We start from the raw sequence: 72,089 nt of genomic DNA, 5'->3' as shown, positions 1-72,089 counted from the left end.
GTAACGCATAGGTGACTATTCATTGTTATTAAAATGACTTAAATTCGATCATGTTGTGATATTTAGAAATATACATTTGTTTGGTGCGAGTGAAGTTTTATTTAATCTCTGAGCCATACTGATTCTTCTGGAAGCCAGTTTCCGCCAGGGAGTAAAAAAAAAAAACACACTATGGTATTCTCTCCAATGCAGTGCAGTTAAAAACATACCTCTGATGCTGCTCCTAAATGAATATCGTTTATGACCATCAGAAGCTTTATGCTCCTTTTCTTTTTTCCAGTGGATTGAACAGGGAGAGGCATTTCATGATGTACTTTTCACTGATGAAACAACAGTGGCTCTGGAACAGTTTTTAACCATGTCGTTTTATAAAAAGGGGAGATATGTACACGTTACTGAAGCTAAAAGTTTAGCCTTTGTCACTAATGTAACCACTAAATAAAGACATATAGAAATCCCTACGTTACAGACTGTATATGGCTGGTATTGGTAGTTTAAAGAAAAAATACACACCAGTATTCCACTTTCTCCCTAAACATTTTAAGCATCAGAGTCTTACATGTGGTTATTTCGGAAACGTTTGTACGTGCTCCTTCTGACCATGTTACTGTTTACTGTTACTGACCATATTAAGTTTAAGTGCCTGTGGGCACTTTTCCTGTCCGTGGGGGGTGGACCGTCTTTCATTAGAAGGTTAGTCTGTTCTACTCTGAGAATGTAGAGGGGGTGGAAAGTGCCCGCGGTCATTTAATTAGTATTAAAATTCGCACTGATTCCCTTGCGAAGATACGGACATAGGAATATTCGTGCGTGGTCAAAAAATGGCATAAAAACGACAAAGTGAAGGCTGTGAAAACATTCACAATGTACTTTATACACAAAGCAAATATACCCCCCCCCCCCCTCAATTCAATTCAAGCTGCTTTATTAGCATGACAGATGGGTACAATCAGTGTTGGGTATTTACTTTGCTTTGAGATGCCACTTTTAAAGGTGATATATAAAATCAAGGCTTTAACTTGCTTTAACTCCGCAAGTCTGAGTTCTTGTGTCTGTCCTATCCGAACCCGAAAGTATTACAATATGTATCTTTATAGCAGGTGGTGTACAGCTTTTTAGTATAGATTACACTTTTCTAAAATGTATTTAAAAAATAAAAACGATTACAATCTAATCTTTCCACGTTTGATCCCAAAATAAATCTAAACGGGGAGAAAGCTATGCTGAAAGTTTATTAAGATACATAGAAGACAAAGATATCAATTTATGTTGCATTTGTCTGATTGTGAATCAAAAAACACATATATTTAAACCCGCATTTGCGATTTAAATCAAAACGTTATTTAAATCAATATAAATGTTTATATTGTAACGCCTAGGTGACTATTCATTGTTATTAAAATGACTTAAATTCGATCATGTTGTGATATTTAGAAATATAAATTTGTTTGGTGCGAGTGAGGTTTTATTTAATCTCTGACTCAGTGATGGCCTGGCATGGTGAGGTGCGCTGGCAGCTATGTGGTGTTACGCAGTGGTGGCCTGACACGGTGAGGTGCCCTGGCAGCTGTATGATGCAGTGGTGGCCTGGCATGGTGAGGTGCGCTTGCAGCTATGTGATGCAGTGGTGGCCTGGCACGGTGAGGTGCGCTGGCAGCTGTGTGATGCAGTGGTGGTCGGGTATGTAGAGGTGCACTGGCAGCTGTGTGTTGTGACGCAGTGGTGGCCTGGCACGGTGAGGTGCGCTGGCAGCTGTGTGATGCAGTGGTGGCCTGGCATGGTGAGGTGCGCTGACAGCTGTGTGGTGTGGCGCAGTTGTGGCCTGGCACGGTGAAGTGCGCTGGCAGCTGTGTGATGCAGTGGTGGCCGGGCACGGTGAGGTGCGCTGGCAGGTGGGTGATGCAGTGGTGGTCGGGTATGTAGAGGTGCACTGGCAGCTGTGTGTTGTGACGCAGTGGTGGCCTGGCACGGTGAGGTGCGCTGGCAGCTGTGTGATGCAGTGGTGGCCTGGCATGGTGAGGTGCGCTGAGAGCTGTGTGGTGTGATGCAGTGGTGGCCGGGCACGGTGAGGTGCGCTGGCAGGTGGGTGATGCAGTGGTGGTCGGGTATGTAGAGGTGCACTGGCAGCTGTGTGTTGTGACGCAGTGGTGGCCTGGCACGGTGAGGTGCGCTGGCAGCTGTGTGATGCAGTGGTGGCCTGGCATGGTGAGGTGCGCTGACAGCTGTGTGGTGTGGCGCAGTTGTGGCCTGGCACGGTGAAGTGCGCTGGCAGCTGTGTGATGCAGTGGTGGCCGGGCACGGTGAGGTGCGCTGGCAGGTGGGTGATGCAGTGGTGGCCTGGCACCGTGAGGTGCGCTGGCAGCTGTGTGGTGTGGCGCAGTTGTGGCCTGGCACGGTGAGGTGCGCTTGCAGCTATGTGACGCAGTGGTGGCCTGGCACGGTGAGGTGCGCTGGCAGCTGTGTGATGCAGTGGTGGTCGGGTATGTAGAGGCGCACTGGCAGCTGTGTGTTGTGACGCAGTGGTGGCCTGGCACGGTGAAGTGCGCTGGCAGCTGTGTGGTGTGACGCAGTGGTGGCCTGGCACGGTGAAGTGCGCTGGCAGCTGTGTGGTGTGACGCAGTGGTGGCCTGGTACGGTGAGGTGCGCTGGCAGCTGTGTGGTGTGACGCAGTGGTGGCCTGGCACGGTGAAGTGCGCTGGCAGCTGTGTGGTGTGACGCAGTGGTGGCCTGGTACGGTGAGGTGAGCTGGCAGCTGTGTGGTGTGACGCAGTGGTGGCCTGGCACGGTGAGGTGCGCTGGCATATAATGAATATATTCATGTGCATCCAACACACAGTTCAACGCTAGCAACTACACAAAATCTAAAATATGAGCTCTACTTGCCACTTACAATACCAACAGTACCAGCTAACTTTAGTAGTGACATTTTCATGGATCTTTTTAACAATAAAATTTACAACATCAGACTTCAGACACAATTAAACAGGCCTCAAAAAAGTCTGGTACAAATATTTTCAGCATGGTGAAACATGGTGAACATTTCCACCACTGCGTCACACCACACAGCTGCCAGCGCACCTCACAGTGCCAGGCCACCACTGCATCACCCAGCTGCCAGCGCACCTCACCGTGCCAGGCCACCACTGCATCACACAGCTGCCAGCGCACCTCACCGTGCCAGGCCACCACTGCGTCACACCACACAGCTGCCAGCGCACTTCACCGTGCCAGGCCACCACTGCGTCACACCACACAGCTGCCAGCACACTTCACCGTGCCAGGCCACCACTGCGTCACACCACACAGCTGCCAGCGCACTTCACCGTGCCAGGCCACCACTGCGTCACACCACACAGCTGCCAGCACACTTCACCGTGCCAGGCCACCACTGCGTCACACCACACAGCTGCCAGCGCACCTCACGGTGCCAGGCCACCACTGCATCACCCACCTGCCAGCGCACCTCACCGTGCCAGGCCACCACTGCATCACACAGCTGCCAGCGCACCTCACCGTGCCAGGCCACCACTGCGTCACAACACACAGCTGCCAGTGCACCTCTACATACCCAACCACCACTGCATCACACAGCTGCCAGCGCACCTCACCGTGCCAGGCCACCACTGCGTCACATAGCTGCAAGCGCACCTCACCGTGCCAGGCCACCACTGCATCATACAGCTGCCAGGGCACCTCACCGTGTCAGGCCACCACTGCGTCACACATATTTTAGCGCCATATATTTCATGGATATTATGGAATATAATGGATGGATATCTTAGTTATCTTTCTAGTTCACAGGTTTGCATGCATAATTTAATTTTGAAAGCCACTGAGACATCAGGTACTACTGTTGTATTTATGAAAAAGAAACAAAACAAAAAACATACTAACAACTGTGCCATCCTACTCCTTAGTTAATACATTTTATTATTCATAAACAGTTAACATTGTTAGCAAAATATTTTGAATTATATTTAACCCTATTTTTTCTTTAGTTTTGTATTTAACTTATTATATGATAGTCAGACTTAATGTATATTTGAACAATGAAAATATATTTTTACAAGATTTTACATTAAGCACTTAAAATTAATATGGTTAATAATAGTAAACTGTAACATGCTGTAACAAGATCGGTTAAACTGCGAAGAAAATGCTTTCAGAGAAAATGTTTCAGGTGTGAAGAACATAGATCTCCAATGCAATTTCAACCAAACCTGTTCCCACACACCCTGCCCCCACTACCATTAGAATATACACAAAGCACTCAAATCTTTCGAGCTAATGATCAGGTGACCCGAGAGAGAGCGAGAGAAACACCAAGGGGTGCGGAACCAGGGAACTATTTACATGGAAAACGGGCGATCTCCCCAGACTGTCCGCCCGTTTCACTGTTACCTGGATACCTCTTTATTTAGAACTCACTAACACTGATTTTTAGTTTAGAAGGATTCAAGTAGGATTTTAGATGAAAGGCAGCGACCTTAATCAAGCCCAAATCATAATTGAACCCATTCAGAGCCTACATTACATTTTAGCGTTTCATTCTGAGCAGAAGACCCTCACACCTGAAGAAGGGGGAGGTGTTTTTCGCTGGAAATCTTGCCTGCTTCTACTTTACAACCGGAGTGCTGGCTGTGACGAATTAAACCGGTATTACAGGTTTCAATCACAGACCATGTGACATGGGAGTCAGGAAACTAACACAGCGCCACCAGATTTGATAATGCTATAAAAACGCTATAAAATAATGTGACTTGGCACAGAACAAGTTTACAGCACAGTACAATAATAAATGCTGACCATGACTTTAGAAGCATAAATTGCCTTACACTCAATTTAAACACAAGCTGTCTTTAGCCCTCTAAGCTGGTTCATACAGAAATGTAGAGATCCAGGCTCAGAACACACAGCTTCATTAGCGAATACATATGCAGGACAACTAGAGAAGACGTTTTACAGAGGATGGATTTTTAGAAACATCCCATCAGTGACATCACTGAAGTCAACTCCTAGGTACTGTAACTGTCGTGTGGATAGTTTCACAAGAATCAGACAAAGGTTTAAGCATCGCTTGTTCTAGATAAAACTGCAAAAAAAAAAACAACAACCCATAATGTACTTCTTTGCGGCTCTGTTTGCCCAAATCATATATTCACAACGTGAAATCTAGAAAATAATATTACGTAACCAAAATCCGCAATATGGAAACAGAACCTGTGTAATTGTTGATAGATGATGTACTCGTAACATTTTTTCAAGACGAACTACAACATTTAAAAAATGACTTGTATGTACTTGATATCTCTAATCAATCCACGGGTCCCAGCACAAAACGAAAGTAAAACGCATACCGTTTCGCGCTTCTTATTAGTTGCTCAAAAGTAATTTGACCGTATGAAATGCATAATATAAACCTAGAAACATATACGTGAGCAGTACTTAAGCACTGTAGTATCGGTGTTAAGACATACCTCTCAAATACTGTAAATCAAGTTAAAAATATCTCAAGACCGATTCTGGTCATAATGAAACCATGTTTCGTGTATGTTTTCTTTAAAGTACCGAGACCAGCCATATACTGTATGTTTATGTTCCAAAATTAATATCGTTTATGGCCTTCACACGCGTTGCAGTATGCTCCTATTCTTTTTATGCTCAGCTACTAAGATTTCCCTTCAGTGGTAAAATTAGATATGAATATTCAATACTTAAACGGGCACAGTTAAGACATTAAATATACATATACATACTGTATACAGTACAGTTTGCATACGGTAATATGTTTATGTTCCTAAATCAATCTCTTTTATGAGCATGTGAAAGGCATGGTGAATCACTGTACTTTGCATGATTGGAAACAAATGCGTGATTGCGAAATGCTGTGGTGTTACTTTTACAAAGACGGTCAATGAAAAAAAGAATGTTGACCAGGGCAATACTTTGAGTTTACACTTACAGCTTGTCCAAGGTCATTCATTATTAATACTATTAGTAATATCTTCGTTAAAGACTTTGATGGCCACAGCTCAAACATGAGAGGTTGAGCTTTATTAGCTCCACCTTGCGGAAATTCCGGATACTATTATTTTGCTTGTCGTATTATAGGAGAATTTACGGTAACTCGCGGTATTTACCGGTAGCTTGTGGTAGACTGCGTACAGCGTACTGCAAAATAATGCGGTATCGCCCGCGCATTTTGAATGGCTGCATCTGTAAGAAGCAGGAAGGAGATCCAATGAGTATTCATTATTTGTACGTACAGATGCACCCATTCAAAACGTGTGGGGTACAACGCGGTGGGCATGTCGCATCAAAAAGCAGTATCACGCAGTATCACGTGGTGTAATGCGTCATTTGACGTCATACCGGAAAGTATCCGGAATCACCTTGTAAAACCGCCAGGAGGAGCCAATAAAGCTTAACCTCTCATGTACAGCATTTTAGCTTTTAAATTTAAACTGTGTATTACAGCATGTTTATCATCAGTCATTAAAAAGTTGGTATATTTTATGAAAGCAAGATTGCTCAGTTGGGCAAAAGTACACAACCTACCTTTATCATAAATATTTTAATTATGCAGAAATATTTTATGCATCAAAGCCTTTACCGAAGATATTACTCATATTATTAATAATGAATGACCTTGGACAAGCTGTAAACTCAAAGTATTACGCTGGTCCACATTCTTTCTAACCGTCATTTTAAATTAAAAGACTTTTATTTTTTTCTTTGACAAACACTACAGCATTTCGTTGATCTAACTAATGAGGACAGGACATTAGCTAGCCAATATGATAAAGGAATAAATGACTTTTTTTGTTCTTTTCTTTAGCAAATTTGTACAAGCACTTGGAAACTGTCCAAGCCGTACTTTGTCAGGCATTTTCTTTTACTATAACGGACATAAAAACTCCCTTGTTTTTAACAGAGCGTTTCATAATTTCTAACAATGAAAATTATTTAAACTGCCACACTTATCATTCAACCAGAGCTCAAAATATCACAAGGATCTTCAAGAGCACAACAAAGACTTTATTAAAACATACTTGTATCAGATACATGAGAATCCAAGCTTTTTTATCTACGCTTTCTTATCTATGGTTAGAAGTAGTCTTTAAAATTTATCACACAGTAAAAAGTCAAATTTCTGGGGTGTCCGTATACCAGTGATTATGGTACCGCTTCAGAAGGGTGTCAGCCAGTCAGATTCCAGGACCGGAATTATCTGTTTTATAATCGAGAATATAGTATGTAATCAGGTATCTAAAGAAATTAATAATGATATTAATTTAAGGATCTAAATATCTAAATCTATGTATCTATATAGCTGGTAGTATTACTGTATTTCACTTTCTTTGTAAGCACATTTTGTTAACACCCGAATTGCAGGTGGATTCTGTTTTTTGTTATGGTCTGTAGCTCAAATCCTGCTTAACTAAAAATTAGACACAGGAAGAGTATTATGGGACAATGTTGTGAGGCTCTGCCAGAATTTCTCTGTAAACTGAAGAGTTATAGAGGAGACAGGTTGTGTATTTCTTCTTTTGACACTTGTAAAAAAAACATTCCAATGTTAATGCGACATGGAAGATAAAGTGGTGTATTGGTCGTTAGTGAAAAGATTTAATCATTTAATCTTTTTACTTTGCACATTTTAATCCGCTTAGTATTGAATATTTATATGGAATTTTACCACTAAAGGGATATTTTAGTAGCTAAGCATAAAACACAGAGGAGCATAACGAATGTCATAAAGGTCATAAACAATATTAATTTAGGAAAATAAACATATTATGTAAACTGTATGTTGCTGTTATTGGTACTTTAAATAAAAAATACACACCAATACTCCATTTCTCCCTAAACATTTTAAGCACCAAAGTCTTACATGTGGTTGACCTTCCGACCATATTGCTGTAATATCTGTATTGCTGTTTCAGTGTATGTCACATGACTTGCCTCGGTGGCGTCACGGCTTAAGCGACTGATTTACAGTATAAGCTTGAGGTCGGGTGTTCAAATCCAGCAATCACTATGAGTTTTCTTTTAAAAAAAAACACTTCTTTGAAAAACTAAAATAGCAAATATTATGGACACTACAGTATATTGATATTTTTTATATTTCAAAATAACACGTTCGTACTGTATGTACAGTACACAGCAGTACCGCAGGTTGAACTGTAGGGCGCAAATCCACCTGAGCCCAAAAGCCCAACATTATGTGCATTCACCTGGCGCAGCACGGTTTTCATCACTCTCTGCGGGAGTGCTGGCTGTGATGAATTAAACCGGTTTTACAGGTATTTTCAAAGTAGAAGGGGGCGAGTCTTCCAGCGAAAGACACCCCCCAAAACCCCTTTTGTTTGCTTACAGTAGTACTTAAGTACAGTACAGTAAGTACAGTAGATAGATAGATAAATAAATAGATACTTTATTGATCCCGTGAGGGAAATTGCAGTGCAACAGCAGCTTAACACAGACAACACAGCCACAATATAACGAATGATACTGTAACGCATACGGCCGACAGGTACCGTGTAAGAGCCGGCTTACCAGAGCGGTGACGTCACCGCCCTTCCCTGTAATAGCAGGACCACAGCCCCTGGGCTGGAGAGAGATCTCTCTTTAGCTCAACAAGCTGGGTCCCTTTTGAGTGACGCCAGAGTCCTGGGTTCAAGCCCCCGACGGTGCGGGGCCGACCTGATGCGGCAAGGGCGCCCGCCTGAACCCCGTTGCGTTACAATACTATACAATAGTATAGTTACAATACTATACAATACAATACAGGTACCGTGTAAGAGCCGGCTTACCAGAGCGGTGACGTCACCGCCCTTCCCTGTAATAGCAGGACCACAGCCCCTGGGCTGGAGAGAGATCTCTCTTTAGCTCAACAAGCTGGGTCCCTTTTGAGTGACGCCAGAGTCCTGGGTTCAAGCCCCCGACGGTGCGGGGCCGACCTGATGCGGCAAGGGCGCCCACCTGAACCCCGTTGCATTACAATACTATAATAATAATAATACAATACATACAATACAATCAGTACAGTCAGGGGTGCACTAAAAGAGTTACTCACACTCCAGGACACACAAAGAACAAACTAGAACAGAACAGTACGCAGAAAAATCGTATTGCACATATGAATATAAATATAGATATAAATATAAATGTATTGCACGGGTCCCTGGCATATATTGCACAAAAAATGGTTGTAAACGGGAAAAGAAAAAGAACAGATCTAGCAGTAGATGTGTAGATGTGTTCAGTCCAGAAACAGGTCACTGTCAATGTTGCCTCTGCCCAGACGCAAGGTGGATGCGTTGTACAGTCTTATGGCAGAAGGCAAGAATGACCTCCTGTAGCGCTCCCTGTCGCACCGTGGATGAATCATTCTATTGCTGAACATGCTCTTCATTTCTACAAGCCTGTCATAGAGGGGATGGGAGATGTTGTCCATGATGGCCTCTAGTTTGGACACCATTCTCCTCTCAGGTTGCAGCAGGTGGGTGGTTGCCTTGACTTGGGCGTGAGGGACGGGGTGCTGCGCCAGGGGTGGCGGGTGCCCTCCAGCGGCGAGGTCACTGCTTGGAGGCCTCCGGCTGGCCATGCACCGCTTGGAGAATTGCTCCACGGAGTGACCACGACGCCACAAACTGCCACCTGATCTCGCCGCTGGAGGGCAACCCTTCCCACGGCAGCAGGCGGGGTGAAGCGCTCCTTCTGGCTTTCTGGGTTTGCAATTTAAATGGAAATGGGGGTGATGGGAACTCTTAATCTAAATAAAAATAAAATAAATAAAACAGGTTTCGATAGTTAATAACCACTTTTTATGCGCGAAACACGGGTGATTTTTCTTCCTCCTACTCAGCTTAGAAATCTATGTAAGGTTTTTACTTCTTAATTAAACTTTTAAAATACGCGTTTTGAATAGAAGCAACATATGCTGTTGTCTTCCTGGTATGTAGAACAGATCAGCAGGTCTTTTTTCCCCAGTAAGAGGGTGTAAAATGGTGTCAACCAATCACCATTCTGAAGCCCTACTGTAATCTCTGGTATAGGGAGACCCCAGAATTCTGTCGCATAGTTTAAATCATTTTCATTTTAGGAAATTATGAAATGCTCAGTTAAAAGCAAGGGAGATTGTCTGTTATAGTGGACATAAAAACAAGAGTTTGCTGCGGCGTTATTGGAAACCCAAATTTAACAAAAAATCGCTGGCATTATATCCTAGAAGACACAGACCGGCGCCAGACCGGGAGAATGCCCGGAGCTTAAAAGAAAATGCCTGATGAGCTAGGGATTGGACAGTTTCCAAGTGCTTGTACAATCAATGGAAATGTTCAAATAAATGTGCAAAAGAAATAAACAAAAAAATCATTTATTTCCTTATCATATTGGCTAGCTAATGTCCTCTCTTTTCTAGTTAGTGGCTGTGTTTCTGCGTTGCGTAACAACAAGTGACTATATTCTCAGGCAGAGGAATGTAAACAGCTTAATTTTCATGTTAATAATTTTTTTAAATTAAAATTCATTCTATACAGCAATTGCATATTTGGGGACCGTTTCATAAAACTTTCATGCTTAAAATGTTTAGGGAGAAATGGAAGACTGGTGTGTATTTTTTCTTTAAACTACCAAGACCAGCCATATACAGTACAGTTTACATACAGTAATATGTTTATGTTCCTAAATTAATATCGTTTATGACCTTCAGATGCGTTATGCTCCTCTTCTTTTTATGCTCAGCTACTAAAATTTCCCTTTAGTGGTAAAATTTCATATAAATATTCAATACTAAGCGGATTAAAATGTGCACAGTAAAGAGATTAAATGATTAAATCTTTTCACTACTGACCAATGCACCACGAGTGCCACTGTCAGTCATTTTGGCCAGCCAATCACTTACCGCGGTATACTGCGGTGGCTTGTGGGTAGTTGCATGTGGTACGGGTTTGTACCGTGCATTTTGAATGGCTGCATCTGTAAGTCCTACTCCTATAGGTGCCAATGACATGGGGTAGCTGTGTCTGTATGTTTTTAAATAACTGTGCAGTTTTGAATTGAGTGTAGGTTATCATGTCCCTAGAGAATTTCAGGGAGCTATATTTTTCCCCTAAGGAGTTGCGGAGGTAGAGCAGTGTGGAGTCTGGTTTGGGCCCTGTGATCCTGGAGTGGGTGCTCAAACTGTGGCTGGGTGTTAGACTGGTTGTCTGAGCTGCACTCTTACACAGTGCACAACCCAGGTGGTGGAACCTCAGGTGTCTAATGTTCAGACACTCCTACCAGAGAGGGATCAGAGTTGTAAGATAGCATTCATTTTGAATTTTAAGATGTGCTATATACACAATCCCCCAAAATAACAGCCTTGTTTGGTTAGCACATGCCAAACTATGCACGGCCGTGCACACACACACAGAGAGGACACAGCATTGAAAACACAAACATATGTCACAGGATGTGGGTTGTTGAAGCAGTAACAGGCTGTGATTTGTCTGGTTGTGTTGATGGCCAGGATAGTATCATTGTGACAGTGGAGCAGGGAACAAATAGTAACAATGGTCACACCCAGGTTGTCCAGGAAGCAATTAGGTACTGACACATGGAGGTATGAGGGGTTGCTGAGCCAGTCTAAATCAGACTTTAGGCAGAGGGGACATTTGGGGAGTGGTGGCTTTGTGGCTAAGGATCTGTGCCTGTGGCTGGAAAGTTGCCAGTTCAAATCCCGTGGCTGGCAGAGGAATCCTACACTGTTGGGCCCCTGAGCAAGGCCCTTAACTCCAGCTGCTCCAGGGGCACTGTACAATGGCTGACGCTGTGCTCTGACCCCAGGCTTCTCTCCCTGTTTTTGTGTCTGTGTGTCTCATGGAGAGCAACCTGAGCAACCTGGGGTATGCAAAAAAGATTAATTCCTAATACAAGAAACTGTATATGGCTAAAAAAATGATCTCATTTAATACTTGGAGAAAGGAGTAAAGAAACTGGCCTGGTGAGTCGATACTGAACCAAGGGGAACATAGTGCAGCCTAAACGAGGACTCCTGATATAGCCCAAATAGAGACTGGGGAAATTGGACTGGGTGGAATCCCTCTTCTATGTGTTGCTGTTCTTCTCTGTACCACCAAGACTTTCTAACACCCTCTCCTCATCACCTAAAAGGACAGCTGACTCTCCAGAATTCATTATGACCCCTGGAAGCCACCTCTGTTGCTACAAATGTTTTCTTCGTGTCTTGAGGTGATAGTAAATGTTGATGTACTCAGAAAATAAAAAGGCCACTTACGTGATACTAATGCTTATCTCTGGTCTGTGTGTGCATTGGTGATTCTGGGAGATGAACAGAATCTGTCTTAAATTAGACAGTGCCTAGCACCCTGTTTATATTGCTAGGTGCCGTAGTTGTTATGGTGCAGGAAATAATTCTTGTTTGAGGGGTCACCTCACTATGACACATACACTGAGGTAGGGTGTCATAGTAAAGAAAACTCTCAGAACAACAGGAATATGGAACGTGCTCCATTTTATTTACAGCAGTATCATTCCAAATATCTACACAAAGTAGAGCAAACACTCAGAATGTAGTTTAAACTATAATTCAGTTTTATTCCATAAAGAAATTGTTACATACATCAGAGAAAGTTATTACAAACACAATAAACTTAAGTTCCATTTTTTTAAATGTTGGTGTGAAAATGAGTTCCTCGTTACAATAACTAACTGCAGAATGAGAATTAGCACCTTCTGATTTCTTTTTCTTCACCAGCCATATATCCATAAACACAGAGTTGAGCAATTCTATCTAGCATAGTAAAAAAAAAAGTAATCAAGGGTATGGTGTTGCCACTGTATTTTTTAATAGACCCTGCCGCTAGCACTGGTTTATGATCTGAATACAGCAGATTTGTAATAATGTAATTCATGCTCTGTACAAACTTCTCTATCTCTTTTACAAGTTTGACTACACCAGAATTCCTTTCTTTGACCTTCAATTCTAGTCTTGTAGAAAGATGGATGTAAAGCACGTTTTCTAACAATTCTTGAGAAATTCTTCATTCTTCAGCCAATGTCTCACACGGGTCAGTAAAACAGAATAAAAACTGGACAGGATTGTGGGTGGGAGTGTCACAATGTAAAATTTTCCACATATAAGCATAGCTTTTACTTGAGACCATTGTACTTGTAAAAAAATAGCAATGTTTCTTTTTTACATTATCATTGTCATTTCCAATAATTTACCATCTACATTTTAAGTACAGAACATGTATAACAATGGGGTGCAGGGGGTTCATTAGTAGTTTGTAACATGTGACATACTGTAGTTCCTTTTCAGTTTATTGTGCAATAGTAAATGCCCCCTGGGATCTTGAAATGAACAAAACTTTTGGCAAAATTCTCACTGAACTTAGAGACTGATACATTTCTGATTAAGTAAATGATACTTCTTCATGTCCTGATTCATACTTGACAGTCAAATATGTTTGCTCCATCTGGCTGGGATCATTAATCTCACACACAAAACACCATTTCACATTAAAAAATGGTTGAAGACACTACAAACAATTGTCTTTACGACATATTCTATAACAAGGGCTGCATTAGGGTGCCAGTTACTTAACCTTAGTTCTTCATTACCACTATTTACAGTATATTTCTACCTATATACATACACAGACATTAAATTCAATTTTAATGGTATCTTTAAGTTTGTGGAGGTAATCTCTTCATGAGGAACGCTTAAAATAAATATGCATTGTTTTGTTTTATTAAAAATTACTTATTTAGTATTTTTAGTGATTCTCCCTCTTCAGACATTGTAGATTCCTCATTACTGCAATCATTTTCATATTGGTCATGATATCCAGAGTCAATCCGGTCTGATGTGTTTTCAGTGGATTGCTAAAAAGAAAAGCAAAGTGATAAAAATCACACACTGCAGAAAACAAAGTTTAAAATACAGTAAAAACAACACAGAATATTTTATTAATGCACCTGTTCACTTTCTCAGTGGTGTGTTAAGGCGTTGCTCCATGAAAAAAAGCCATCTTTACCAGAGTCAAGGTCTGGTCATTGATGTGCTGCAGCACAGTTTATGTCAGATACACAGCAAATATATATGTAAACACCAGGGTCGTGGTCAGGCCTACTTCACACACCTACACTTTCATTTGGCAGGCCCTATATCACACCCCCAACAGTGTCCACCCCCACGCATGTATCTCAAGTACATTTTCCTTATTAATTGAATTAACATTGAATTTAAACAGTAAATTGCTGTTCTTTTGAAAAGAACATTGTAGGAATGATTCTTTTAATGATTGGTTAAAAAGTGTGATATTCTCAATGTTGTTATTAAAAATAGCATATATAAGAAATGTAAGAAACAATGTAAATGTATTTAAATAGTTTAAAAGTATTCAATAGACACTAAACATATTTTTTTAAAAGTTTTTCACAATCATTTAATGAACTACACAATATTTTTTTTAAATATATACATAATCTGAATTGGATAAAAGCAATTAGAAATACGGTTAATTTTTTTAAACAAAGGAAAGCCTACATCATGACTCATTTTAAATATATGTCCTTGTTAAACTCTAATGAGTAATTAACTGTTTGTAAAATCAATTAACAAAAACAAATAATGCTGAGTTGAGTCTTTGGGATAAGCATGCCTTATTTCCTTTACTCATCTGTCCCTCCACTACTACCCTTTATTCTAATTTATGTTATTGAAGTAAGATGTGAAGACGGGGTTAATTTTAAGTCCTTTCTGCATGAAGATTAGACTTCTAAACAACAAACTGGAGTTTATGGCAGGAAAGGGGGTTAACTGATAAGGATTCCAGATGCAAGCTAGGAACCCCCTGGGGTGTAATCTTAAACTGACCATTTGGCCAGGATCTCTTTAACTGACCAAATACCATGACCCCCCTCTTTACCATAAGAAATAATTACGTCAGAGCAGCAAGGAAGGACTATATAAACCTAAAGTTTGTACCGGCACTGAACAATACTTCGGTTTTGTTGTTTCTTGCGGGAAACAAGACTTCGGCTTTATTGTTCCTTGCGTGCAATAAACTCATCTGTTTAACTTCATCTCAGGATCCAGAACCTTATTCTTTCTCTTACAACATTATACGTGTATAACATGTCTGTATACTAACAAAAGTAAATATAAGTTTTATTTTAAGTAGTTGGATAGTGCATTGAAAAGCAATTAAATTTAAAGAAAGTATTTCTTGTTATTTAAAGCATAAAGTCTTGGAAGTAGGTTACAGAGTCTGCACATTTTAACATTTATCATATTTTAATAATATTTATAATATCATATTTTCAAAAATATTGATTCATATTAATGTTATTGTGAATTAACACACATTAACTAATTAAATAACTGTATAAATAAAATGTATTATTCTAAACATTTACTTATTGGGGTCAAACAATTTTATATGAAATTAAATATTATGAAATTGCATAAGATAAAACTTTAATACATAACTTTTTAACATGGTATTATTAACACTGTTAAAGGTAAAGAAATATCACTATTAGTCACATTAATTTTAAGTAAAACATATCAAATAGATATTCAAATTGGAAAGTGTGAAACAATGTATTAATCCATTTATTTTTAAAAGACAGAGACTGGCTTTTCTGTCAGTATTTTTCAACATTGGAACCTGTAAAGAAGTTGTACTTATGCACAACAGGAAATCCTGCAGCCTTACTCTTTTCTTAAGTATAAAAAATAATCCTGAGCCATGAGATTTGAAACCCCATATGTCTTTCCCCCATCCCCTTTTCACTGCCACGGCATGGAGGTAGGAAGTAGCAAAATATAAACATTAAACATATAAATATAAACACAAGGGTTGATGTGTGTGGGTCCAAGTTGTTGTGAAATATGGCACAAAAGGAGATTTTACTATCCTCTTAGGACACACTTTTTTCAAGTCTGTTACAGTGGGTCATCTAAAAATAATTTCAAACAACTTTGAAAACCTGAAAATGTAGTTTCATTTAACAAGGGTGAAAGTTTATTAACCCAGATAGTTTTCCAGGTTTCAACTAAACCCTTTCTAGTTCTTCCAACCAAAATTGACAAACTGTTTTACTTTAGACATGGGATATAGCGTTGCAGAAATGTATGAGGTCTGATATTTTACTTCTCAGAAGTCTTTTTCTGGCTACATTAAACTGCATCTAAAAAGTAAATTAGAAGCTTCAGGGTTTCCAGACTGGTGCACTGATTGTGAGAAAATGAAACAGTATATTGCTGAACATTATGAAAAAGAGAGTATCTGGTTGGACCCTGACAACATTTATAAGAATCCCGCCAAAACCCAGCACTTGAAAGTCGCATTTTACAGCTCTGTGGGGCTACTACAGGCAAAGACTCAATTTATCCCAGACCAGAGGTGTGAATGAGTTTTTCAAACACTTATTTGCGACTTACTATGAGGTCTCAAACTGTGAGTCATTTGAGGAACACCGTGCATGTCTCCTGGAAATACACTAAAGACCACTATACTGTGCAAAGTAACACCAACATTCTTATAGCTAGCTTTACTTCTACCTATGCCCTTTTAGAGTTATACACACTTTTATGTTAAATGCTTTGTAAAATCGCTGTCTTTACCATGACACAGACTCTGTCATTTGTTAGCTGGGAGGGAGAGTGGAATCCTAAACTGGGTAATTATTTGGGGCACTTGACTAATGTGATTGATAATATACTCCCCATGATGGATGTCCACTGCTGGCACCTGGATGTCTAGCAGATAGCCTATGTAAATCTAGACATGATCTTAAAGTTGTAGGGCATGGCCAATCATCCAAAAAGTGGACCAATCAATTAGGGACCTTCAGGATGTGGACACCCTCTCCACCTGGTGATGTCTTAACCAATGTTAAAAAGTAGTGCACATCACTTCTAACTCAGCTTCTTTCTGCTGAACCAAATTGGCTGGCTGACAACAGAACCACATGACTGCTAAAACTATTGTCTAAACTTTGGGACTTAAACTTGTAAATTGTATGTAAATATATTATATTTGGATCCTTAAATTAATATTATCAATTTCTTTATATATATATATTCCCTATTAAGTAGTTTTTATAAAGTACATACATTTAATATAGTCAGAAGGAGCATGTAAAAACTTTCCAAGTTAAAGACTTTTGATACATAAAATGTTTATGAAGAAAGTGTAACAATGTTGTGTATGTTTTATTTTAGCGACCGCTACTGGACATTGTTTATGACAGTATGACATTCAGAGATGTTATGCTCCTGTTATTTTTATGCTCAGCTACCAGAATTTCTCTTTAGTTGTAAAATTCCATATTAATATTCTATTATAAGCAGATTTAAATATGCACAGTAGAGAGATTAAATGAAGCAATCATTTTACTCACATCTAATGCACCACAAGTAGCACCTATCAATCATATTGAGTGAGTGCAGTTTTGAATGTGTTATGTTACAAAATTGAGCTTGAAGTGTGGTCATATTTCTCGCAAAAAAAAATGATTGCTTATGATTAATAGTAGAATATTTCTAAATAGTAGTCCTCTAACATGACATGACATATAGTGTGAAGATACTGTAAGACATAAAAATTGACATGGTTTACTCAGTTTTTGATAAAAATTTGCATCTGTCCCATGGAGGCATTATGCATTCTTCATTTGGCCCTCAATAGAAAATAATTGCACAGGTCTATGTTAGGATGTAACTGAAATCATCATAGAACTTGGAATACTCTTTTCTGTCCACTAAATCAGTCAGCCACTGCTAGTCAATGTCCTAAAACAACATTCTTAAATTTCACCTATCCCCTTACAGGAGCCTTAAAAGGAGTATTTCAACGTATGTTTTTTTTATCAAAATGCTGTGTATTGAAATATTTTTATTTATTTTTATTCAGAACTTTTTAATTGTGTGACTAGGGGCACTTTACAATGGCTGACCCTACACTCTGACCCCAAGCTTTTCTCCCTGTCTGTGTGTCTCATGGAGAGCAAGCTGGGGTATGCGAAAATTCCTAAAGCAAGAAATTGTATATGGCCAATAAAGTGATCTTATCTTACAGTACTTAAAGGGGAACTGCAATGCTGTTTTCATATTCCGGGGTTTAGAAAGCTTTAGCCTTGAAAAATGCATTTCAAACTGCAATAAAAGTAAAATTTACACACATTCTGTGATTCAGAACAAGGAAACAAAATGACATTGTAAACAAGCAGGCTTGTGAATAAATCTCTCATAATCCAATAGAAATATTACTTTTGATTTTGAGATGGTTTTGCTGACAAATACTACTTACTTTACTTTTTAAAGAAGGTTTTGAGTCTGGATTGGAAGACTTTGAGGGAAGGTGACTTTTTGATATCCTAGGGGATACAATTCCAGAGTTTTGGCGCATAGCAAGAAAAGGTCCTGTCACCCATACAATGTAGACAGGCTTGGGGGACAGTTAGGAGACCAGAATTAGAAGAGCGAAGGTTGCGAGGTGGGGAGTAGGGCGATAATAGTTCAGACAAGTACTGAGGTGCCAAGCCATCCAGAGCCTTATAGGTGAGCATGAGGATTTTAAAGTCCACACAAAACTTGACAGGAAGGCAGTGCAAGGACTCCCGGATAGGAGTAATGTGATCACTTGTACTAGACCTGTTAGACTGGAGTTTGTTCAATGTGGATTTAGATACCCCAGCAAGTGGAGCATTACAGTAGTCAATTCGGGAGAAGACAGATGTGTTGATCAGCTTTTCAACCACAGTTAGTGATAACATAGGGTGTAGTCTAGCGATATTTCTGAGGTGAAAGAAAAATGTTTTAACAATATGCTGTTATATGTATATCACCCCATGGCTTTTCAATTTAGACTGAGCTCAAGTACAGAACCATCTACAGATAGGGTTACAGGACTGGATTTACGAAGTTGATAGGAGGTGCCAATAAGCATGACTTCAGTCTTGTCACAGTTAAGATTAAGGAAATTTTGAGTCATCCAAGTTTTTATGTCAGAGATGCAATTAGATAGAATAAACAGCCACATCAGTGTCAAGTTTGGTATGGATGTATATTTGAGTATCATCATCAAATAAATGATAGTTGAGGCCATGTGATCTTAAAAGCTGACCAAATGGAAACATGTAAATGCTGAAAAGTAATGGACCCAGTATCGAGACCTGAGGAACACCTGACTTAACGAGACCAATTTCAGACCTAAATCCGCCAAGAGAGACAAAGTGACAGCGATCAGTGAGCTAAGACTTGAACCATTAGAGAGTAGTGTCAGAAACTCCAGACACAGTCTCAAGATGAGACAGTAAGATGGCATGGTTAACAGTGTTGAAAGCTGCACTGAGATCAAGAAGAATGAGGATAAAGAGAACCAGAATCAGAAGCTATTAGAAGATCATTAGTAACTTTGACCAGGGCAGTCTCTGTGCTGTGAAGTTGATGGAAACTAGATTTGTGTATTATGGAAGCATTCAGTTTCTGATTTAAATGTAACATGATAAGTGTCAGGTAATGTTCATCTTAAATCATTTTTAAATCTTAAGGATGTTTCCATGTTTATTATTCTCGTTTTTTTTTAGAAAAGTGATTATATGTTTATTTTGAATGCATATTGGGTGGAAAGACAGCCATTGCCCTAAAAGCATGCAGAAGGTTTGCCAAGTAAGATAATGCAAGACACTATTATGTTCTCAAACCAGACCCAATGATGGGATACTGTAGGTAGAGTGGTATAGAGGACAAGGCTGGTGACATTTGAAAAGAAACACTTTAAATACAACATTTTAAATATCAAGCATTGTAATGTGTATGATCCTAATTCACACACTCATTGCTAGTCCTTGTAGATGCATATGATTGAAAGTCATATCTGCTACTGTATGCAACACTTTGTATGACTCAAATAATCTGGCTGGTGCCCATCAATCAGTGATAAATGGGTAAATTTCAGAAGGCATTTGGGAGTTGTTATTAATATTTTTGCAGAGACTATTGAAAGGTAAGAACTATCAGTTGTTGTTACAGACGTTTAAGTAGGCCTAATTTTCAACATCCATATACAGTATGTACTATTCAACCATCCATTTTCCAACTGCTTCTTCCTAATCATTTGTTTGTTCATCATATTACATTAGTCATTACAGAGACTAATGAGCAGGCAAGGCTGCATCTCATCGCAATTAGTGGGAACTCTATTACAAGTTTGTCAAACAAGGCAACTTACAGTACTTTCACAAAGTTCAAGGCTTTGTGCTTAATTTGAAATTTGTATTTTTTTTCTATAATGTCAACAAAATTCTTTTGTCAATTTTGTTTAATTTAATAACCGGTCTGAGAAATTGGAACTGCAGTTACCCTTTTATAAAACACACAATACTTTTTCACCTTTCTAATTTGTGTTGCTTGCACTTTTAATTCATAAGGCTTTGTGGAGAATTTTTATTTAATTTTTATTTAAAAGTTGCATTTGTCTTTAAATTATTTTAGTAAGAAGAGTAGTATGTTATATGGAATCAAAATCACATTCAGGACTAGAGATTTCAAAGTAAGGCATTAATATTATATTGTGGTCAATGAACACACACAATGAATACACACTGTGCTCCATCATTCCCAGGAATGGAAATGATCAAGTCAACAGATTTCAAGATAAATTCATTGAATTTGAATAGAGGCAATGAGTCACCATATTGTAATTTTAAAGTCTAACTAAAATCAACACTGTCAACATTAAACTTCCCACTATGGTAACAGGACCTGTTCTCTGAATCCTGTAACTGAACCTTGACTGTAGGCTGCCAAGCAAAAAACAATCTTATTATTCACAATGGAACCCTGCCAAATAGCTTTCCATAACAACATAGTTGATCTTTGAAGTACCATTTTTTCTCAATGTTAACATCATGCTGGCACAGTAGGTACACAAGTCTGATTCTGCAAATGCCAAATTTATTTAGAATCTGACTGTATCTATCACTGGAATAAACAAATATGCAGCTGAAGCTCTGATAGAGATATGTCTACTAATAAAGGCCACTAGACATGCTCTTTCTAATGTGTTCACTCTGTTCTCCGTGCTGATCAGCCATCCCCAGTCCCCAGTGTAATGTGACATAATGAAACAGCAACCAGAACTGGCACCTAATTTGGCAGAATTTAACTAATGATGCCATTAGGTTTAACACTCAAGAAGGTGCAGGTGGAATGCTGTGCTACAAGCATTTATGCAGTGCATCAGCTGTATTGAAAAGACTTTGATTAAGCCACCAGTACATACAGTATTTTGAGGTGAACTGGAAAATGATTTACATATAGTTCTTTATTTTATGATATTTTTCTAAAACTGACTTTTCCTTAACATTATGCCACACTACATTATTACATGTAAATAATGAATGGAGTGTCACACAGATCATTTCATTGTCTTAGAGCCTTTTGAATGCCTTAGAAATTATTAACTTGAAAGTCTAGAAACAGAATTATCACATTATAATATACACACTGGAACTGAAATTCATGTTGCATGTCACATTTGACTGTTCATCATGTTTTATTTTTTTACAAATAATTATGAGACCAAATTTATAGTTTCTATTTGTTTAGAGAGCAGTTTATTGCAAATGGGTATTGAAAGATTAGACTGAAAGAAAATAAAACATTTTTTTCTGCAGATCTATTTCCTGATGTGCTGAAAAGCACATACTCTATCTGTTACCATACAGTTAGCATGTAGCAGACACATACAGTAGCACAGTGTTAGCTTCTTACTATGATTTGTTGCAGTTGATGAACAATCAATCATGTGATTGGTAGCTTTAAGTACAGTGTCATTCGAAAATATATATATATATGACACCAATTGCATCCAGTTCTATAGTGAAATCCATGAAACATTTGAGATAAGTTATGTGCAGGTTTTGATATTTATTTGGATTACAAGTGAAAAGCAAGGTCTGATAAACACACTGAAACTGACTGACTTACTGTAAATATGGTATAATCACCCATAGGTGAAACAAAACTGTGAAAAGCTCTTTCCTTTGTAAAAAAAATCTAGATAAGTATCTATAACAATGCTATTTCAGAACACAAGTGCTTCATTGTGAAATGTTCATATGATTTAAAAGGTATTTTTTCAACACTGGCTGCAATTGCATTAAACATATCACTACCTGTTATAAGTGCTGACTCCAACAGATCTTACAAAGGTCAGACATCTTGTAACTTGTCCTGCACTGACTTAAATATGACAGCTTCACAATGTACAATATACTATTTATAACTAATATGATAAATATTAGTTATAAATAAAAAAATCACAGTATGCCTTGAGGATTGTAGCAGATAGTCGTAAAAAATAGTATGGCTTATAATGTTTCATAAACAATTGAGTAAGTAGTAAAGGAATGAATATTACATTGTATGTATATATTTTTATGATTTATGGTTATTTCCCATACATTCTTTTTCTGTGACTTACTGAAAACGTTGTGGGGTTTGGTAATTCATTTATAACTGTATCTTTGTCAAGCCAGGCATCAGAGTTAACAAAGTACCAATGAACCCTGGTTGTGTTTTCTTCTAAGAACAAATGATAGCAAAACTAGAGGGAACTGTATAGGCTGTCCTCACTTTTTTGTTTATGCTTGTAGTATAAACTACTTTGTTTGTAGCTAAATGAAATACTAATGAAGGTCAGTCTTTACCTATGTTCCCTCCAATTTATTTTTCCCGCTGAGCGGATGACTTAATAACCTGAGCGGAGTAAAAAAGTTGTAGTGCAGGATGCACAGGGCTTCAAACGGTCCCATGTGAGAACTCAGTGATCAACCGAAAAGTCCAAAGGCAAGGCCCAAGGGACATAATGACATGTACTGCTGTTGCTGATTTTGTGAAAGTTTGCAATAGTTTGCCAGCTAAACTACAAATAGTACCTACAATATGTAGTTTTAAGAGACGTTTTCAAGTACTACTATGATGTTTGATCAACAGTTGATTGATGTGAATTGCAATAAACAGCTTATTTATGTACTAAGTATTGTGCATGCTAATACAAACAGTTTTACCATGGACTTTATTTATTCACAACATTGCAACTATAAAGCAAATCATGCATTGCATATCTTTAACTTCAACAGTCAACAACAGTTCAACAGTTCACTAAGCACTATAAAATTAGCAAGTCAGTATAATATAATATACTTGGCATATCTCAGTGCTCATAATGAGTGTCCTAAATCAAGCAACTATCTCTACTTTCTGTATTAGTTGACTCATTCTCTAAACCTAAACAGCAGAACACTATTTCACTTTCTCTTCTGGCTTTAACTCATCTCTTGATTTCCTCTGTTCACTTACTTCTCATCCTGCCTTTTTTTCTTTCTTCCCCTCCACATCCAGGGACACTCCTTGTTCTGTCTGGTTATAACTAAGTTGTGCTTAGCGGAATAGAAATTGATTATTTCTAAATCACCCCTTATCATGGATCTCTGTTGTTTTTTTCATATTTTGCCTCATAAGATCAACTCCACCTTTTCCTTCCCTTCCTCCTGAATCATAATTCACCTTCTTTTTCTCATCAGTCAACTTTGTCTCCATTTTAACCTTCTCAACGTCAGACATCTGTACTAGTTTATACCCCCCTTCATCTACTACTCTCAGTCTATTCAGTCCCCACTTTCTCTTACATCCCCCATTCTTATTCTTCCTCATTCTACCCCTTCATATGCCTCTTAGTCATCTCTTCAATGGGATAGGGCTATAAAACTTCCAATTATATTCAAAATCCTCTCCCTAATCACTTCTTCCAAGCTGCTGCCCCATGTTTCTTTTCCTATATTTAACTTCTCCTTAACAGCTTTCTATTATCAGTTTTTTTTAAGAATTGCCTTTTCTCTTTTCTTGCTTTCTAAAACCCTCACGTTGGTAGTGCAACACTCTCCTGTTGATAAGTCTTTAAAAAGCCCCTCTGAGGCTGATAGTCTCCTCTTTTGTAAATTTTCCATTATGTGGATTATTCTTATCTTCTTATTTACATGCCTAACTTAACACACCTCCTATTAACATGCCTACTGTATTTACAGGTTCTTCTTCATACCTACTGGTTGGACACACCAGATCTCAAGAAGTGCCTCAGTTCTTGATCTTTACTCTCAATCCACTGGAGTTCCCCAAGGTTCTGCCCAAGATTGCCGAATGTTCTCTTTCTACATTTGGATCCTGTCTTCTATTCACATGGACATATAACTTGTATGTTGATGTTACACATCCTCCTCTATTTTCCTCCTGCTGATATTCATGCCTCTTCCTATATCTGTGCCTGTCTAATAGCCATTTCTTCCTGGATGCTCTCCCACCATCATCAATGCAACTTCTTCCGGGGTGACTTTTCTTTCTTTCTTTTTTCAGCAGAAGCAGCTCAAAAACCATCTTCAAATTCATCTTAATTGCTGCATCTCCTTGTTGCTTTGAGCAGTACAGTTGTTTGTGAGAGTGTATCCCTTGTTGAAAATTTGTCTCATGTATTCTGTTATAGAATGGTATAGGGCAGTTATAGAAATTGTCATGTTATGGGGATACTTTTTGTGTGATGGTTAGATTTATACATTATAATAAAATGGAATACTATGTAGGATGACTGTATTGTCTTGTCTGTGGGTGCACTGGGCACTGGTGGTTCTGGGAGATAAAACTTGTTGCAAATGAAAAAGGGCCCTAACATCCTTATTAGCGCTAGGCAGTGTAGTCTGCTACAAAAGCTAAAATTATCCTGCATTTAGGGGTCATTATCTGTGACATACATCTTATGAATAAGTTCCAAGAAACCCATCTAAACTGCTATATTTACATATATACTTATGACTCATGACCTGAACTTTTAGGTCATATACAATTAAAAATATTTATTTTGTGAAATGTACGGATAATGCTGTGGGCATTATAGATATACAGCTGAAGAAATAATGCATGTTGAACAAATCTATATTCATCTCTCCAAAGGGCTGAAATGAAAGAAAATTAACTTTTCTTTCTTAACAACCACCATTTTCTCCAAAACATTTGAGTTTACACTTAAGTGTGAAAAATGTTACCAAAGATATGGATTGTGAGCTTATCTGTGAAAACAATAGGCTAGTCCCGTGTAACAGGATGACTGGTATGGGACTGTAGTAATGGGGTTAAAACACAATTGACAAAACACAACAGTCCCAGTAATACATTTCTTGCATTCTTATAAGGAAATTAGGGCTGCACCTGAAAATGCCACTTTTCTATAAAAGTACTCACTGAGGAGTGAGAAGCTGTCTAACCAAAACCTCATAGTCACTTTACTATGTTACCATCAAAGGGGGATCAATTACTTAGTAATGGCCAGCAGCCATATCACTGCCAGCAGCCATATCACTCTGCAACTCACAACTGGCAACCTACGGAAACTAAGCAGGTGTGAGCCTGGTCAGTACTTGCACGGGAGACCTCCTGGGAAAAACTAAGGTTTCTGCTGGAAGAGGTGTTAGTTAGTTATAATTTACACTATACTGTAAACAGGTGCCATCCTTCAGATTAGACGTAAAACCGAGGTCCTGACTCTCTGTGGTCATTAAAAATCCCAGGGCGTTTCTCGAAAAGAGTAGGGGTGTAACCCCGGTGTCCTGGCCAAATTTCCCATTGGCCCTTACCAATCATGATCTCCTAATAATCACCATTTATGAATTGGCTTCATTACTCTGCTCTCCTCTCCACTGATAGCTGATGTGTGGTGAGCATTCTGGTGCACTATGCCTGCCGTCGCATCATCCAGGTGGATGGTGCACAAAAGTGGTGGTAGAGGGGAGTCCCCATTACCTGTAAAGCATTTTGAGTGGAGTGTCCAGAAAAGTGCTATATAAGTGTAAGCAATTACTATTATTATTACTTCTGGTGTTAGAGTGGGATGCAGCTTAATTCAACGTTCCGTTCCAGATATATTATCTTTCTTGTTAAAACTATGGAGACAGCTATAATGATACTAATTAAGGCTGTTGCTGTGCAACAGAAACAAACAGGATCCAGCAAAAGACTAATGAAAATCAACAGGAGATGATAGCAGCCCAGCTAGAAGACACCAGAGTCTTCCAAAACAGATTAGATGCTCAGATACCCCGTAGTCCAAGAAAGTGAGAGGAGGAATTTAGTGCTACATATCTGGTGCATGTCCTACAAAATGTGAGTGTAAGTAAAAGATGCCCCCCAAAACAGCAGTGATTTTATGTCACTGGTAGAAAGACACAATGAGCTCACCAGGAAGCAGATTTGACCAGCTACTGGTTTTGAGTTCTGAGGTCTTCCTCAGAAAATCAGTTACAGAGACTAAAATCGGGGCCTAAGCAGATCAGGAGTGAAGTGAAGCTAACTACGGGGTTAGTATCAGGGAAAACAGAAAAGAAAAGTTTTCCCAAAGTATATCCAACAGGATCTACAAGGGGTATTTCACAGGAAAAGAAATATTGATTTTATACTTGTGGATAATGGGGACAGATATCGGCAACTTGCCCTAAAGGGGCTGCCACTCTGAAACCTATAGGCTGTGGTGTCACCCTAATACAGGCTGTAATCACATATTCTAAAGGTGTAATATATTATGGTTGGTTTAAATGACAAAATAACTTATCCACTAGGGCATTTGAAGTTACAGCCATAATTAATGGTAAGATGGGCAGTGCTGTAATCTTATTTGCTGCTGCAGTTATAGATTGACAGCAAATGCTAACAATTAATTGTATGCACGAATACGTGAGGTATTACGAGTATTACTGCACCAGTGTGAAGAAATCATCAATGCTAAACTGTGCAGGCTGTTGTGTTACTGAAACTGCTTCATTCCATTATTACTGGGAGGGATTTTCCAGGCTTCACTGAATTATAATATAGTCACGGTACGGCAGATGGATAGTTTTGGGAAAAGTACATGTAAAACCTAAAAATAAAATACATTAGAACTATAAGTATAGAAAAATTAAGTCGTCTTCTGGTTTTGCACAATTTCCAAAGAAATTCAGAACCACTTTTTTGGAGTGTGTGTATTAAATTTAATAGAAAATGTTTCTTCTGCATTTTAGTTCACCAGAAAAAATACAGCTCTCTTACACAAGAAATGCAATATTTATTAAGGATTAAAGTACAGAATAAGTGCCATAATAAAGACAATTAGCAGCCACTGTAGCAGGCTATTCCACCTAACAATTTTAAAGATACTAGGACCCTTCTCCCTGCACAGGGTATCAGATCCCCTAAAGCCACCAGTGCAATATTTTGGACTTTTCCATCCTTCTCCATACCAATTGTCCCAAATAATTTGTTCCATATATAACTTCATTATACTTCCCCTACCCGATGTTTGCAAGAAAATAGGGCAGGGGAAGAACAGAATTTCCAAACCCTCTCACCTCTCTTGACCAACGCTTATATCTATGCTTTCTTGCCAGATCTCCTGGACTTGTAAGAGGGGTGGGGATTTCTTGGGGACCTTAGGGTGTAGGCAGATATTAACAACTGGGGACTACATTTGGAACTGGCTGTATGCAGAAGGTCAGGTGTTACCGTGCACTGTCCTGCATTCTTTTTCTTCTTTCTCTGTTCTTTTTGACTTTCGTAGGTCTGATTTAATCCTGAAAATAACCCTCCATATCTAATGTGTTGCCTTAGACTGTGTGGCAATTAATGGCACCTAGTCAAACAAAGTAACACTCAATTTCATGAAGACCATTGTCTATTGTATTGTTTGCATCAGAGTGGAGACATTAAAAGGAGAGAGAAGAGGACAAAAAAGACATACCATACTGACAGAAACACTGATCATTATGTGCATATTATGCATAATATGTGCATTATTTGCAAGTAAATATAACCCTGAAGCTGCAGCCCAATATCCACTTCTATTATTCCATGGCATAAATACTGTATTATTATTATTTTTTATTATATGTGTGAAGGAATTATGTCTAATTGCATAAAATAATGACCTTTGATCACAAAGAGTAGTGTCCTGTGTTCTCCTTACATTTAATTTTCTTTTTTTTTGCACAAATTAATAAAACATAAAAATGTTATTGCATTTATGGTGCTAATGAACAATACATAATAGTGACAGTCTCCACACTTAAATAAGGTAGCTTAAAGGGATCTGAAAACATTAAAACTCATGATGGACGATACTAAATAGTGCAATCTTTATAGCTATTACAAAGAAAATGACTCCTCAGCAGCTTTCCCAGACTACATCCATAAACCCAAACACTGACTAACACTGTGGAAACTTTTTTATCTCCAAACATTGCTTATTATACCCATGCGAGAATGTAATTTCTAAACTCTACACCAATTATGTAAGCAATCAATAATAACTAATAATCACAGATTATTTCTAGCAGAGTAACTAAAAATGGTCTGAAACAACGATGTTGTAACAAAACCTGTCTTGTCGTGGTCAATGATGCCTGGGACAGAGGCCTAAGTAAGAAAGGTATGAGATTTGCTAACTTTCTTACAAGATAAAATTTAAGTAATTAATAAGTCCTGATGGATATGGACTACTTCTCCATATGGCATAAGCCTTATGAACTTGGATCAGAGGACACCACCAACATAAACACAGTGGGAGGCATGTTCAACAGGTTCAGAACAAAAGAGAAACTGCACGGTGAGCAGAGGCAGTCATATGAGAGCTGAGCCATCATTTAAGAGATGTGCCAGTAACTGGGGATCCACAGGACCCAGACCACCTGATTCAATACCCCATCCGTATAAAATATATTTTTTTAAATGTGTGGAAAAAGATAAATCAATTGTTATCTTTTAGCTTCACAGTTTTATATATACTGTATAATTTCTGAAATGTATTCTTCTTTGCAACATCAATTTTAAATTCAGTTATGTGACTGTAATAAATAACAAGGAATAATTTCTATTTACTATTACAGTAAGAATACAGTGAAGAATAATTTGGAATAATTCGAACATTTGTTTTTCCTGGATAACTTCCAGAATTGTTTTCCTGTAAGTTATGAGTATTTACATTTAGCTACCATGGAAAAAAAATAGAAAAGCTTTTTATTTATAAAGTTCACATGATATAATGAACTTGAATTATGGCAACATTAATGTAATTTTATGAATGAAGTTATATTGAAATTGATTACATTTCTGTAAAAACGCTACTATGCCTTACTTATTGCAGCAGTAAAGTTGGTACTATTAAAGGCATGTATTTAAAAACGTAATTAAAATATCAAAGAAAAAAAACTGTTTTCCCAAAGGAACAATCCATTGCAGAGTTTATACTGTTGTATGATTATGTTCACATAATAATGTAATCCCAGCCTTACTAATTACAGTCAAATCAAGTTTTAGATCCATTTCTTCCCTTTCTTAATCAATTAAAAGTGTGAATATCAAAGGATGTTTTAATTTTAATGAGATTATGTGGACTTCTACATACAGTATATTTTACTCAGTTTTTTAACTTCATGTACATACCTTAGAGAAAATAACTTGCGAGGTAATTAAACTAAATGTTCCAATTTGTTAAAAATGTAGACTGGAGAGCAGATCCTTGTTTTGAAACTATAGAGAGGCCACTGGCATAGCAAATTTGTTGCATCCCAGACAATCCATATCTCCTACAATATCTATATTTATCTACAATAAAATAAGGTAAATTGTTAACTTTTGCAGCAGGCTTCCATAAGAAAAGATAATCGCAGGTAGTATTTTGCGTGCCCACTATGTGCAGCTACAATAGCAACACTTGCACGTGGCTTCACAATTTGTTACATTCTTACTCAAAAACAACATGGTTCACAGTAAATATAATTTATCAAACTTTAATAAAGCTCGGGATTCACTTAAAAAATTCTCTATTCATAGTCATATAAATAAGGCACTATTTAACTTTGTAAAGGCTTACTATACTGTCCATATGTAATGAAACATCAGTCAGTAGATGTCACAATGTAAAAAAAATAATTGAAACAATTTATCTCTTGAACTTGCTGCCAATTGATTAAATAATGTACAGTGAACTCCTTTCTAATGTTAATTAAAAACTGTTAATAACATTTCTGAGAAAACAGTTAAATACTATGATCCTGACCCAGATAATTCCCTGACCAGGAAGGCATGCATGGTAGTGATCATTGGATTGGGACAGCAATACTACCCAGACCCCTCACAACTGCCAGATCAATCTAAAGCCCTTTCAAGGCATTACACCCATTGATGAGTAGGACCAGCACACCTTTCACACCACCCTCAAGTGTCTGGGGCAAAGGTCCAGTCAACAAGGAGAGGCAGTGCTAGTCTGTCACAATGCTCATACCAGAGAGTTGGTTCCCATCACCCTTATGACTTCCTTTTCTTCCCTAAAGCTTCCCAGAGTCTTGGGGGGGTTCAGGTGTTTTACAATCTGTTCTCCATAATGCATGATTAAGGCCATCATGCAGTTTTCACAGAAGAACAAATAGGATATGGACAACAAATTTCTGAAACCAAATTTAGAGGAGGTTATGTATTATGAAGTAGTCTTGGGCATCCTTTAATACCCGTTCATAATAATATGCTAAATTAATCAGAATAATCAAAATTGATTTTATCAGAACAATATATATTCTGTTTCAGAATTTTCATCAGTTTTAAGAAATAGATTTTTTTGGGGGGGTTTGATTGACATTAATAGTATTTTAGTATACTTTAATACTTTAGTTGGTGACATTTGGCAGAGTAAACGCTTCTAGCTTCAAAATAGAGAGGATGTGTGCTGAGGTCTAGGGGGTCCCTAGAGCAGAAACAATTGTAATGTTTACCATAGTATACCTAAATATGTTGTGAGCAGTACAGAAACACACAATATAAGATCACATTAAGAGGACAGAGAGAGGAAGAAGAAGAAACAAGAAACAGGGAAGAAGATCAATGGGGAGGAGAGCATAGATGGGGATTATTAGGAGGCCATGATTGGTCTCCTAATTTGGAGACCAATCATGAGACCACCATAATTTACAATTTGGCCAGGACGCCGGGGTTACACCCCTATTCTTTTTGAGAAAGACCCTGGGATTTTTAATGACCACAGAGAGTCAGGACCTCAGTTTTATGTCTCATCCAAAGGACAGTGCCTGTTTACAGTATAGTGTCCCCATCACTATACTGGGGCATTAGGACCCACATAGACTGCAGGGTGAGCGCCCCCTGCTGGCCCCACTAACACCGCTTCCAGCAGCAACCTTAGTTTTCCCAGGAGGTCTCCCATCCAGGTACTGACCAGGCTCACACCTGCTTAGCTTCAGTGGGTTGCCAGTTGTGAGTGGCAGGGTGATATGGCTGCTGGCTACCATTGGTGATGGTGGAGGGAAGTCTCCATTACCTGTAAAGTGCTTTGAGTGGAGTGTCCAGAAAAGCGCTATATAAGTGTAAGCTATTATTATTATTATTATTATTAAGAAGAGGAGAGACAAGAGTCTGGAGGAGTTGGAACTTGAAGCTCTCACCAGGCAAGAGCTCCTAGATCATGATCATCCAAACAAAACCTGACTGGAGCTAAGTATTCGAACCTTCGTAGAGAGATCGTGGTATTCTGTTTTTTAGGGAACTTGGGTTTCCTGGGTAAGAAATACCTCAGTTAGAAACATCTTTCCTGCTTATAGTGCATTTTTATGGCTAGGGATATAGGCTCTCATTTTGTGGCATCCGGGTTGCAGAGAGAGAGATTTAACTGCAGGTTGCATTGTATTTAGTTAGAAGGCGGTTTATCTCATAAGTGGCCTCTGTAGGCATTACAAGTTTAATGCTTAGTAGCAATCTGGGGTTTACTGGGTGACCAGAATGTTAGGGCTCTGAAACACCTTGTTTGTAAATACTGTACATAGAGTAACTTGTGTGTTGTATGTGTGTTGTGTGTTGGTCACAAACTACACTACAGTAAAATGTAGTGTAGTTTGTGACCATTAATAAATATTTGTTAAGCCAAGTGTGCCTGGATTATTACTCTTCTCACCAAAACATTGCCAGAGAACAAAGAATTCACACATCTCTAATTATACAAACTGCTCGGGTATATTGCTAGAAATCACTTACAAGTTGGGAGTTATAAACATTTATTTTTTCTTATTGACCAAACTGCACGGTCAAATCCTTATTTTCATCAGTTTCGTAACCCCCCATTTGTAACAATATTTTACTCATTTTCCAGGGAAATAATAAAAAGCCTGTAACCTGAAAACAATCTTACTTTGCCATCTGTACCTGACACGTCCTAGCATTATTTAGACTTGTTAGCCTATACCATCACTGAGAAAAGTTTGTATTTTATATGCTATTATAAATCTTAAATATGATGAGATCATCTGTACACAGACTCTTGACAGCTGCTCCTTTCCTGTACATTCCAAGAACATGATGGCATCTCAATCTCTAACTTTCTTTTAGCACTCTTTTAACTGGCAAAGCTGAAGTGGGGCCTGCATCAGGTTATCAAGTTGTTACCATCCCCCCACTTTCAACAGTGTTCCATTGATAAAGAAATTGATTGATCAATGTCAGATACTAAACATCTAGTATCTAGTTTTATTAGAAACAAAATACATGTATTTTTTCAAACTGTTCCATGAGAGTAAACATGGCCTTAACAAACATGAGAACAATTAGAGTCCAATTCCATGCTGAACAGTAAAATGAAAATAAAAAAAACATTTCAGGCTTCACAGCTGAATTTGTTTTATGTTTACTTTTCTATGGAAAATTAACTTTTTTAAATGTTATCCCAGATACAGATCCACATTCTCAAGTTCAATACCATTTTTGTACATACTGTATTATAAATTGTTTCTCAAAATAAGGTAAGGATAGCTCTTATTATGTTGACATTCACATGATCCATTCTTTATTCTTGACTGGAAACCTTTACGTAAAAATCCATTATGTTATTTTTAAGGATTTGTATCAGATGCAAAGAATCAGAGAGGATTAGTATGGAAAATGCAAAACAATCAAGATAAAGCTATTGATTTAACCAGGGGAATTAGCAGCAAGATTAACAGCATTTCTAAGGTTAGCATTACATTAAGTATTATGCTGTGTATTCATACTTAAGGAGTAAAATGTAGTAACATGGAATTTGAAATGTGCAAACATTACCCTAGACTTCTAAAATGCTGCTACTACTGGGCCTAGTCTGAGGTCCATGTGCTGAGTCAAGTCATTTTTTGGCATGCTGTCCCAGAACTAGAACATGAACTGTCATTTGTGAGGCAATATGTATGTAGACAGAAAATAATTACCTAAGCAGTATACAGTCAGGGAAATACATTCATCAAAATATTTAAATAAATCAATTTTCCTAAAAAAAAACATTTTTTATAAACCACTCTTTTAATGCGTGATATGTTAAGGTATATTTTAACTAGTGCAAATTCAGCAACTGGGAGAAATTAATGCCAATCTTAGCCATCCATCCTCCCTAATGAGCACCAATATTGGTAAGTCTTTACCTTATTTCACCACATACTTTTCGGAACCTTATTCTAAGGTGTCAGACTTCCCTGCTTAAATTCAAACAGGGCCTGAGGTATGGTATTTTTAGATTTTCAGAAGGCTTTAGATAAATCTCTTCATAAAATATTCATTCTAAAATTTCAGGTGGTAAGCTTTAAAATTAATGCATGTATTTGGGTTGAGGATGGTTTAATGGATTGTAAACAGTGAGTGTAAGAGGTGAATGTTTTATATTGATTCTAGTATAGTCAGTAAGATTTCAGATGATACCACAATTTGACCAAATTATGAAGGGCAATAAAACAGTTTCATAAAAATAAATTTAGACACCATAAAAACACCAGACAAATGACTAAAGTAGGAGCTGTAGGAACAAGCAACTAGTAGACATGTAAACTGTAATTTAAGATGGAAAACTTGTTCTTGAAGAATATATGTATGAAAAAGCCTTAGGCATATCTGTTGAATTATAATTTGAATCTCCTAGGAAATATGGGTAAGCAATAAGAACAATAATATTATACATAATCAAAAGTGTATCATTTATATAAAGGAATGTTAAATTAAAATTATACAATGCAATAGAAAGTTCCCACTTAGAATACTGTATACAAAATTATTTGTCAAGCTACAAAAATACGGTGCTATTCTGGGATCAATACAGACAAGAGTGATAGAACACATTCTCAGTCTTTAAAGAATGTCCTACTCTGACAGCATGAAATAATTAAATATTTTAAGTCTTGAAAAGGGTTTACAACAAAATAAAATAATTCAAGTATTCAAATTCATGTAAACAATCTACCTAATGGATGTCCTCAGAATGTCTCAAAAGTCAAGCAGAAAGTAGAGAGACACAGAGAACGCAGAAACTAAGAGAACAGCATTTAAAACAGAGAACAGGAGACACCTTTCTATTCAACATATTTTCTAGCAGCTATATCACCCTACAACTCACAACTGGCAACCAAATGAAGCCAAACAGGTGTGAGCCTGGCCAATACCTGGATCGGAGACCTCCTAGGAAGTCTAAGGTTGCTGTATACTGTAAAAAAGGTGCTGTCCTTCAGATGACAATCCCAGAGTGATTCTCGAAAAGAGCAGGGGTGCTATTCCAGTGTCCTGGTCAGACTTCCCCCTGGTATTTACCAATAATGGCCTCCTTATAATCCCAATCTGTTAAATGGCTTCATTACTCTCTTCTCCTCCCCGTTGATGTGTGGTGTGTGTATAGGTACACTTTGGCTGCCACACATTATCCAGTGGGGTGCTACACTTTGGTGGTGGTGAAAGAGAGTTCCCATTACCTGTAAAGCACTTTGAGTGGAGTGTCCAGAAAAGCGTTATAATTGTCAAAATTGACAAGAACGAAACAGAGAAAAACACATACTTTTAGTATATCCTTATGATAACACCTCCTTAAAAACAGTTAATATTTGACAATGCACAGTGATATTAAATACAGTTTTATATGAATATTTATCTTTTAAAATAAATATGGAATTTGTGAAGCTTTAATTATTATATATTATTTGTATATATAATATATATTTGGGTAGATTTGAGGATGGGTGGATAGCAAGCATTTCGATTTTTCAGAACTCAATGTATAATTCTAACTGGTATTTTCTGTTACTTAGAGACAACTGTTCTATTGGCCAAAGCTTGCATTATTGGGTTTTTCATCAATTGTCAAATTTGGGTCTAGCAGTGAATAAAATAAGAGCCTTTTTGCTAGAATGAAGGAAGAAAAATCTGACTAAGAGGCAGATCAAAAAGCAATTTGAGCTATGAGCAGCATGATGTTTTTACAGTAAGGTTACAGTCAACTGGCTGATACTACAGGTGAGCTTCAAGTGTCATCCATCATAAAAAACAATATCATATATTGAAAAACTAAGAAACTATGTCCTGTATCACATTAAAATGAATGCATCCCATCTTCAAAATTACCTGGAGGAGATACTTATTTCTACATTTAAATTTAAATTCAAAATGTTGAATTTTAATACTCCTCTAATAATCTGTGTTTGGTAGTTTATTAGTAGTACTTAATGAGGTGTCACATCCTCTCAAAAGGATCCCCAAAACACCAAAGCAGATTTCAAACATTGATCGAATGGCAAATCAGTTTGGCTACGGTTCTGTGTAGCATGGAATGGATTGAGCTTATTCGATTGAGTAGATTTGGCTAGGCACCTACGCTGGAGACTTCAGCTTCTTTAATCAAGTTTACTCGAGGGCTAGTACTGCAGTAGTTGGACAATCCAAATTTTGATAACTGGCAAGTAGCTGCAAGCTGTGTGATATCATTGCACAGAAAATGGTACTATGCTGGGTGACATAACTTGCTTGATCTGAGAGAGGCAAAGACAGAAATAAAAAATCTTAGGTGCATTCCTTTTTGAAGGGAATTCCGTGATTATAGACAGTCTTTTGTAACCTACCAAAAGTTAAGTCTTTGATAGCAAGGGTCACAGTATTGGGAGATGGAAGGGGAATAATGTGGGAGCAGAGGAAAATGAAACAGTAGGCTAATGATGACAAGCCATAGATTCTTGATCATCACAAATGCTGCATGGGGTTTGCAACTAAGCATCTCAGTTTTGTTACAAACATGTAGCAAAAGGTTTTGTGGTTAGAAGGCAAAATTAGAATTTTTTGGTCCCAACATAGGTCCCATCACTCAGTCAACACCATCTGTACTGGTAAGCATGGTGACTGCATTGTGTCATAGGTCTGCTTCTCATCAGCAGGGACTATGAAGTTTGCCAAGATTGATGGAGCAAAGCATTAGCAAATCTTACAGGAAAACCTGCTGACCATAAACAATTCCCAAGCAACTTAAGAGAGCTTCAACATATCTGCCAAGAAGAATGTACAACAATTGATCCAATCTGGTAGGCAAATTTGGTAGAGACTTTAACGAAACAGACTTCCGACTCTAATTGTTGCCAATGGTGCATCCACCAAATATTTTTGTCTCAATAGTTTTTGCTGACATTTATTACAGAATAGGGGCAGCAGTTAAAATATAAGTGTACAACTTGATGGTAGGTAACAATTTGATGCATGTGTGTTCTTTATATTATCTGGCCCAACTCTGGTGAAAGAATACTTAATTCAGGGTCAGGGTCAGAACAAATACATTTTTTTGACAATAAAATCACAGCCCCACAACACATAATAATAAATATTACAGCAACATATAACATTTATAATCTAACATATACTGTATACAGTATGCATCACAGAGGCCTATGTTCTACACTCCCAGGGCTTAACTAGTCCTGTATCATAAAACATTGTGTAACGCCTAGATCAAAAAGAGAACAAACTAGAGGCCTTTTTCCTACAAGAAGAATAATTCAGGACTAAATCTCCTTTCTTACAAAACAGGTGCCCACAAATGAATGTTAATCAATCTCCCTATTTTAAAAATGCATCATCAAACTAGGAGAGAACAGTTTTAGTTGGTCTATTCTACACAAAAGAAATCAGAATTTCCTAAAATAAACAGGGCATTAAAATTAGGTTCAGATTACTTAGCCAGAATGTGGTCTCCAAGACTCTTCATAACAAGGTCCTCTTGCATGACACAAGTTTAGAAGGAGTATGATGGTATTTCTTCTCTCTGTCTCTCTTCTCTCTGTCTTTTCTGGTTCTCTGCCTTCCATATGAATATGATGACTAAGAATCAATCTCTTTATATAGCCAGCTTTTAAGAAGGTTAATTATAATAAAGAAATTCAAATGTAGATCAGTATGGTGGTATAGCATTGCTGCCTCATGGCACTGGGGCCATGGGTTCAATTCCAGACCTGGGGTGCTATCAGTGTGAAGTTTGTATGTCCTTACCTTGAGCCGTTGCTTTTGGAGAAAGGCTCCAGCTCTCCCATGACCAGTATTGGATAAAGCAGTTAGAAAATGAATGGATGAAATTCAAACATGGGTATCCCTTCAAAGTTTTAGTAGTCAAAAAGAACACAGGGAATAAAAGCAAATTAAACTTAAGATATGTTTAATGTTCCATTATTTAAAAAAATTGCCAAGCATAAAACAGAACACTTGAGCCCTTTAAGCAGGCTTTGGGTAGAGTGCTGATATCAGTAATGCTAGAGAAAAGTTTTTATCCAGAGAACAACCCATTTTTTAGTGATCCCGAGAATATCATTATAAACACAGAAATAGTTACATACTCATTTTATTGTATTGATGCATTTATTCATTTTGGTCCAACAAACATTTAAGATAAATAATGTGTTCCTTTTTATTTTGTTTCAGGACACAGATGGACTAGACCTCTGGAAAGATACAAAAGATTTTATCATCTATTGAAAAATGTGCTGTGAAGTATGAGGATACACAAACCTAGCTTGGAGTAGCAGGGAAAAAAATACATCCCAAATGAATGGTGGCAAGATTTTTAAAATGATCAACTAAAGAAAACAAAATATCTACAGAACATGCTGCTACTAACATAAGTGATGAAGATAAATAGTGTTTCTTCAGACAATTAGGAGCTGGATGATTTTTTTTCCTTTACAAAGGAACAAACAGATATACCTTATTAATTCTACATTAATATGGTGTGGACTGAAGACTAATTGAGCAGAAGGTCACCTTGCTCTCACAAGTGGCTCTGTTAGAGTTCATGTTAACACACTGAACCCTTCTGAATGAATTTTTATCACCTTTATCACCTTCATCTTTCTGGGGTGTGGGGGTAAATGCCTTCCTCAGTTTAACATCTGATATGTCCCCAGTAAACAGAGAGACTAACCGCTAGCGATAAAACATGTCTTGCAACATTTCTCAGACTCCTCCAAAGCTTGGCACAGAATAAAATCTGCCAAACCAACACCACAATTACATGAAATACAAACTGCAGTACCATAATACAAAGGACCACTACAAAGAAGCCCCCAAATATGCTACATTCCCACTATAGTTACGGCAAGGTGAAAATGGGAAGTTGATTTTTTAAAACATTGTTTTAAAGAAAATCAAAAACAAGAAACAATGGCACGTTCCTGCCTAACTTAGACATTGCATGACTTTAAAAGCTTAAACTTTAAACAGTAGAACCTCAATTATATTTGCCATTGTATTTCCTGTTACAACAGATACAAATGTTAACATGAATCCAAAACTTTATAAAACAGAAAATTATAACTCTACTTCACACCTGCATGTCAAGATCACGGTGTGCCCAGCAGCTCTTTTGTTTGGATTATACTGCGAATACGTCCCTGAGGCATACCATCCAAGGTTTCGAAATGTTTTTAAAAATCAGACCTTTGCAAAGATGAGAGAAACGAGAAACAGGTACAGTATCTTTTGAGAAGTCATCTAATGATTGCAAAGAATCTGATTTTGTCAAACCTTAAAAATCTAATTATGCTTGAAGAATTTAAAATGTCTGCCTGAATGTATTGCAATTTATTTCGTTGAACTATTTGGACACCTATGGAGAAACCCAACCTAAATTTAAGGACTGCTGCTTTAATGGTTTTTTTATGCGAAAAGCTTTTGTACTTGTTACAATCCGAGAACCTGACTGACTTGACTTCATATTTGCCCCATTAAGCTGAAACAGAAAAAAAAAGACATTCTATAGTTAATCTTTTTGGAATTCGATGTGTTATTTTATTTGTTAATTATTATTATTGTTGTTAATAATTATTATGTTATTTATTATAAAACCACTAAGATTGACACAGGTGCACGCACTGAAACCATTATGCTAACAAGCCTCTTGGCAGCTAAAGCCATAGCTGAAAAGGACAGGCAAAACGTTTCCAAGTAAACATGAGTGAATGAGTCAAATTGATGCAGATGTTTACAAAGAAAGTGGACTACGATAATACTTTGAGCTACTATATATATATAAATCCTTAAATTAATATCGTTATTCATTTCTTTAGATACGCAATATTTTATTCCCTATTAAGTAGATTGTAAAAAGTACAGATTTTTTACTGCGATAACAAGCACAAGTATTCATAGAAAAGGTTAAAATATTATAGCTTTTTATAAACTATATACACTTAATATAGTTAGAAATAACCATAGTAAGTGACTGAGTTAAAGACTGTGATGCATAAAATGTACATGAAGAAAGTGCAATACTGTTTTTTTTTTATTTTATCTACCACTACCAGCTATGTACAGTATGTATTATACAATTATATTCCTTATTTAATATCGTTAATGATTTTCAGAGACAATATGTTCTTGTTCATTTTATGCTCAGGTACCAAAATTTCCCTTTAGTTGTAAAATTCCAAATTATTTTTCCATATTAAGCGCATTTAAAAATGCATAGTAGAGAGATTAAATAAAGCCATCATTTCACTAACATCTAATGCATCCCAAGTGTCACCTATTGATCATCTTTGGCCAGTAAATTACAAACTGTAATGCATTGCACAACTTTTACCGTATTTGGAAGTAATACTGCACATTCTGAGTGGCTATATCTGTATAATTTCCTCTTCTGTGTAAGTCATGTTACTGTACCTCTGCCTTCTTCATTTGAGTGACTTGTTTAAATATTTCTGTCATTGTTACAGTTTACAGACCCCCCAACCATATTAGTACCTTTTTAGAGGATTAGATTTACTTTTTCTTTTACGTTTGTCATTTAAAAATATCAATGTTGATTCTCAGCCTTCCAATTTAGCTAAAGATGTTCTAGCTTAGTTGGAATGCTTTAGTCTCATAAAGTTTGCTCTCAGTCCAACTCACAACAAAGATTGCACTTAATAATAGCAAATGACTCTTTTGATTCTCACTTATCTTGACCTAGGCTTTTCTACCTAGTTGTCCTCTTTGATCTAGTATTCCCTGTCTCTTACTCTTCACCCCCACACTATGTATGTTTTTAATACTGGAGATCAGTTGACTAGACTAGGTTTGCTGATTATGCTCTATCCTCACCTTGCTTTTCTAACTCTGATCCTCTGGAAAAGAAGATTCAGGTATTTAATAGCTCTCTTTTTTGTACTCGTGACACCTTAACTCTTCTCATGACTCGAACCAACTCACTCTACTCCATGGTATACTGACCTGAGTAGGCATGTCTACTGCAATCTAACACATATTTGTTGCCTTTCTTACTGGTCAACACATTCGTCTTCTCTAGAATTGATTACTGCAATACCCTACTCACTGGGTATCTAAATTCACTCTGAACAAACTTCAGTATGTCCAGAATTTGACACGTCTCTTGCAAGGGATCACAATATTCCTGTCCTGGAGTCTTTGCACTTTGTCTTTGTTTTGTGTCAACTTCAAAATCCTCATGCTCACCTATAAGGCTCTACTTGGCTAGTCACCTAGTATCTGCCTGATTTACTGTCGTTCTTCTCCCCACCGCTCAACCTTCATTCATCTATTTCTGGTCTTCTGTCCCCCGACTACATTTTATGGGTAACAGGACCTTCTCTTGCTATGCCCCAAAACTCTGGAATTGTATCCCCTAGGATATCAGAAAGTTATCTTCCCTCAAAGTCTTCCAGTCTAGATTCAAAAGGCTTTTGTTTAATTGATGTCTGTTTTCTCCTTTGCATCTTCTATTACATTATAAACCCTTCTGTTTCTTTTTGCCGATTTTATTTCCTATCATTGTTGCGGTTTTCATTGTTTTAACATTTTTCTTTTCTGTAAACAGCTTTGAGAAGGTGGTTTTAAAGACACTATATGAACTAAAATGTATTATTTAAAAGATGGGGGCTTTAATTTGCTGTAAGAATCAGAAATTGCAACAGTAAATTGCAAGAGTAAACATAATTTACAGTCTCACGAACTGGATTCTAAATATACAATGCAATGTACTATTTATTGATATAATCAAAACATGCACAACAATCAACAACACAAAAGCACATATTTGTAAAATAATCTGCCGTGATATGGAATCTTGATCATTCCCTCGGGGATCACAAAGATCAGTGTTAATAACTTCATAATTAAAATATGCATCAACTATAACTTGTTACAGTCTAACTCATAGATTCTTTAGTCTCATATAATTAAATCACATTTATATTCCCAGAGACAAGTAAATATGCATTTATTGTTGTGAACTGAACATCAAACGTGTTTAGAATAATATTTCAATTTTGAGAATAATGTGAATAATGAAGTTTTCCTCAACTAATCCATTGTCCAAATGTCCTTGATAAGTTTAAATGTTGTGCTGGTAAAAAGGAACTGGGCGGATTTGTCAGGGGCAGTTTCTCTGTGCTGGGAGGGTCCCAGTACAGACAGAAAAGAGAGAGAAAGAGCCTTTGCCCGGCGTCACCTAGCAGCTTGCAGTGGGGCTCAGGAAGCTCTGCCAAAGTAGTGTCATGCTGACTTCTATCTTTAAAACACTGTGCACGGTTTGTCTTCTTGACAAAGGTAAACAAAAGGTAGACAAAATGGGAACTCGGTTCATTCCGGTTATAGCTTTTCAGAATATGCTCAGATATTCTGGATGTCAATAATTAAAGAGTCTATCTATAACTAATTTAATTAATCAGGTGAAAACAACAGTGGGTTTTACGAGCACAAAATTAAATCAGTTTCAGGAAGAATATCTTGGGCAGAATTCTTGGGCAGAATTTGCTGACTCACTGGTCCTGGCTTCTTGGAAGTCCTGACTTGGAATGCTTGCAGTCATATGGTGGGAAAAGTTATGTGGTTAACTGGTGAGAATGTGTTGGGGTAAAGTTTATATGGGGTGACATAACCAGTGGTACACCACGTCAACTATTGTTTGATCTACGTTTGGGTGATTGACTATTCCCTGTGATTTTGAGATCAGGTACAGATGTGCTTATGGCTCTCTGCTAGACATCCAGTTGCCAGCAGTGGACATCCATCATGGGAGTTTATAACTTCAATGTCTTGGGTAACACCAAATGTAACACCAAAACAGGTCCCATCGACCCTAAACCCAAAACATCCACTGAACAATACAACATTTTGCACAGAAACATACAAGACAAACCTTTACATATCATACAAGATGATTCTTGAACAGATATAATAGTGGAAATTATTATATTTACTGACTAATTTCCTAAACCAAGGCTTCTTCTTCTTCTTCTTCTTCTTCTTTTTCTTCTTCTTCTTATTATTATTATTAAACAAAAAGCGTCTAACTGTCTTATTTTGTTGATCAGGCAAAAATAACAGTGGGTTAGTGAACATAAGATTTCTTCTGTTTCAGAAAGAATATCTTGGCCAGAATTCTACACTTTACTGCCTCACTCTCTAGGCCTGGCATCTTGGAGAAAAGTTTACAGTTCTGACTTCGTAAGGGAATAGCGGAGGTGTGTTTTAAAGTGATCTTATAACTATGTTTCATTTATTGTGTTGCATCGTTTTTTCTCTTTCATTTTAGTAAATTGGATGCCTCAGCCCAATTACAAAGATGTGTATAATGCATTTGGCATAGGTATTTATTTTTGAAGTATGAATATACAGAACATGAAAAGCAGAACATCCCTTTGTAGAGCTGCAATAGCTCTAGAAAATGTTTTTGTAAGAGCAGCAGAATTTTAAGTGAAATTTCCCACCTACCTTTCTTATTGAGCTGTATCTTGTGGCAATCATACTTCATTTTATACTATAGGGAGAAATCCTTTAATCCCTTTTCTCTTGGAGGAGTGATTCATCAAGAATGAATAAATTTGCAGTACATTTTAAGTAGTTTTGATCTAAGCATTGCCATGACCTCAGCACCAAGAGCTTTGAATAAGCTGTGTATATCTCCTTTTAATTAACTCGTTCAAGTCTTTTGAAATATTTTACATTTAGTTATATTTTAAGACACAGTAGAAAAGGTAACCCATTTAAAAATGTGTTCAAAATCATTTGCAAAATATTATTTTCATACCCAGTAATCTGTCTTTACGTTTTACTGTATTTATGCTGTTCACTTGAATTGCTTAGCTCAAATGTGTGATTGTTTAAAGCAGCATTAAAATGTATCAGCTAAGTAGATGTTACTGTGCATTAGAGTAAATTTAATCAGTTTTAATCGGTATTTAAAATAAGTATATATTGATTAATCATTAGAAAATAATTTGGTATGAATTTTGTGTGTTTTTGCTGAGAATAATTTTAACAGTTTATTAACTGTATCTTACACACAGTACTTATTAGAACAAATAATTTTTCTTGATATGTAAAAAGTGTTTTTTATATCATTTCACATTTTTGGAATAATTTGAGATGGTTCTGAAAACAAAATTGCATTGTTTCTCAAACAATTTCTTAGCACTCTACTTCAAGTACATCACTAGTTTTAAGGCTACTCTTTTGTATGCATTAATTCCAATACTTAGGTACTGTACTGTTCTGTTTTTCAAAAAAGTATTCAATATATATTAATAGTCCATAAATCATAGAATGAATAGTTCACTAAATAAAACCTTTCGGCAATCCAACTAACCCACAAAAGCCAATACATCTCATGCATCACCGTAATTCATTTTCTGACTGTTATGCTTAGATGCACAGTATTTGGAACTGCACATCATCAGTGACTATTTTGTAAGCCAATATATATTAACGGGTATATACATTTTAGGTTGAATTACCCTTCCTCTATCTTAAATCTATCTTTAATCTATATATTTCTCAAAGACCAAATCTTAAAAATTACTAATTGCTGTGTGAAATTCAAAAGCAAGGTTAGTCGTGTTGATGAACAGGCCATTAAATTGAATGTTCCGCAAGATCCACTGACCTTTGATGACCCATTATCAGTGGAATAATGCAATGCAAGGGAACTAAAGGAAACAGATAGTTCTCTGTCACTTTCTCAGTCCCACAGTTATTGACTGTTAATAAATATACTTATACATCTACCAATTTTGAATTATTGCTTAGTCCAATATATAATTACAGTGAGATAGAACCTAATACAGCAGACAACAGGTTCAGGATACACCCTAGAAAGGACACCAGCCATGGGACACGCAACATGGGACACACACAGTCACACATATATGTGGGGGTCACATATAATTTTGATAAATGCAATTGTTATATATTTTAAATATTTCCTCTCTTCAACTTCTGTCAAATTCAGTAGTAATAGCAAAAATAATATAAGTTTATGAACCCTGAAAAAAATGAGTACTCAAAAGTACTGTAATTAAACATCCTGTTAAATTATGGGATTATTTCAGTGTAGATATTCTGCTGAGTGCTATAGTACTTAAATATTTTCAATATACACTTTGCTCAAGACCCCATTCATATTGTTACAAATGGGGGGTTACACAACTGGTGAAAATCAGGAATTGACTGAGCAGTTTAGTCAATAAGTGAAATAATTATTCATAACCCCCAACTTGTACATGATTTCTAACGATATACCCAAGCGGCTGGTATAACTAGAGGCACATTAATTTTTTATTCTCTGGCACAGCTTTCTTGTGAGGAGTAATAATCCAGGCACACTCACTTAAAACAAATATTTATTACAATAAACTACACGAGACTCAAAAAATACAACACACAAAATTACATTATATACAGTATTTACAGACAAGGTTTTAGAGGCCTAACATTCTGGTCACCCAGAAAACCCCAGACTAGTAAGTGCTAAGCACTAAGCACTGAACTCGTAATGCCTACAGAGGCCACATATGAGATAAGCTGCCTTCTAACTAAATACAAAGCAACCTGCAGTTAAATCTCTCTCTCTGCACCCTGGATGCCACAAAATAAATGGGAGTCTATATCCCTATCCATAAAATGCACTATAAGCAGGAAAGATGTTTCTAACTGAGGTATATTTTACCCAAGAAACCCAGGTTCCCTAAAAACACAGAATAGCACGCTTTCTTTAACAAGGATCGAATACTTAGCTCCAGTCAGGTTTGGTTTGGATGATCAAGAAGTTGGATCTCTTACCTGGCACAAGCTTCAATTCCCAACTCCTCTGGATTCCTCTCTCTTCTTCCTGCTCTACTTATTTCTTCCTTTTTCCTCTTCCTCCTTTCCTTTTCCTTTATGCTCTTCATGTGATCTTAAATTGTCTCTTTATATGCTGCTCCTTGCCAATCATTAATCCACCAATTCCCTAGGTATACTAAGGCAGACTTTACCATTGTTTCTGCTAAAGGGACCCCCCAGACCTCAGAAAACATCCTCTCTCCTTTGAAGTTAGAAGTATTTACTTTTTCCAGTGTCACAAACTTTATTTAAAATCTGAGACACTTCTCACTCACCTAAAGCTGTAACAATATCAAAGTGCAAGATGATACCAGAAGTATGATATATCCAATTTTAGCCCTATCCCTAGATTGTTTTTTTATGAAGGATTTTAAACAATAAAATACACTGTCCGTTAATTTCGTTTACCTCTACAGGGTAATTCAAATTTAAGTATTACAATTAAGTATTAAAACACACTACAGTATTAATTTATTATTTTTTAATGTCCCTGTTTTGGCAGAAATTCTCAGAAAACAAGGAAATTCATGGATTGACCTGGAACCATTTTGTTCACAGCTCCCTTGACCGCCCTCAGCAACCATCCATACCAGGCACTTTCCCTTACAACAGAGCTCGCTGTATCACCTGCAAGTATACATCCAACACCACACTCATTCAAGGCCCCTCAGGACAATTCCGGATCACCCAAATGGCATCTTGTACCTCCAGCAACCTTATTTACTGTATCTCTGGCAGTAAATGCCCAGCCATCTACATTGGAGAAACAGGAAGGAGACTCGGAGACCGCTTCAGAGAACACGTCAGGGCTGTAAAGATCTCTCCAAGCCCATTGTTTCTCATTTTACCTCTGACGGCCTCTGACCTCTGACCTCTCCGTCTGTTTTCTCAAAGACGGTTTTCCCTAACTCATACATCAGAAAGACTATTGAAACCAAAATTATCCTACAGCTAGGATCACACCTTCCCCCTTCTCTTAACGAGAGACTACTCTTCTAAATTTTCTCCATTCATTGGAAGTTTCATTTCACACCTCTCTACACCTATTCTGGCTTCACACCTCTTGATTGGCCTCTCTTTCTGTCCCCTGCTCCCGCCTCTCACTCCTCCTCCCTCCCAGCCTTTGTTCTCCCGCTACATTACCTTTGCCTACTGCCTTGTCTCTCTCACACCTGAAGAAGGCTCCATGGCTGAAAAGTTGTGTTTTCTTTCTTCTTTTTTTCAGCATGGAATAAACCTATTACTTGTTCCTTTGCAGCCTATGCATGCTGACGCAGCTACCCACCTGAACTACTACAGCCATTTATACTGTCGAAGTATCTTAAGATGATCTAGGCGGTGTACATGAATGGTGGTAGTACTGTACTTGATGTACAGTATGGATATCTGTGGATATACACAGAATTCTGTGTTCCTATGTGGAACATTGGAAAAGTTTGGTGTCCAAGCATTTGAGTTATGCAAACAGTGAGCCAAATTAGTAGAGTATACGCTTTTTCTCGGTAGTATATAGACCCTTAAAAAACTGAAAATTATTTGAGAAATGTTAAATTAATAAATAACACTCACAAAATCCAAAAACAATGTAAATATTTGCCTTTTGTCTTTGTTCCCTCATATCAGCAGTATAATAAGCAGTGCGGTGAGTGGTGAGCGGTGGTACTAATAAACAATAATTATTGCGTAAGGAATATTCACGCAGTATATTACTATATTGCAATATATATGCCATAATATTGTCCCATGTAAAGTTCCATTTTCATTTACATAAAAATATTGTCACACTCCTCTTTGTATTAACCATTTTGTAATGCACTACATCACCATCAGGCCAACACCCTTGTGACATATTTGTTTTTTCACAGCAAAAAAGTATTAGAAAAGCTCCATTCTGTAAAGGAGCAAAGGATGTTTTTCTTAATACATACAGATGCAGCCATTCAAAATGCACAGTACAAACCTGTACAGCACGCAACTACCCACAAGCCACTGCGGCGTTCCGCGGTACGTGATTGGCTGGCCAAAATCACCGACGGGGGCACGCATGGTGCATTGGTCGGTAGTGAAAAGATTTAATCATTAATCTCTTTACTGTGCACATTTTAAGCCGCTTAGTATTGAATATTTATATGGAATTTTACAACTAAAGGGAAATTTTAGTAGATGAGCATAAAAAGAAGAGGAGCATAACACATCTGATGGTCATAAACGATATTAATTTAGGAACATAAACATATTATGTAAACTGTATATGGCTGGTATTGGTAATTTAAAGAAAAAATACACACCAGTATTCTACTTTATCCCTAAACATTTTAAGTATCAAAGTCTTACATGTGGTTATTTCGGAAACGTTTTTACGTACTCCTTCTGACCATATTAAGTTTATATACTTTGTGAAAAGTGATAATGTTTTAACCTATTCTGTGAATATGCTCATTATCAGAGTAAACAAAACCATACTTTTAGAATTTGATTAATAGGGAATATTATCTTAAGAAATTAATAACAATATAATTATAGGGATTTCTATATGTCTTTATTTAGTGGTTACATTAGTGACAAAGGGTAAACTTTTAGCTTCAGTAACGTGTACTTCGTATGGCATCATATGGCATACATGTTTGGAATGACAAAACAGTGTTGATAATATTTATTGTCAGTAATGATATCAGTAGCAGTTTGAAATTATTTGTTGTTATTAATAAATGACTTAGCTTTGAACATGTTGTGATATTTAAAAATATAAAAAATGTCAATATAGTGTCCATAATATTTGCTATTTTAGTTTTTCAAAGAAATGTTTATTTGTTAAAAGAAAACCCATGGCGACAGCTGGATTTGAACACCCACCCTCAGCCTTAGAAGTCAGTCACTTAAGCCATGATGCCACAGAAACATGCCACAGAAATATAGTTATATCATTATTAATTTATTTAGATACGCGGATCCATATTATATTAATCAAATTCTAAAAGTATGCTTTTGTTTACTCTAATTGCGAGTGTATTCGCAAAAAAGGTTAAAATATCACTTTTCTCACAAAGTAAACAATATGGTCAGAAGGAGCACATAAAAACATTTCCAAACTAATAATTAAATTCTGAAAAGTATGAGTTTCTTTTACTGTGACAACGAGCTCAAGTGTTCATGGGAAATGGTAATCACTTAACTTTGAATGTTTTGTGATATTTAGAAAGACCAACAATTTCAATATAGTGTCGATAATATTTATTGTCAGTAATAATATCAGTAGCAATTTGAAATTATTCGTTGTTATTAATAAATAACTTAGCTTTGAACATGTTGTGATATTTTGAAATATAAAAAAAATTCAATATAGTGCCCATAATATTTGCTATTTTAGTTTTTCAAGGAAATGTTTATTTGTTAAAAGAAAACTCATGGCGATAGCTGGATTTGAACATAATATGTTTATGTTCCTAAAATAATATTGTTTATGACCATCAGATGTGTTATGCTCCTCTTCTTTTTATGCTTAGCTACTAAAATTTCCCTTTAGTTGCAAAATTCCATATAAATATTCAATACTAAGCGGATTAAAACGTGCACAGTAAAGAGATTAAATCTTTTCACTAACGACCAATGCACCACGAGTGCCCCTGTTGGTCATTTTGGCCAGCCAATCATGTACCATGGTACGACGCGGTGGCTTGTGCGTAGTTGCGTGCATTACGGGTTTGTACTGCGAACTTTGAATGGCTGCATCTGTAGGTTGTGTACTTTTGTCCAACTGAGCAATCTTGCTTTTATAGAATATACCAACTTTTTAAATTTTTAATGATTAATATGCTGTAATACACAGTTTAAAGTTAAAATTCTAAAGAGTATACAACTTAAATTCTTAATTGGATAAAGGTTGTTCCTCAGCAGAGATCGGGATTTGAAACCGGGTGTTTTCTGGTGACAACTCAAATTCTGTACGTGAGAGGTTAAGCTTTATTTGCTCCACCTGGTGGTTTTATAAGGTGATTCCGGATACTATTAACATAATCATATTACATGCAGTAAAATGCGGTATGACGCGATATGAGGCGCTGAGACGCATTTTGATGCGACACGCCCATCACGTTGTACCGCAGCGTACCTCGCTCATTTTGAATGGCTGCATCTGTATGAAATATTACATTATTGCATTCACTAGTGCATTTTACAAATAATAAAATAACTGTCAGTAAAAAAATAACCATCAAATATATTAAACACAAAATATATAAAACTCAATGCCTTACCTTAATGCTGCATTCAATGATTCAACAATTAAAAGCCAGAATGACCCAAACAATAGTTGTTATGCACTTATGAGTGCTCATAGGCAATAACTCAAAATAACTCACTGTTAATTTGTTAATTAAGACTCGAGGGAGGTTTATATGTAGCTAAAGGGTTAAATGCCTGAGGGAGAACAAAAAAAAAGTTTTATTATCTCTGCCTGTCAATCACATGAAAATCAAAGAAAAACTTTTTTTTTTCTTATCTGTTATCAATATGTTATACAATAAAAACGATTGTTTTTAGGGCCTAAAACAGTAACAAAATAGACCATAATATAGTCATCCTAGCATTGCCTGAAGCTCAGTAATAATAGAAGTAATGGAACTTTTATCTCCTTTTTATAATTTTATAATTTTATTTTGCAAGATTACCATGTCAGGACTGTCATTACAAAACCTGTGTTTTTTTTGTTGTAGTTCTATCATTTTTATCCAAAGTTATATTTATATTGCAGATGTACTGGAAAAAAAATATTCTGGGTCTTTTAATGTTCTAGTTTTAGAAAAACTGAGTTTTAAAGACAGAAAATGAAAAGTGTTGGTTGTTATTTGTTTGGATATTTCTTTTTGCTATGTGTACTGATTAAGAGAATAAAAATCTGATATTTTAGACTTAACCAATGGGTTAGATTTAAGCCCTGAACCAGGCCTCTACTGTCTATACTTCCCAAGATACTGCAAATTGTGAGAAAGGCCCCTGAATGCCTGGAGGACTAAAAGGCTTAGTATAGAGAAGCACATGTGATGTCTTTTGTATACAGTAAATCAACCAGTACATCATCATTAATATAATTGATATTTTGTCTTAATGCTAATTATACAATCTAAATGATAGAAGGAAACTGAAATAAACATGAAAACACAGTTTATTTTTGTGAAATAATTTACATGAAAGTATTAAGCTTCACCTAAGCTGTGTTTTCTGTATACTTTGGATTTCTCCCATAAGAACCAAACTCACCACATATGCTTTTAGACATCTGCTAATTTGTATGTAACTGTCAGTTAGCTTCCCTCTATAGGCTGTTGCACCTGTACTCATGTTCTGTGCAATAATTTAGACCACCAGGAAAGCAGAATTTCTGTATTTTCTCATATCTAATATTTGTTTTTAGCTATGGAAACATTTTCAAGATAGGCAGGGACACATTGTTTCTTATTTTTGATTTTCCAAAATGTTTTGTTGCTGAAAACCAAAACCAACAACTAAATACAGTAAATAGCTTTTTTTATTATTTATTAAAAAAAGGATGTTGGTTACAGATTACTCAAGTTACAGATTAATCAAGTTAAGAACATGACATATTTCACAGTTGTTATATCACACTGATATTTCACAATTGTTAGGAATAGTAGTAATTGAGTTTTAATGCAGAATACTTTTGGAAAGTAACCTCTCACTACAACACGACAAATATCATAAACATTTGGTGTTGTGGCAAGAGATTAATTTCCAAAATTGCTAACTTTTTAAAATAGCAGAAAAAACGCTGCCATACAGAGCTAAGATTTGTTGTTGATTGCTTAGTATAAAGCATGTTTATTTTATTGCAGTGAAAAGCAGGGTTCACAAACTTTTTTGCTAGGACAAACCTCTATAGTTTACATTAACATATAAAAACCCTCCCCACAACACATTTGTTGTGCTTGTTGTGTAAAGAAGCACTAACCAAAAAAGCAGTAATTAATTTACTACCAGAGCCCACTGTTTTATTTGTTGAACAAATTGTAGCTTATCCTGTTCTTTAAGTTTAAACTGTGTTTTAAATTTCCAAATGTATATCCATGCTTAAGAACATAGTACTGTAGATAGGAAAAGTATAACTCATACGACAGTTTGACCTCTCTCACTGAATTTCTTGTGATATGAAATACCTCTTTTTTCACATTTTTTGCACCCGTCCCCCACCCCATTTCCACCTTTGCAGGTATCCCTTATTCACGTTTCACTCTTCAGGGGGTCCTAGCCTCCTCGTACTCAAAGGAGGGGGATGGTTAAAGAGGGGGATTCAAGGGAGATGCAAGTGGGTTATATAACATCATTAATCTTAAATCTTTGTTATTTATTGTCTTTTTAATGCCCCAATGTGGTATAATGGAAAATGAAACTAATTGTCAATAACAAAAAAAAATCTCCTGTGTGTTTTGCCCCAGATCATAACATTCTGTTGGCTTTTTAAACCCTGTTCATTCCACATTGTAGAGATCTTAAAAAAGAGTTTAAATAAAAATATGCTCTTCTCAAAGTAAAATCTGATATAGTGTGATAAATACATATACTGTACTTTACCTTGATGGTAAAGTGAGATATCAACAATTTAAATACACTGGATCAAAATAACGTGCAGACATGCATTAGCTGCAATGCAACGTAATTTAAAGTCATTTAAATGACGTAAGTAATTAAAATAAAACTTATTTTAAACTGGACTCTGTTTTGTTTTTGTTTTGTATTAAATATTTTATTTTAAATACTTTAATTAAATATTATGTACTAATGCATTAGCATTAACTGAATTTAAATAACATTGATCATCTAAAAGAAACAACAGTAATTACAAACTTATAATATCAGTTATCAGCTAAAATAAATTACATTTCCTTCCTCTGAGATAAGAGGATTCCTGCACTTTCTCTATCTGTGATTAGCATGCCCCTTTTTAATGAACAGAGCAATTAAACTTTCTGTCAGCCTGTAAAGTAATCTCTAGCCTCTAAAGTAAAGTAATCTCTAGTCACTCCCTAAACCACAAACACCAAACACAAAACCAGGAGTGTTTGTTACTATATAAAAGACCTCGTTGAGATGTGGGTGCTTGATAGTGGGTACTTGGGCAGTGGGCTGGGAGAGGCTCACTCATTAGCTAGATTCATCTTACAATGCTATTCTGGTGCTAATATGAAAGTTGCACTTAACCAGTTCCATCACTGTTTCATCCTTCTCTGCTCTTCTTCCATCCAATACTCCATTGGTATGGTCAAATAGGCAAATTCTCAAATTTATTTCACAGAAATCACAAAATAATCCATCAGAAAGTGCCACACTGCCTCAAGGACCACATATCATGTTTTAAATATTGGAGGAACACTATAGCTACATAGGAAGGAACTATCATATGACACAATAAACCTAGGTTTGAGTTGAAAAGACTATGGTTATCAAGAAATTGAAGCTTTCACATTTCAACCAGTGTTTTATATAAGTCTTTCATATTTGTGAACTTTATATTGCAGACTACAGAAGATGCTGAGGAAGCACCAGACTCTCCAAAACTGAAGTCAAGTGCCTCAGTGTAAATTCTTTGTATGACAGACAATGGTCCACTGGAGATTTAGATTACAAGTACAGTTGTCTTTCTGTTGAGGAGAAGAAACGAAATAAAAAGGATGAATTAATTACTCCCACAAACTGTACCTCATTGTGACTATTCATCAAGGGTATTAAACATATGACCTGCCAGCAAGGTAAAACCTGCCAAGCCTCATCAATCATCAATCAGGGTTCAGTTAATGTCTTGTCTGAGCTTGGATGGCCCACAGACAAAGCAAACACACTTGGTAATGTTAATGTAACAGTCTTGCATACACAGCACCAGGGCCAGCCCTAGCTTTTTGGGGCCCTAGGCAAGTTCTGGAAAGGGGCCCCTACAGATCACGATTTGCACATACATTGCTCAGACCCTAACCTTATTTTACTCATTTACTATTTTTTATTTTTATTTTTCTCGTTAGAGCAGTTAAATAAATGCATTATATAACTAAATAACGAATTAACCAGCTTTAAAGAAAACATAATAAATAAGTTACAAACCATAACAAGAAGCACAAATTTTACAAGGATTACATGTATTTTAACATTGACAGTAATAAATACACCACTAATAATAAATATCAATCTCTGTTACTTAAAAAATATAGCAGATCATAACACAAATTACTGAGTGAAACCTTTGTAGAAAGGAATTGTAGAAATAAATATGTAATTAAGTAAGAAAGAAGTGCACTCAATAACAAGGGAGGTGAGATTAGTATGGCTGAGGAGATGTGAAAGTTTTATAAAAAAGATTCTATCACTTTGCCTAGATTTTCAGGAGGCAAAATCACCAATTATGTCTTAATATGATAGTTGTTGACCCACTGCATGATTGATGATCATGATAGCCAGTCTACTGAGACTGTGTCAAGGACCACACGCGAGCACTTAAATGTCAATCAATTATCATTCCACACGATCTTCCCTATTTATACCCTCTCACTCCACTCACTATTGAGGTTCCCTCTCCCAAACTCTACCTTCGTCCAACCTTTTTGGAAAGACACTTTCATCTGATCGACTGATTTGGCTCTTGAAACTAGAACTATCCCTTGACTATGGCTTCGCTTAACGTTTTTCGGACTTGGATGCTTTTGGTGCTAAACGGAACCTTTCTGGAAAAGACTGACAACCACCTTGCATAAGGTCCAAAACAGCCGCTTTGCTGCAACTCCTGACAGACTGTCTTGTGCCATGATTGACCTCAGGTATGTTTTAATCAACTTGAGCTTTGAAAAGCTCCTTTCTGTTCCTGCTGTGGTCATTGGAAGAGTGGCTGCAATCTGAAGGGCTGCAGGTTGGGTTTAGGATACCCCTATTTAATGAAATACAACTGCAAAGAACAAAAAGCATGCATTTTAATGTTGATTACATATAATTGCACAGTCTTTGTACTATACATTTGCTTTCATGCATTTGTTTGGCAGGGAGTGCTGATTTTTAGCAGATGGCATGTGTACAATTGTGGAAAATGTGAATCAGGTAACTTCTAGTAAAAACACCTCAAGTAGTGTATGTGTTTAGCTTGAAAATGTTTTGTCTACCGTTCACAAGTTACATGGATCTGACAGATTCAAAACCAAATTAAATACAAATGCTTTATTACAGTGAATTGCTTTGGCATACCTCAGCTTTGAGATTGCTCAAATAAATGAATCATCCAGGTAAAGTAAAATGATTCACTGAAATGATTCATTTGAAAAAGAACAAATAATTTGTAAACTTCATATTTCTAGTATATTGTTGCACATTTATTTTTATCAGTTTCTGAATGAAATGCCATATTATTTTCAAAATAAAGATTTGCATAGTGTACAATAACTCCACTAAAGTAATGTACAATAAACTGCACTAAACAGTGCTAAAAATATTACATTCTCAGAGGGTAATGAAAAATGTTCACTAAATTGGTATCTAGTGAAGATAATATGACTGCTTATTGCATTTTAACAAAATGAAATGCATGTCATAAGAAATACCCAAAATATTAAACACTACAAACAAATAATATTTTGCAGTGGTTATGGACAATATTTTGGTCATTTGTGGTATGTGGTCCATCTAAGGTACATTTAAATAAAATCAAACCCACCACAGTAAAAGAGTTTGACACCACTGCCATATGGTGCCTTCTACAGAAACAATTGATGAAGATAGACATGATAGCAAGGAACAGGAAAACCTAAAATAATTTGTCATACAAAAACAGACAGATTTAAAATAGCAGAACACAATGAAAACCCAATTACAATATGTAACAATAACAATATGTCTGTAACCTTGAATCTCACAGCAGTATTGTCCTTTAACAACAGACTTATGTGTATAAAGCTCTGAGAGTCCTTTTTAATTCTTTAACAACAGATATGTTGTTGACTAAAGTGGAAGTCAACAAAATACCTCAGGATTTCCTCATTACATATTAATAACATAGAAGAAGTTTTTCAGGTATTAAAAGAACCACAGAGACCAGTGGTAGCCTACCAACTGCACTTAGTACTATCCATATTACCAAATGTAACATTAAAAGCACTATATTGCATTTCAGTTTGACTCAATGGGCATTTTGTGATTTTTTTAAATGTGAATATTTGCAATCAAAAATTTTCAAAAAACATTATATTTACAGATACAGAAATTTGAGTAGATTTTTCTGAGATTTGAGAATCTGAGTTGAATGTGTTTTCCTTGAAGGACGCTGTCGCTGCAACATCCAGATGGAAATCTTGTATCTGTAAAACTGTGGGTCCAGGTTTTCAAACTATTCATTTATTTAAACCCACATCCATCCATCTATCTATCCATCCATTTTATAACCACTTTATCCTATACAGGGTTGAGGGAGCCAGAGCCTATCCTACAATTGAATATAGGGATCCAGTGCTGTCAGACTGCAATGCTAACCACTGTGTGTCTGTGCTGCCCTACACCACTCTCATTTCATACAATACCATTATACTTAGGATCCAATATGTCACCTGAGTTTCAGAAGAATCTTATTTATAATGTTTTAAGCCAATGTTTATCTTAAAAAATACAAAGGAATATGTTAAGGCTGTGCTACTTAAAATATCTGATATCCTGCCTTATCTTTTTGATGCATTTATTTTCCACTAAGTAAAATGTTTTGAAACATACAAACAAGGAATATTTTTTTAGAGGACAAGGAGGAAGTGGTAAGGGTGTCTTTTTGTTTTTTCATAGACATACACATGAACTAATAGTAGTTGAGGACTTGTGTTCTTCATTTGTTTTTGTTTTTGACTTTTACAAATTTTACAAAGCACAACACAAATAAATCCTTTAAAAAAAATCTGCTGTTAAGATCCGAAGATGTGGGAGCGATACCACACACACATTTTATACACACACATAAATGCTTGGCTTTCCAAACATTCAAAGCTATGTGACATCTTGTTACATTTTCTTCCCACAGAATATTTTAGCAATCACATCCAGCCCTACCAAAGCACATTAACACATATTTAAAAACAAACTGTTCTGAAGAACTGTTTATCTGAGCTTAATACTCACAAAATAGAACAAACTGGACAATCTCAAAACCTAGTTTGCACAGACATTTTTATCAATATAAAAGTCCCTATATATGATTTATATGAATTTTTTTTAGTGTTTGCCGGTATCACAGCACTTGGGAGACAGAACCATTTTATAACATTCTCTACAGTGTACTGTATATAAAGTACTCAGGGACAATTGTTTCACCCTTATTAGGATTCTTCAATGTGAAATAGCTAACTCTGATCAATGATGCAGATGTATATAAATATATCTTACAAGAAATATTATCCAGTGTTAAAGTGGCTCTTTAACAGCATGCAGTGACTACAAATTATGGGTATGAATAATTAATTAGTTCTCGCTGTATCACAACATTTATATATATGTGGCATGATTTGCCAAACAGTGATAGCAGACTTAATGCCCTGAGAAAAATAAGTACAGTTCGTTACTGTCCAATTTAATTTTTTCCAGGGTGTACTGAGAGTAATTGATACAGTTGTGTATACCACTACTGTCTTATTAGCACTGAATTAATGATACATGTGTACATAATAAAAACAGGATGTAAAGCACTGATAAAGATGCATTTTTAGTTAGTCACGACGGTCTGGAAAGATCTTATTATATGGAAAAAGCACAAAAATAAAATCATTAATGTGACAAACTACATATTGAACAATATACCTATCAACAAAGTCTCACATGGGACCAATTATTCAGTATATTGTATTCATGTGGGATAGATCTTTTTCCAAAGGATTAGTCCACAATCACTCTTTAGGAAATCCTTTTTGTCTATAACAAAAACCAATAACTAACAGAAGACCCTGTAGCGGCGAGGCTTAATAATAAGGCAGAATTAAGTGTTTCTGAGCTTCCCAAATGAGGCCCCATTTCTCTGTTCATCTCTGTGGTGCAGCCACAGAGAAACTATTCATGCAAGATGATTTAAGGTTTCCTAGGACAGCTCCCAAAGGGGGATGCAATTAGCTAAGCCTGGCTATCATGATCAATGGTCGTCCGTTGGCGCCTTTATGTCTAGGGAGTGCCGGATGGACATCTGGACTGCATTCCTAAGTGTCAGGACTAAGTGACTCATATCTCACCTTGATCAACCAATCAGGGACTGGTAGGGCTGAGTAACCCACGTGGGACTCTGATGCCCATGGAACTTTCAGCCAATCAACGAGCTGAAGTTCCTCCAGGTAAAAACAGGCAACACAGAGAGCCTGAGAGATTCAACAAGATTCAGATTCAACAAGATTCAGATTCAACAAGATTCAGATTCGGGAGATTCAGTAAGATTCTGGAGAGGATTCTGTGGACTGTTCTAAAGGGAGTTCAAAGGAGAATTCCAGGGCAGGACGGCCCAGGAGCAGAAGGCTCCCAAGGGCAGGACATTCTCGCAGCGCGCCTCCTGACCATCCTGAGACTCAGCCCGGACAACCACGGAACGGCCAGTGTGTCCGAGTGCCAGAACTTTCCTTTGTTCTAAGAGTCTAGAGTGGAGGTTGCCAGAGAGTAACCAGCAGCAGGCCTCGTGAACAGGTCGGAACTGTGGACAACTGAATCACTATTCAGAACTAGCTCTTCATCAGGAACGAACCGGTCCTCTTCCTGACTTGCTGGGATCCACAGTCATCTTTTCTCCTGTGCACAAACTTTGCTAGTTAAAGCCAACACTAACTAGCCGGTCAGTGAGCATCAGCAGCGCACCGTCGCAAGCCGCACAGCACAGCCTGGCACGGAGCCAGAGAGCGCGGATTGGACAGCAACAAGCCTGCAGCTGATTGTTTGTGCCCGCAGGAGATCTGAATTCCCAAGAAATTGGATGAGTATTCAACTTCAATGCATTACAGCTCGAGAATTCAATTGTTATCCCAACCAGTTGATATCAATTTAATTCCTAAGAGTTATGTACTTGTTTTGAGTATCTAATGTAGAAGTTATAACCAAGTTCATTTACGAAACGGTCTTAATGAATGATATACTGAGCGTATGTCCTCTTGATGTGTAACACTTCGTAACTGATTGAATATATACCTTTTGTATTCTGATAACCCTCTCGATAAGATCTGTTAGGTTTATATGCATATTCTATGTATTAATAAATGTATCCTCGTGTATTAGTACCTGTGTGTGTGCGTTGTTTGAGTTATGTCGCATGGTTGGATTCTAAAGCCATCAAAAGAATCAATTTTGTGATTTACTGCTACAATTAATAATTGTCTCAGTAAATGCCCAAACCCTACAGAACTGGTGCCTTCAGAGAGCCACTATGATTACATATTTGGCGTCTCTGAACGGCTATGAAACACTACAACCCCATCCAATAAAAGTGGAAATGTTGTAAAGTTCTTAGAAACTATTAGGGCAAACTTCAGTTACAAATTTCATCTAGTTGCTATACTGACTAGGCAGTATATACTTCCTCAAAAATATATAATATACAATATAATAGTATATAATAATATAATATATAATATACTTGAATTTGTATGCCATTTTGTATCAAGAGGGTTCTCATACCCCTTTACATGTAAATAGGCCTGCACTTTATGAAACACCAAAATCTAACTTCACCAGTGTAGAGGTCCTCCTATTCCATCCCAGATGCAGATCAACCATTTTTTTTTCTGAGATGTAACAACATTTTGCTATAAAATGCTGTTGTTATTGGCTAATCCAATAAAGGTAACAAGTGAGTTAACAGAATATTACTCTTTTGAGACCGAAAGTTTTCATCTAGCCAGCAGCCATATCACCCTGCCACTCACAACTGGCAACCCACTGAAGCTAAGCAGGTGTGAGCCTGGTCAGTACTTGCATGGGAGACCTCCTGGGAAAAACTAAGGTTTCTGCTGGAAGAGGTGTTAGTGGGGCCAGCAGGGGGGCGCTCACCCTGCGGTCCATGTGGGTTCTCATGCCCCAGTATAGTGACGGGGATAATATACTGTAAACAAGTGCTATCCTTCGGATGAGACATAAAACCGAGGTCCTGACTCTCTGTGGTCATTAAAAATCCCAGGGTGTTTCTCAAAAAGAGTAGGGGTGTAACCCTGACGTCCTGGCCAAATGTCCCATTGGCGCTTACCAATCATGGCCTTCTAATAATTCTGGGTTTGAGCCAATGCAGTGAGGCACGAACTAGGGTGGGAGCAGCGAGGGCACAAGCCCTAGAACCCGAATCCGTTACAGTAACAAAAGGACAGACAATGAAATATGGGCTATTTCGAAGTCGCAAATGTGAGATATAAAGTCGTAATTCTGAGTTACTATGTCACAGTTCTGAGTTACTAAGTCGCAATTCTGAGATACTACAGATGCAGCCATTCAAAATGCGCGGGCGATACTGCATTATTTTCCGGTGCGCTGTACGCAGTCTACCGCGAGTTACCAGTAAATACCGCTAGTTACCGTAAATTCTCCTATAATACCGCAAGCAAAATAATAGTATCCGGAATTTCTGCAAGCTGGAGCTAATTAAGCTCAACCTCTCACGTTTGAGCTGTCGCCATCAAAGTCTTTAACGAAGATATTACTAATAGTATTAATAATGAATGACCTTGGACAAGCTGTAAGTGTAAACTCAAAGTATTGCCCTGGTCTACATTCTTTTTTTCATTGACCGTCTTTGTAAAAGTAACACCACAGCATTTCGCAATCACGCATTTGTTTCCAATCATGCAAAGTACAGTAATGTTTGAGAATCGATTCACCATGCCTTTCACATGCTCATAAAAGAGATTGATTTAGGAACATAAACATATTACCGTATGCAAACTGTACTGTATACAGTATGTATATGTATATTTAATGTCTTTACTGTGCCCGTTTAAGTATTGAATATTTATATGGAATTTTACCACTGAAGGGAAATCTTAGTGCCTGAGCATAAAAAGAATAGGAGCATACTGTAACGCGTGTGAAGGCCATAAACGATATTAATTTTGGAACTTAAACATACAGTATATGGCTGGTCTCGGTACTTTAAAGAAAACATACACACCAGTATTCCATTTCTCCCTAAACATTTTAAGCATCGAAGTCTTTAACTAACGTGATACCGGAGTCAACAAGCATACTTTTAGAATTTGGTTAAAAGGAAATATAATATGGAATCGCGTATCTAAAGAAATTAATAATGATATAATTATATTCATGTTGCAAAAAAACTGCAACGGACATAAAAACTCCCTTGCTTTTAACAGAGCGTTTCATAATTTCTAACTACGAAAATTATTTAAACTGCGACACTTATCATTCAACCAGAGCTCGAAATATCACAAGGATCCTCTAGAGCACAGCAAAGACTGTATTAAAAGAATCGCGTATCTAAAAAAATTAATAAGATATAATTATATTCATGTACTGCGACAGGGCTGTGTAGGGCTGTTTCACCTCTCTCTTCATGTGACTCTATTCAAAAGCCATTTAGCAAAGAGGGGATGAGAAGAGTGACAAACTAGTATACAGTACAGTACTTTAGATCTTTTTTTCTGAACCAGGGAAAATCTGATCATGTTTCTCTGTAACAATAATAAAAAACATTGCCATACCCAGACTGTTAAACCAACGCATTAGCACATCAAAGCCCATTGAGGAGCCAGGCGCAATAACTGTTTTGTCCCTTGATTTACTGATCTGCATTAATTACAGAAATCGAGTTCCTGCTCTTTGCAGATGACCTGGTCCTGTTGTCGCCCACAGAACAGAGGCTGCGGCAGAACCTGGCGCTGCTGGAGCAGCACTGTCAGACCTGAGCGCTGACAGTCAATCTGGATAAGACCAGAGTTATGGTTTTCCAGAAAAAAAGCCAGACCCCCATTAGTCTTCCTGAGATCATCGGATTATGAAGGAATAAAAGCATCTTATTAAAAACACGTTTGCGTTTGTTTGGGAGCTATATTATGTATTTTTCATATGTAAGATATAATGATGTGTTCCCGCTTACACATCGCACGACTTTAAAAGCTAGAAAAACAGGTTTCAATTCACATTATCTGGTGAGCCTTGTTTTGTCAAAGGACAGCACAAAAAAAACAGACATTGTGTGGTACAGCACAGAGCTCAGTCAATTCAAACAAGTTCAGTTTCAAAAAAACTGCAACGGACATAAAAACTCCCTTGCTTTTAACAGAGCGTTTCATAATTGCCAACTATGAAATTTATTTAAACTGCGACACTTATCATTCAACTTTAAATAAACTTTATTTTATATAGCGTTTTAAACGAATAAGAAATTAGATTGCTCATAAACCTAATCACTTTTTCTACATAAACACAGCGTAATTGCTCTCTGAAAATGCTTTTTCTTTTTATTTAGGCTCAGATTTCAACTATAGATCGTATTATTAATAACCATAATAACAACCAACCAACAAAAACAACCATATAAACATAATACCAACCAAAAACATAGATAACAACCACAATACAAAATCAAATATATCAAACCATTAAACTCTCGCAAATTCCTCCAATTATCATAATCCCACCCTTATGCAAAACCAAACCCTCCTCCCATCCCAGTTTATCCTCTTTATCATAAACAAAATCCACCTCAATTTTCAACATAAAGCATTACACAAAATGAATACCTCAACACTCCATACTCAACAACGATAATTCACAAACAGCCAGAACATGTATCTCCACATTCCCAAACAGACCTCATTTCCATAGCCCCGCCCCTTATGCAAAACCAACATCCCTCCCCTGTTCTCTCTCTCCCCTGGCGTTTGTAATCGTTTTTATTTTCAAATAAATTGGAGCAAAGTCATGTATTTTAAAAATCTTAAGATTTCTATATTTATGTCTTTATTTAGTGGTTTCATTAGTGACAAAGGCTAAATTTTCTTGGAAAAATGTCTTTTATGTAAACCATGTTTGCTATTAATTCATTCAGGGCTAAAATATGTTCATTGTCTTCCAATGAAAGAAGGGTTCCTTTCGCCGTAGTCGGGTTGACATTAGAAGTTTGCCACGCCCGGACTGTTACACCAACGCATTAGCATGTTAAAGCGATTTCATTGAGGAGCCTAGCTTTCTTAACTAGTAAGTACTGTACTTACTGGGTTTTTGAGGGGGGGAGGTGTCTTTCGCTGGAAATCTCGCCCCCTTCTACTTTGAAAATACCTGTGAAACCGGTTTAATTCGTCACAGCCAGCACTCCCGCAGAGAGGGGTGTTGTACTTGCAGTGTATACAGTAGATGGGAAAGCCAGAGCCGACCTCTACACCGCCCACGTGTTACGCTCTTCGTTAATGTCTAAGCCGGAACACATCATTATATCTCATTTTGTATTTCTTAAAAAAAAATAGTTCTCCCAGCCTAACAGTATTGTTGTTATTGTTTTTAACCTGTAAAGCGCTTTGAGGAGCCACCTTTAAAGGCGCCATATACAATAAAGTTCATTATAGATAGATAGATAGATAGATACTTTATTGATCCCGTGAGGGAAATTGCAGTGCAACAGCAGCTTAACACACACAACACAGCCACAGTGTAACGAATTATATAATAATGGTACAATACATACAATACAATACAATACAAGGTTACTCACAGTCCGGATGCACAAGAACAAACTAGAACAGAACAGTACACAGAACACAGAGTAACTATAGATATAAATATAAATATAAATATAAATGTATTGCACAGGTCCCTGGCATATATTGCACAAAAAGTGGTTGTAAACGGGAAAAAGAAAAAGAAAGAACAGATGTAGCAGTAGATGTGTAGATGCGTTTAGTCCAGAAACAGGTCACTGTCGATGTTGCCTCTGCCAAGACGCAAGGTGGATGCATTGTACAGTCTTATGGCAGACGGCAAGAATGACCTTCTGTAGCGCTCCCTGTCGCACCGTGGATGAATCAGTCTATTGCTGAACGTGCTCTTCATTCCTGCAAGCCTGTCATAGAGGGGATGGGAGAAGTTGTCCATGATGGCCTCTAGTTTGGACATCATTCTCCTCTCAGCCACTACCTCCAAGGAGTCCAGGTCAAACCCAATGACAGAGCTTGCTCTCCTGATGAGCTTGTTCAGCCTTTTGGAATCTACTGCTCTAATCCCAGAGCCCCAGCACACCACTGCGTAGAAAATGGCACTCGCTACCACCGACTGATAGAACATGTGTAGCATCTTACTACACACATTGAAGGACCTGAGCCTCCTCAAGAAGTAGAGTCGGCTCTGTCCCTTCTTATAGATGGCCTCGATGTTCTTAGACCATTCCAGTCTATCGTCGATGTGCACACCCAGGTACTTGTACGAGTCCACCATCTCCACGCCACTCCCATGGATGTAGACAGGAGTAGGTTTGACCTTTTTCCTCCTGAAATCTACCACCAGTTCCTTTGTCTTTGTAACATTCAGTTCCAAGTGGTTCACCCCACACCACTCCACAAAGCTGCTGACCAGTCCTCTGTACTCCTCCTCCTGTTCACCCTTGATACATCCCACAATTGCAGAGTCATCTGAGAACTTCTGCAGGTGGCATGACTTTGAGTTGTACTTAAAGTCCGAAGTATAGAGGGTGAAGAGGAATGGAGAAAGAACTGTCCCTTGAGGTGCCCCTGTGTTACTCACTACCTGTTCAGACACACAGTTCTGAAGTCTCACAGACTGTGGTCTGCCTGTCAGGTAGTCAGTGATCCACGAGGTCGTGGAGGCATCGACTTGCATCTCCTCCAGCTTCCTCCTTAGAAGTAAGGGCTGGATGGTATTGAAGGCACTGGAGAAGTCGAAAAACATGATCCTTACAGTGTTGCCAGCCCTGTCCAGGTGTGAGTAGGCCCTTTGCAGCATGTAGATGATCGCATCCTCCACACCAACACTGGGCTGGTAGGCAATAGTAATTATTATTACTATTGTTAATTTGCTGGACAGAGAGGTGAACATTATTACACAGAAGACAAAGATAGCGATTTACGTTGCATTGTGCATTGTGCTGCTGTAATACAGTTTTAAATAATTAAAAGTCTAAACAGTATCAGCTTTATTTATGGGTTTTAAATAAAGGCGATTTAAACGTGATTTAAATCAATATAAATGTATATATTGTAACGCATAGGTGACTATTCATTGTTATTAAAATGACTTAAATTCAATCATGTTGTGATATTTAGAAATATACATTTGTTTGGTGCGAGTGAAGTTTTATTTAATCTCTGAGCCATACTGATTCTTATGGAAGCCAGTTTCCGCCAGAGAGTAAAAAAAAAACACACTATGGTATTCTCTCCGATGCAGTGCAGTTAAAAACATATCTCTGATGCTGTTCCTAAATGAATATTGTTTATGACCATCAGACGCTTTATGCTCCTTTTCTTTTTTCCAGTGGATTGAACAGGGAGAGGCATTTCATGATGTACTTTTCACTGATGAAACAACAGTGGCTCTGGAACAGTTTTCAACCATGTCGTTTTATAAAAAGGGGAGATATGTGAACAAGCAAAACCCAAAACAAACATGTATGCCATACGGCGTACGCGTTACTGAAGCTAAAAGTTTAGCCTTTGTCACTAATGTAACCACTAAATAAAGACATATAGAAATCCCTACGTTACAGACTGTATATGGCTGGTATTGGTAGTTTAAAGAAAAAATACACACCAGTATTCCACTTTCTCCCTAAACATTTTAAGGATCAGAGTCTTACATGTGGTTATTTCGGAAACGTTTGTACGTGCTCCTTCTGACCATGTTACTGTTTACTGACCATATTAAGTTTAAGTACCTGTGGGCACTTTTCCTGTCCATGGGGGGCGGGGGGTGGACCGTCTTTCATGAGAAGGTTAGTCTGTTCTACTCTGAGAATATAGAGGGGGTGGAAAGTGCCCGCGGTCATTTAATTCATATTAAAATTCGCATTGATTCCCTTGCGAAGATACGGACATAGGAATATTCATGCGTGGTCAAAAAAATGGCATAAAAACGACAAAGTGAAGGCTGTGAAAACATTCACAATGTACTTTATACACAAAGCAAGTGTTCTCACAACTCTAGGAGGTTTCGTGAAAATGCTACAGGCGTGCCAAAATCGTTTTTTTAAATTCAAGGTGACTTTACCGCGGTTTTCTTTTTCAGATTGTGAATCAAAAAAGGCATTTAATTAACATGCGATTGCGATTTTAATCCATTACTGTATTGATTGAAACACACATTCTGTACAGATACAGTACAGTCACATTCTCCTGTCGTCCAATGGTGTAAAACGAATTAGCAGGTGATTGAGATAACAATGCACCGACCACTGAGTGGAATGTTCTCATTTGTTCTAAATTGTAAAAAGAGGTGATAATTCTTAATAATTCCGTGTCGCATTAACTAACCTCTTCAGTTTATTCCGCCAGACAGTACATGAATATAATTATATCGTTATTAATTTCTTTAGATACGCGATTCCATATTATATTTCCTGTTAATCAAATTCTAAAAGTATGCATTTGTTAGATAACAACTGAATTCACAGAAAAGATTAAAAGACTATCACTTTTTACAAAGTATATAATCCTAATATAAGTCTAAACAGTATCAGCTTTATTTACGGGTTGCAATTTAAAAAAAAGTCAAAAACCGCACTCAAAATGCAATTTAGAGCTTTCTGGCAAGAGGAGACACCCAAATTAATAATGTAACATGCCACTGTTTGTGCATGAACAAGGTTATACTGCTATTTCCTTAGATACGCGATTAAAAAAAAAGAAAAACATTTTTGAATCCCCGGCGGAACACATTTCATAAGAATCAGCGCTTTTATATATCGCCTTTAAAGGTGGCTTCTCAAAACGCTTTACAGGATAAAAACAACAATAACAGCAACAACAACAATATTGTATTTCATTGCACTTTGAAAACCAAGTAATAACTTAACTATATGTGCAAACGTTTTATGATATGTCGCTGTTGTGAATGTCTGTGGAGTGTATCTTATTTGCCTGTCTGTCCTGGCTCTCTCGCTCGCCCTCCCCCCCTCTCTCTCAATTCAATTCAAGGTGCTTTATTAGCATGACAGATGGGTACAATCAGTGTTGGGTATTTACTTTGCTTTGAGATGCCACTTTTAAAGGTGATATATAAAATCAAGGCTTTAACTTGCTTTAACTACGCAAGTCTGAGTTCTTGTGTCTGTCCTATCTGAACCCGAATGTATCACAATATGTATCTTTATAGCAGGTGGTGTACAGCTTTTTAGTATAGATTACACTTTTCTAAAATGTATTTAAAAAATAAAAACGATTACAATCTAATCTTTCCATGTTTGATCCCAAGATCCCAAGAAAAATAAATCTAAATGGGGAGAAAGCTATGCTGAAAGTTTATTAAGATACTTAGAAGACAAAGATATCAATTTATGTTGCATTTGTCTGATTGTGAATCAAAAAACACATATATTTAAACCCGCGTTTGTGATTTAAATCAAAACTCGATTTAAATCAATATAAATGTTTATATTGTAACGCCTAGGTGACTATTCATTGTTATTAAAATGACTTAAATTTGATCATGTTGTGATATTTAGAAATATAAATTTGTTTGGTGCGAGTGAGGTTTTATTTAATATCTGACTCAGGGAAACGTTTCATTTTTTCAAAGAAATGTTTGTTAAAAAAAATTCATGGCTCCAGTGGGATTTGATCACAGACCGTGTGACGTGGGAGTCAGGAACCTAACCCACAGCGCCACCAGCAAGGTCACATGCAGAATGCTGAAAAAGCACTACAGAAACATTATCAACAGACAATGTATAGCGTGTACTATTCTTGTGTTGCGGTACATGAATATAATCATTATTAATTTCTTTAGATACGCGATTCCATATTATATTCCCTTTTAATCAAATTCTAAAAGTATGCTTGTTGACTCCGGTATCACGTTAGTTAAAGACTTCGATGCTTAAAATGTTTAGGGAGAAATGGAATACTGGTGTGTATGTTTTCTTTAAAGTACCGAGACCAGCCATATACTGTATGTTCAAGTTCCAAAATTAATATCATTTATGGCCTTCACACGCGTTACAGTATGCTCCTATTCTTTTTATGCTCAGGCACTAAGATTTCCCTTCAGTGGTAAAATTCCATATAAATATTTAATACTTAAACGGGCACAGTAAAGACATTAAATATACATATACATACTGTATACAGTACAGTTTGCATACAGTAATATGTTTATGTTCCTAAATCAATCTCTTTTATGAGCATGTGAAAGGCATGGTGAATCGATTCTCAAAAATTACTGTACTTTGCATGATTGGAAACAAATGCATGATTGCGAAATGCTGTGGTGTTACTTTTACAAAGACGGTCAATGAAAAAAAAGAATGTAGACCAGGGCAATACTTTGAGTTTACAGCTTGTCCAAGGTCATTCATTATTAATACTATTAGTAATATCTTTGTTAAAGACTTTGATGGCGACAGCTCAAACATGAGAGGTTGAGCTTTATTAGCTCCACCTTGCGGAAATTCCGGATACTATTATTTTAATTGCGGTATTATAGGAGAATTTATGGTAACTCGCGGTAGACCGCATAAAGCGCACCGCAAAATAATGCGATATCGCCCATGCATTTTGAATGGCTGCATCTGTATATACAACACAAAGAGCTGGTGCAGTATTTTGCTATCCTACATTTTGTATGAAACCTGACATAGCTTGTGATTGTTGGAATACAGTATAATTGAAATAATGTTTAATTTCAGGACAAATTAACTACTATAATTGAAATAATGATAGTATTTTAATTTAAAATGTACTAAACAATCCCCGATTTTGTAAAACAATCTATTTTGGGGGGCTTTCTTGACTATCATAGGAACATGTGGTACAAAAGTGAGAATAATGCACCCGGCAATTGTGTTGTCATTCTGTATTTCATACTTGACAAATACAGAACAGATTATTTCACTAAACAATGTAATTCCATAGCAGGCATGTTTATCACCTTTAGAATGAGAGTGAATGAAAGACAACATATTTAGAATATATATCCTAATAAACATGCACAAATATATCAAAATCAGTATGTTAATCCCTATATACTAATTTATTTTTTTTCCTTTTTTCTAATATACAGCAATGCAATTACAATTCTGAAATCTGAAGTTAAGATTCATATTAAGAAAACCAAAAGGTCAGTGACATATGCAAAGTAGTCATGAATTAAATTTAATACAGCACAATACATTATTTTTAGTTGCTGGTAGTTTGTCGAGACAAATTATGAATAAATATAAGTGTTTCAGTTCATTTACTTTATGAAATAACAAATGAGATCTTAGAAATGTACAAACTTCAATTTTCCAGTAAGTTTATTGCAGCAGGGGAGAATCTTCTGGCACTTGCACAGAATGCTTATTTTAATACACTTATGCTAATTGGATACATTTCTGACTGCATGAACATTTGAAAAATCATTGTCCTGTGCCAACAAGAGCAGCAGTTGTTTGAACTTGATGATTTGTTTTACTAACAAAAAGTGGTTGATCATCTGGACTAAACCAACAGTACTATTCACTTCCTTCCGTTTGTAATCATAATCACCAGATTCATGGAATTTTACCCTTAAAAATTATTTTGAAGGTAGGTACTGTAATTATCAACAAAATGACAAAACTCACTAGTGTGGTATGATTATAAAAAAAATTAGTAAAAAATTTCTGATACAGAACAAGGCTGTAAAGTAATTGCTCTGTGTGGTTTCTTACTACTGTGAAAACAGTTCTGTCTCTTTTGTTTTTTTTCTCTTCCCTAGTGTTGGTAGAACATGGTGCCATGGGTTTTTGTTTGCTAAAATAGCCAGAGGCAGAAAGAAAAGCATAACAAAAAGAAAAACTCACTATGTGTGCAGTGTCATGCTGTGCAAAAAATATTGGACCATCAACCACAAAAGCAATTGGAAAGAAACTATATCTGTACTCCTGCTGATTATATGAATCGAGATAGGCTACAACACTTTGTAATTTACCTTAACTAGATGTCATTTTAAGAAACACAAAATCATTTTCACCACTTTCTTTCTATTGGTGTTGTCTGTTATATCACTTGAACATAGGAGTTTTTGTGTGGATCATTTTTTTTTTACCATGACTGGCATGACAGGAACATTTTTTTCTTAGATGAAAGCATTGAATATTATTCCATGAGCATCAGAGAAATAAAGTGTAAAGAGGGGGAAGCCATTTCTTAAATGTGATTGTTATAATTCAGACGTAAATTATTTTAGTAGGGAGGCATGGTGGCACAGTGATTAGCATTGTTGCCTTGCAGTGCTGGGGCCCTGGGTTCAATTCTGGAGTGGGAGTGCTATTTGCATGGAGTTTGAATGTTTGTGTGGTCTTCTTCTCTGTGCTCCCTCACACAGTCCAAAAAAATATTTGTAGGTTAGTTGTTTTCTGGGAAAATTAGCCCTGGTGTGAGTTTGTGTGTATTTATCTGTGTGTACCCTTTGATGGACTGGCGTCTCATCCAGATTGTATTCTACCTTGCATCTGTTACTTGCTAGGTAGGCTCCAGCCCCCCCAGTTCCCTGTACTGGAGTAAGTGGCTAGAAAATGGATGGATAGATTATTTCAGTAAAGAGTGGGGACCTTTACCAGCTGCAAAAGTACAATGTGGAGAGTCAACATCCATATTGGAAATAATGGTACCTGATGGACCATATAATTATCCTCCCAGACTCACAAAGATGTTCACATTACGAAAACATTTACTGAAGCTGGAGCTTACAGCTACTGAACTGATCACCTTATTAACCATTCATATACTGTATATCTAACCAACTCCCAAATATATCCTGCAAAAGAAACAATGTTAACAAAAATACAACATCAAATAACTAAAAGATTCAACAAGAATAATTTAAGTGTATTCAAGAAGAATTCAAGATGTTTGTAGATCTCAAGCTTCAAACAAAAAGTGAAGACAAATATTGAGACCACCTTGAATGACCTTAATATAAAAATAACTAATGTCTGCAAAAAGTGCAAAGCTTCATGACAGAGTGACCCAAACCCAAAGTACAAGAAGTCAGCCCTCCAATAAGCAAAGTCAGAGGTTTAAAGAAGAATATGTGACATATGATATTTGTGAATGTTTCAATTGAATATATATTTATATTAAAAGTCTTATTTTATCTTGTTCATCATTAATGATGCCATTTAAAATGTAAAGGATCGTAGCTTGTTTGTCTACATAAATTGAAATTATGTTACAAAATACCTACCCATTGATGTTAATATATCACTTCTTCATTACATTAATGTATGTTTAAGACATTTAGGCTTACTGGAATAAAGGAAGCTTCTTTAAGCCTGGATGTTTTAATTTTTTTCTGAGATTGTATTGTTTTTGAAAATCTAATTTAAAAACCATTAGTCACCAACATTAATAAAAACGTACTTTTTGCCTATAGTTATATCTTTAGTTTAGATTCCTACATGGTTATATCCAATTGCATTGTTTTGTTGTTATCTTCACTGAATTTCTAATTAAATGGTATTTGTGTTAACATATTATGGTTCTATTCAAAAGTAAGCAAAGATAGAACTGAAATATTAGGCTCAGTATCAAGAATTTAAAGGCTGAATTTATAGTTGGATTGGGCAATATCTTAGACTCAGCAAATGCTAAAATAAACTGTTTCCAGATTTACCCTCCTAAATTAGCCCCACATGCATCTGTTTTAAATTATTTAATATTTATATCAATTAAAGAAAGTACATAAGTATTTAATTTCCCCAATCGTGATTTCTAGGAATATAGTATATGATGGTTACATAAAAATTGTTTTTCCATTTAATGCAATTGAAAATATTCACAATCCTATAATATAGAATGAAAAATATTTAAAAAAATTAAATTCACCTCTGAATATTTCAACTAACATTAAATTTGAATTCCCAAGATCTAATCTGATGTTTTTTCTATTAATGTACAATCTGGAAACTAGATGTATCATACAGATGCAGCCATTCAAAGTGCGCGTTACAGACACGTACCGCAGGTGACGTCGCTCAGTATGACGCAAGATGACGCGGGGCACCGCAGTACGTGATTGGTTGACCGACAGGGGCACTCGTGGTCCGTTGGTCTGTCGTAGAAAGACAGTAAACGTCTTTGCTGTGCCCGTTGTAGGTATTGAATTTTACCACTGAAGGGAAATCTTAGTAGCTGAGCATAAAAAGAATAGGAGCATACTGTAACGCGTGTGAAGGTCATAAACGATATTAATTTTGGAACATAAACATACAGTGTATAGCTGGTCTTGGTACTTTAAAGAAAAAAATACACACCAGTATTCCATTTCTCCCTAAACATTTTAAGCTTCGAAGTCTTTAACTAACGCGATACCGGAGTCAACAAGCATACTTTTAGAATTTGATTAAAAGGGAATATAATATGGAATCGCGTATCTAAAGAATTTAATAATG

The sequence above is a fragment of the Atractosteus spatula genome, chromosome 4 (assembly GCF_055471065.1).
Source record: "Atractosteus spatula isolate fAtrSpa1 chromosome 4, fAtrSpa1.hap1, whole genome shotgun sequence".
NCBI lineage: Eukaryota > Metazoa > Chordata > Actinopteri > Semionotiformes > Lepisosteidae > Atractosteus > Atractosteus spatula.
The sequence above is the reverse complement of the archived record's forward strand: the minus strand, read 5'-3'. Positions refer to the sequence as shown.